The sequence below is a fragment of the Callospermophilus lateralis genome, chromosome 1 (genome assembly GCF_048772815.1).
Source record: "Callospermophilus lateralis isolate mCalLat2 chromosome 1, mCalLat2.hap1, whole genome shotgun sequence".
In the NCBI taxonomy this organism is placed as follows: Eukaryota; Metazoa; Chordata; class Mammalia; order Rodentia; family Sciuridae; genus Callospermophilus; species Callospermophilus lateralis.
Window position 1 is genome coordinate 211594035 of NC_135305.1, and position 65431 is coordinate 211659465.

At 45.7% G+C, this 65431-nt stretch overlaps 2 protein-coding genes across 4 annotated transcripts; both read right to left on the minus strand.

Moving 5' to 3' along the window:
- Nucleotides 1-9697: 9697 nt before the first annotated feature.
- Nucleotides 9698-22549, minus strand: LOC143392833 (cytochrome P450 4F3). Its single transcript, XM_076846987.2, has 13 exons — nucleotides 22476-22549; nucleotides 21891-22089; nucleotides 17922-18066; nucleotides 16827-16880; nucleotides 16609-16736; nucleotides 14736-14857; nucleotides 13677-13947; nucleotides 12537-12603; nucleotides 12211-12340; nucleotides 10656-10789; nucleotides 10507-10571; nucleotides 10279-10361; nucleotides 9698-9872 (listed from the first exon to the last, which is right to left on the minus strand). Exons 2-13 carry the CDS (start codon nucleotides 22086-22088, stop codon nucleotides 9698-9700), a joined length of 1572 nt encoding a protein of 523 aa, XP_076703102.2. The 5' UTR covers nucleotide 22089; nucleotides 22476-22549.
- A 21501-nt stretch (nucleotides 22550-44050) lies between these two features.
- On the minus strand, nucleotides 44051-61593 carry LOC143392818 (cytochrome P450 4F6-like). Of its 3 annotated transcripts, XM_076846959.2 has the most exons (13): nucleotides 61514-61593; nucleotides 60938-61136; nucleotides 57028-57172; nucleotides 55612-55665; nucleotides 55394-55521; nucleotides 53709-53830; nucleotides 52753-53023; nucleotides 52385-52451; nucleotides 52098-52227; nucleotides 45068-45201; nucleotides 44907-44971; nucleotides 44673-44755; nucleotides 44051-44318 (listed from the first exon to the last, which is right to left on the minus strand). In XM_076846959.2, exons 2-13 carry the CDS (start codon nucleotides 61133-61135, stop codon nucleotides 44141-44143), a joined length of 1575 nt encoding a protein of 524 aa, XP_076703074.2. In that variant the 5' UTR covers nucleotide 61136; nucleotides 61514-61593; the 3' UTR covers nucleotides 44051-44140. The 3 variants fall into 3 exon arrangements, with proteins under 3 accessions (XP_076703074.2, XP_076703083.2, XP_076703091.2); XM_076846968.2 differs by lacking the exons at nucleotides 60938-61136; nucleotides 61514-61593 and adding an exon at nucleotides 59321-59344; XM_076846976.2 differs by lacking the exons at nucleotides 57028-57172; nucleotides 61514-61593 and having other exon boundaries at nucleotides 60938-61089.
- Between the last annotated feature and the right edge of the window lie 3838 nt (nucleotides 61594-65431).

Here is a 65431-nt window from a genome sequence, read left to right on the forward strand (position 1 = left end):
GAAGGGGAAGTACTGAGGTTGTGATGGAGCAAACTAAATTTCATGCTTCTATAATTGTGTCAAAAGGAACCCCAATATTATGTCAAATGATCATGCACTAATTTTTCTTGAAAACCCAGCAGGTTAGGCTGCAGTTGAGCAGTTCCCGGAGCTCAGACCTTGTAGGAAGAGCAGGATGCTCGGGCATGTCTCCAAATGGCCCCTCTTCCCCCCCTCAGCCAGAAGCACACCCTTCCCATTTACAGTCCCTGTGACAACCTGGTACACAAAAGAGGTGGCTGATAACTGGATCTGCCAGAATTTTAACTCTGCTCCTGTCCACACTGAGCTTCCAGCATTCTCCAATTACAGTGGACATGTCCTGCCCTTGGCTCTGGCATTTAAGAGGTTGCCACCCAGGGGACTTTCATTCCAGTAAATGGCGACTTTCTTGATTTGCCTGTTTATCTTTTCGAGAGTAGAGGCAGCAATATGTCCTGTGACCTGTGACCTCTTACAAATCTAAATGTTTGACTTTTCAGCTTGTTCACATTTTTACTTATTGTTAGGCTCGAATAGCCACTCTTACCTTCTTCCCTGCCAGACCAGAAACTGGAAGTCCAGTATCAATTCATTTTGACAGTATCAATTCATTTTAACTACCCTACTATTAGTTAGTTAATATTGCATTAAATTAATTACTATTACTATTAATTAACCACCCTGCCAAAAGTTAGTAAAGTCTTAAAATGTCATGATACCCAGTGAGTACTCAAATATTGTTGTTTCCCCAAACACGACATTTCTCATCAAAATCCAAACATTAATTCAGTTGTTTCACAGGACAATTTTACTCTATAATATTCACACACACACACACACACACACACACACACACATCTTGTTTATACCATTTATTTTCTGAACAAACTGTGTTATTTTTCTCCTGTGAGAAGTTCTCTAAGTCATATGTGCTTGCTGTCTTACCCCAGTTTCATTTTATGTGTCTCTGCAGAATTTAAGAAGCAAGAGAAGACAAGCACATGAGGGAGACTTCTTTCCTGGAGAGAAGCTGGGGGTGGTTAATGAGACTGCACCCCAGGATAAACTGAGGATGGAGGGGAAAACAGCTCAGCAGATCTGTGGCTTCTTACAGATCCAATATCGGGTGAAAAGTTCAATACCATAATAACTGGATCAGTGACCAGATGTCTCATGTATGTCGAGTAATGGAGATGAGAAAGTGCTCCATTCCAGTTGCTGTGAGAATACGTCCAAGTATCAGTCAAGTCCTGTGACCACAGAGCACAGCTCAGGCACAATAAGCCTTTCCCACTGACTTCTCCCTGCCAGGATCCCAGGTGAAGTTCTTCTCCCACCCCCTGGGGCACTGGTGACATCCAAGGGAAGAGAACCTTCAGGCTGTAGATTATACTAAAGCTTCTTCATCCTGGAACTATTGATATTTGCTGCACATCAGACTATGAACCACATCCCTATCTCTACCCAGTAGAGGCAAATACCAGCCACACGCAGGTATGACAACCAAGATATTTTGCTTACAATACAATACATCTCTGAGGGTCAAACACTCCCACTTTCTAACAATGACCTACTGAAAACTCTTGCATTTATGTGATGCAAATGAATCAGTGAACAGATACCTCAGGAACTCTGGGGCCAGAGTTTCAGGAAATCATTTCTTTGCATGATTGGCATTTAATTTGTCGTATGAGAGCCCTACTCTCTTTCCTAAATGTTTTAGAAATGTTTAGAGTGTGTGTGTGTGTGTGTGTGTAAGTTCATTGAACACCTGATGGATATGAATCCCTGTAGCAGTTACTGGAAACAGATGAGCTGAACGCACTGGGAACTGCCTGGAGCTAAGGGTTCTGAACCCCCAAAGAGACCACTTGAAGTTGGGGACTGAGCCATCTTTGTTAGACCAGGATGCAAGAAAAGACCACTGACTCCAATTAAAATCAAATTAAAGCAAGCTTATTATTTCCACCAGCCGGGCTGCCTCTCCCACCCAAAACTGCCCACAGCTTTCTTGTAGCCCAGCTTTATAGCCCAGAAAGTTACATAAAGGGGGGGGGTACAGATAATAAAACTCTGACGAGCATAACACAAAGGCTAGTTTACATTTTTGCTGGCCCTGACATCAGAATTTATGAAGGTCATTAGAGCCTCAGAGAGGGTCGTTATCTGGCCAGGGAAGGCCAAGATCGATGAGGCGTCACTAAAGTTTCAGAGAGGGCTGCTATCTGTCAGAGAGCCAGGCATGGGTGAGTTCAAGGCACGGGCAGGCATTCCAAGCAGGTTCAGAATTTGCAGTAATTTATAGTAAAACCGAAATTAGCTTTTCATGGCTTTGTGGCGAGAGGGCTCCCAATTTTAAGAGAAAATCAGGCTGGGTCTATGACTTGGCACATTTCAAAAGAGCACATTGCCTTTGCATATGTCCATTCCCTGGCTAGACACTACCCAAAGATAGGATACGGAAACAGGGAGTGGATCAAAGTGGAAACTAACCTCGCCTGTGAGTCGGGTTGCATAAAATGCCCCTCACGCTGTCATCTGCTGCAGAAGCTACCTCTGTGAACCATGTAAAAAGAACAACTCCTTCTCCCAGCTCTCTTCCCACAACCCACCCCGGCCTCTGGCTTCCTTACCATTCCCTGCCTGAGGAGCCTCCACTTGCCGGAACATTTCTCCCCACACGGCGTCTCTCTTGTGTCCACCGTTGGCCGGTCTCTGTGAGACGAACAGACCCAGGTTAAAGGCTGGTCGTACTGGAGGGGTAAAGGAGTGGCAGGTGGGAGGGCCGCACGGTTTCACTCATCACTCACATTTGGTGTCTAGTTGCTTCAGCTCATCTCTCACCTGGTTTAGAAAGAGCAAGGCTGGATGGGAGAGGAAAGAAAGGACGTGTTCTGGAGCTTTAGGTGACTCGTCCCTTCATTTCCCACCACTAACCTCCTGCAGGCTAGGCTCAGGAAGACCATTTTCTTCTAAGATGCTCATGCTCAGGGTTGGGGGAGTAGCTGAGTGGGGAAGTGCTTCCCCAGAGTGTACAAGGCCCCACGTTTGACAGCAACAACAATAAAACAAAACACACGCTCCCAGAGAAACAGTCCAACCATGCCTTCCTACTCCACCTCCACCTCAGCTCTTGGGGCCCCTGTCCACACACTATAGACTCAGGGCCTGTTTCTTTCCCATCGTCCATTACTAATGGCCTGGTCACCTCACCTCTGACCAGGTCCACACCAAGGATAATGACCAACAGAAGCAGGGTCAGGACCACTGCCAGGCAGACAAACTTCCAAGGCTCATCCTGGGGCAGCTGGGGATCCTGCTGCGCTGTGGGGCATGGGGCAGGGCTCAGCATGTGCATGCTCAGTCAAGGCCTCCCTTCCATGGAAGGAGCAGGAGTCAGTTACACACTCAGAAAATTGCTGGGATAGTCTGGATGGACAAAATAACACCTGCCCAAGCCCCTTGACTCATCTGGTTCCCTGGGCGAGCACGTAGGCTTTTCTTCCATTGGCAGAAGGTCCTGTTCAGCCTCCAACCCACAGTGCCTCCCTTCAGCCACGGCTGCAGCTCACTCTCCTCTGCTGGGCTCACAGCCCTCGGGGTTATTACTGGAGACACACCCATCCTGTGGGACGTCATCCTCTCTGGGTGAGTCTGAGTCACTCATTGCTAGAGTGATTAGACAGAGTGATCATGAGATTGTGGGGATCCGGAGTTTCCCCCTCCTTCTTGGTAGTCAATCATTAAAGGGTACACTGGACATCTGGATGGACAAATGACTCCTGCCCAAGCCCCTTGATTCATCTGCTTCCCTGGGCGAGCACGTAGGCTTTTCTTCCATTGGCATAAGGTCCTGTTCAGCCTCAACCCACAGTGCCTCCCTTCAGCCACGGCTGTAGCTCACTCTCCTCTGCTGGGCTCACAGCCCTCGGGGTTATGGAGACCTCTTGGGTGGTGTCTGGAGACACACCCATCCTGTGATAGGCAATGTCCACTATCAGATGTTTCCTCCCTGGCTCCGCAAGGCCCCAGGATCTCTAGATACGATATCACAGTTCACGTCTTGGGGAGATGACACATTGTCTAGGGGAGGCCTTTTTGTTCCAAGTTTCTGCCACACATGCCATTCCCCTCCACATTGGCACATCGTAGCGTCCCTAGAGTCAGTTTTGGAGATGGCTGATGCCTTTTCCCTCTAGGTTTCCTGTTACATTGGTTTGTAAAGAACTTGTACATGTGAGAGAGGAAGCGGCTATGACAAGTTAGGAGCCACTTCTCCAATATTTTTTTTTTTTTCTCAGAAGATGTGGCCAAAGTCACTTGGACCCATTTCTTTACCATTTCACAAAATAATATAGAGGGCTGAGGTCGGGGCTCAGTGGTAGATCACTTGCCCAGCATGTGCCAGGCCCTGGATTCCAGGCCCAGCACTCAAGAAAACTGTAGGGTACCAAGTAACCTGGAGAAGTGAGCTCAGGGGCAGAAGAACCTCTCGAGGACCACACCCCTGGTTGGGGAAATTTCACATTTTGTATCGTTTTTCTGTTTCTTTCCTTTCTGGCTATAATCCTGAATTTTTCTCATCTGGTTTTTAGCAGTTTGACTAGGATGGGCCAAAGGCTCTGTGTGCACGATTAGGTCCCCATCCATTGGAGATTATGCCTTGTGTTAACCCAGGGATATTTGTAACTGGTGGGATCTCCAGCAATGTGGTGGCTCCATCTTGAGGCCCTTTAATCACCACCTGGGTCACCCTCCTGCAGCTAGGAGACGCCATCCAAGAGACCATGTGTTGGGCCCTCTCAGGATCCTGGCCATAATTTCCTTCTGTGGTTGCCTCAAGTGAGAACTTCAGGAATTCAGCTCATAGCAGAGCAGGAGAGAGACGGTCTCCTGACACTGGTAGGATGCTAAGAAGATACCAAATTTCCCTCTGCACCACAACTACCACCTCCACTCAATAGCTAGGAAATTCATGTGGCTGGTCCTAGAGTCATGGGGCAGTACAGCGGTGTGTGCCCTCCCCTGAATCTCCTGTACCACCCAAGGGGAAGGCTTCACCTGCTGGCAGGTCCATCCATGTCATGATCAGGGCACAGTCCAGAGCGGGATCAACCAGCCATAATTTTGGAGACAGGAGAAAGACACTCCGGTGTCTGCAGTTACTGAGCTCGCTGAAGACCTACTATGTGCCTAGGAGCATTGGGCAGCGTAGAGCAGATATGCTGGTCGGCACCACATTTGCTTACACAGTCACTGACCTTGATTAAGTCCTTTAGGTATATTAAGCCTCCCCTCCACTTTATGAATGGGGAATAAGGCTGAAGAATATTTAAGTGACTTGCCCAAATTCATGTAGCTGGTTGAGCCTGGGTTTGTGTTACATGCCATTAACCACTCTATGATACTTTTTGTCTGTAAATTCACCACTTTAGCCATTTTCAAGTGCAGAATTCAATGGCACTGGCACACACCCAATGTCACGCAAACTTCACCACCATCTAGTTCCAGTATATTTTCATCATCCCAGGAGGAAAACCTGACCAGTTAGCAGTCACGTCTCATTCCCACCTCTGCACCGGCCTCAGCAACTGCTCATCAGCTTTCTTTCCCTTTAGATTTGCCTCTTCCAAACATTTCAAATAAGCAAATCATGTCACATGTGACCATTGGTGTCTGACTTCTTGCAGACAGTATAATGTGTTCAAGATTCGTCCGTGTTGTAACATATGTCATACTCCATTCCTCTTTGTGGCTGAGAGTATTCCATTGCATAGATACGCCACACTTGTCTGCTCATTCATTGGCTAATGGGTATTTGTGTTGTTTTCACCTTTTGAGATTGTGAAGGGGGCAGCTATGAACATTTATGCACAAGTACCTGTTCATACACATGTTTTAAATTGTGCCCAGTTTAAACCTAGAAATAGAATTGCTGGGTCATGTGGTAATTCTGTTTCCCACTTGATGAACCTCCAAACTGTTTTCCACAGAAGCTGCACCATTTTGCATTTCTGTCAGGAATGTAGGAGGGTTCCAATTTCCCCACATCCTCATAAGGCTTGTTACTTTCCCCGTTTTAGATTCTAGCCATCCTGTGGGGAGTAAAGCGGCATTTTAGGGTTTCACTTAGCATCTCCCTAATGACTAATGATGTGGAGGACCTTTTCATGGGCTTCATGGCCAGTAACAGAGCATCTTTAAGCAGAAGCTTACATGTAAATGTGATACATTTAGACATAAAGATTAATTTTTACATGTAAAACATTACTTATAATTTAAAATTGGGATTTTGGATGAAAGCATATTAACAGTGATTATTGAAATATGTTGGTATTGTAGAATTTTATTTTTTACACTTTCTTCTATGGATACGTATCATTTTGAATAAGAAAAGAACTTGCAAGATAAATAAAGAGAAAAATAAAGGTGACTTTCCTTTAATACTGCATTTATTTATTTATTTATTTTGGTCTCACTTGGCCATCGATGTTCCTTTCTAATTTTACAGCCAGTAGTCCTCCCATCCTCCCAGTCTGTGGCCTCCTGTGTTTAGCGGGAGACACCTACAGGCAGAGAGGAGCCAGGGCTGGGGAAGCTACTGTCCGTGGTGCTGAAGTGGACACCCCCTTACCCCGACCCTCAGCCCCCACCATTCCACCCATAACCTCACTCCTTTGTCTTCCCACTGTATTCAAAACCCCTGCAACTTCCACTACCTGCAACATCTAAAGGAGAAGGGATTTCTGGTTGTGCATCTTCAAATTTTAAGTTCTCATTGGAGCCAGTAGCAGACCAGATCAAAGTTTCCCAGACATAATTGTGGATATTTAGAAACTACTGAATGTTCCAGTGGTTTCCTCCAACATCAGGTTGCCATGTTTTCCAAAACTCAAACATCTCTTTGGGGTTAGGAAGTTACCTCAGGGGTAGAGCACTTCCCTAGCATGTGCAAAGTCTTGGATTCTATCCCAAGTACCATAAAGAAATAAATATATAAATGTAAACATATTTCTTTTAAGATTTTAAAACATTTAAGCTTTAAGGCCATGATGAAAAAATAAAGAAAGGAAAAAAATTGGACTCAATGTACTGCAAATGCTTAGAAGGTATTGGCTCAGTTATATTGTACATGCAGACTTGTAAATCTTCAAAAGAGAACAAAAGGGGATACGATTAAGTAGTAAAGGAAGGAAGCCTTAGTGAGATAAATGATTTCCCCCAAGCCAAACAGCTAGTAAGTAGCAGACTAGGATTCTGATCTTGATAGGACAACCCCAAGAGGAAAGGAATTATCTTAGTCCATCTGGGATGCCATAGCAAAATAAATTTCTTAGACTGGAGAATTCACAAACAGTAAAAATGTCTAGTCACAGTTCTGGAGGCTGGAAAGAACAAGGTGCTAACAGTTTTGGTGTTTGGAGAAGGCCTGCTCATCATAGATGGAACTTCTGTGTGTTTCCTTGCATGTTGGAAGGGTGAAGAAATCTCCCACTGAGCTCATTCAAAAGAGGGAACTATACCCATTCACAAAGGATAATGACATAATCACCTTCCAAAATTCCTCCCTTTTCATGCCACCATATTGGACTTCAACTTATGAATCTGGGGTGGGGGGAGTACAGTTCACAAATAATCAGACCCGAGCATGGACCCAGGGTCATCTGCCCAGATTGACTCTAGCTATCTATCCCTTGTTCCTGAAAGTAGACCTTGTCCTCATGGTCTGAGATGGGGCTCCAGTTACATCATCGATATTGCAAGCAGCAGAAAGGATGAAGGTGGCAGATGGGGACAGACTGTCCTAGTTTTCTGTTAGCGAAAGCTATCAGAATTATCACAAAACCTCTGACTTTTCCACATGTGACAGGACACAGTCATTTAATCAAACCAGCTTCAAGAAAGTGGTTCAAATATAATCTATATATTCCAGAATGCTATGCATCTTAGCAAAACATTGATGATTCTAAGAGGGCAAAGATGGATATCAGGATAAACAATCCACAGTCCCTGACCAGTCCACCCCAGACACTACCAAAATACCCACTGTACACTCGCCTTCCTAAACACAGGAACACAATCATAAAATCTCCAAAGGCTACAAACACAAAGTTCATCTGTCCTCTCCACTTTGCTCTCTTTTGCAGAACTTTCCCACAGATAATCTTTTGATGATAAAAACCCATATAATAAACATGTTGAACCAGCTCTGGGTCACTGTTCTCAACTAGAGGTCAGTGTCTCACCTGATCCCAGCTTTCTCTCTTAATGTTTGTGTGTCTTTAATACCCCATGGCCCCTTGCTGGTTTCTAGAGTTTGGCCATGCAGGTCATGGCAAACGATCATCCCAATATATCCCAAAATTGGATAATCACAAGATCATGCCAACTTAAAATCTCACTGTAAGCTAGCTGCTTCCATTAATTGCAGACCAAGTTTGGATTAAGTTCCCCACTGCTTTAAAACAACTTTTAAAGCTGGAGGCTTTTCCAATTCCATAGGTGAATAAGTGATGTGAAAAGACAGAAAGGAATCACAAAACTGGCTGGGGTTTAGTTCACAGGAAATGGCTTTCCTAACATGCATGAGTCCCAGGGTTCCATTTCCAGCAAGGGGGAAAAAAAAGCAGGCATTATTCTGATGAAAGCAGTAGACTTTTTTTCTCAAGTCAGGAAAATGGGAAGCTCATGAGGAGATGAAAAGAATCAAAACCCAGGAGTGAAACAAGTGGGGTTGAAATCCCCAAGATCCTCTTCACAGAAGTGGGACCTCAGGGGACGTCTCTAGGCAGGGAGTAAACTGAAATGAAGGAGACCTCACAGTGTGATTGCAGAGTGAAGTAAACTGCCGTAATGACCTTGGATACCACAAGATTTGATCTTCCTTTCACATAATCTACAGAACGCTGCTTTCTTCACATTGTGCAATTATTCAAACACGACAGCCACTATCAAGGTAAAGATAACCAGCCAATAAAAAGTGACCCCAATAAAAAGGTCTTTAAAAATCAGCAAAAATAACAGGCCATAAAAATACAGCGACTCCAATGATCAGACACAATATAAAACAACCATGCTTAGTCATGCTCAGCTCGGAGTGCCGGCCCATGCCTGGTGCCAGGCTATCCAGAGGATGAAAGCAAGATTTGCGCTGGAGCCCAGGAGTTAGACATTGCTCTGTAGAGATTCTGTCTCTAAAAGTAAGAAAAGCAGAAGATGGTGGGAAGGAGCAGGAGCAAAGAAAACACAACTGAGTTTGCTATTTTTAATAAACCTAGTAATTTAGTAGCCACAGCAACTGAAAAAAATCCCAGGATGAGAGAATGCAGGCGACATTAGGAGATGCGAACAGAGGTAAGGATGGTAGATATTTAGTGTTCTGAGCGTTTGTGACTCAGAGGCTCAACCCTGCCCTTACTCTAGGCCCACCTTCTGCTCCAACACCTCCCAAGACTCCCACCATCTGCTCAGGGGCTGTGAGGCCAGCCAGAGCCAGCGAGGGTCGGGCCTCGCCTCCCCCATCTAGCCCACCACTTTGGTTGCCCCACGTCCCCCGCGCCCCCTGCTGAAGCTCGGTGAGACTCAAACGCAGGTGAAACCGTTTTATTGCAGGTATCTGCACAGGTAGCTTGGGGGATCTGCAGGGAGGGATCCCCGGACTGGCCTCGGTGGGTCACTAAGCGCCGGCGCTCAGCGGCTCCACGCGCAGCCAGAGCCCGCCCTCGGCGCGCAGGATCAGCTCGGGCTTCCTGCGCGGCTCGGTGTCGTCGGGCAGGACGCGGAAGCGCAGCAGCGTCAGCGCCAGCACCACCTTCATCTCGCTCATGGCGAACGTCTGCCCGATGCAGTTCCTGCGGGTGGGGTGGGGACACTTACTGCGCCAGGGACCCCCATCCAGGACGGGATCCCCCTTCCGACCCTGAACAGCCTGAAGGGCAGCGAGGGGGGCTGACGTGCCTAGACCACTGTGGGTGTCCCTGACCCCAGAGCCTGGCCCAACGCCCCCCCACACACACACACAACTCAGCCTAGAAGCTGGGGTGGGAAGGCTCTGAGCACACGGTGGACCCCATTTTGGACCGACCTCTTTGGGGACACACCCAACAGCCACTCTCCTAACCTCGGCACACAAACAACAAGAGCTGCAGGAAAGACACCAGCAACTGACCATCCGCAACTTCCCCCCTTTCCGCACTACCATCCCCAAAGTCCCGATGCCATCACCCCACTCCCAATTCGGACTCCCGCTTTCCTTACCTAGGTCCCGCGGAGAAAGGAATAAAAGCTAGAGGTGACCTGTCCTTGGCGTTTTCTGGGTCAAAGCGGAAGGGGTCATAGACCTGGAGGGGAGGTCCACCAAGACACAGTTGCTGGGTGGGGTCTGCCAGCACACCCAGGGAGAGACAGGGGTGCGTGCGGTGGGGTCAAAACGCCACTCCACCCCTGCAGTGGACAAGAGTGGGAAGAGGGAAAGGCAGGCAGCACCTCAGGGTTTGGCCACACAGCGGGGTTATGATGAGTCCCGAAAATACTGATGAGGCAGGTGACTCCTGTGGGAGAGAAGGGACGAGGTCCAGCTGCCTGATAGAGCCCTTTTCCTGCACAGGAGCCTCCTCCCCTGCCGCTGTGGGTACCTTTGGGGATGACCCGGCCGTCGGGGAGCACAACGTCCTGGGTGCAGCAGCGGGAGATGACTGTAACTGGGGGGTGCAACCGCAGACTCTCCTTGATGCACATGGTCAGGAAGGGCAACTGGGCCAGGTCGTCCCTAAAACCACCACCACCCCCAAATTATCCCCAGAGCAAAACAGAGTTTGCCGGCCTCTGGGTGAAACCTTTTCTCCTTCTCATAAAATAAGCCCCAGATGGATCAAGTATTTGAGAATTGGAAAAGCAGTTAGGAAAGGACTGGAGAAGCTGTAACTAGGTATCTTTAGAAGTTTTTCTTCAAACACAGTATCAAAAAAAAAAAAAAAAACACTGTAAAGAAGTCAATAGTTTGCAAGAAAATAAGTGTCCTTGATACTATAGAGAAGAATAAAAATACAAACAAGTAAAAAACAAAATACACACATTTAATTGTGTGGGGGGGTATCAATTTTGTTTTATTATTATTATTATTATTATTATTATTATTGTTTTTTGTTTCAAGACAAGGTCTGGCCCCCAAACCTTGATCCTCCACCTCAGCCTCCCCCGTAGCTGGGATTACAGGTGTGCACTAGTAAACCCAGCTCACTGTACCCACTACAGCTCTTCTTCATCACCCTCTGTCTCTCAGTCCCCCCTTCTCTCTTTCTCTGAACTCTCTTTCTCTCTCTTCCTTTCCACCTTCTTCCTTTTCCATCTGAGCCTTTCCTCTTCACACACAAACCTTCAGCTCTCTGCTCCCCTCCCCCTTCAGTTTTACTCTCCTCCCTCTGCACCGCCCATTTTGGTAAAGACTTGCTTCTTGACCTAGGGCACTGTTCCTCAGATGAAAAAGAAAATTCTTCTGCTAATCATTCAGGGGCCCAGTTGAAACCACTATTTTACCTCTAGCCTTGTTTCTCTTCCTCTCAACCCCATTCCTACCCTTGTATGCTTGCAGTGTCCCCCACCAGGGATCATTTGCCCACCAATCTGAGAGCTCGTGGAAGGAGATCCCCCGACTGTTTCCTTCTCAGGTCTCTAGAGCACAGAGCAGGGCTGAGCACAGGATGGGGGATGGGAAGACAGTGTGGGCCTGTTTTCTGAATGAAGGCTGCACCGATGAAGGATGCAGGTGCTCTGGGTACAATAGATGACTTTTACTTCCAGGTATCTCCTATGAATCCTTGGATTGGACAGGAAGTTAAGAATTAGGTACAAGAGAAGAACAAACTTTTAGGAGGTGAAGATCCTTGAAAAAGTGCTATTTGAAAGAAAATAGAGGAAGTGCAGGGGAAGTCCATTTCCTGACCATGGCTGACAGTCCTGTTCTACCCTCACAGATTGTCACAGTGTCTCTGAATCTCCCATAAGTTCAGATCATTTGTCCCCAAATCCTGCAAATGTACCCTTGCTAGTCAGGTTGGGTACTAGGCCCTGCCTCTGAATTGGGTCCTATTCCCACAAAGCAATAATGAAATCACAAGCATCTTACCCGTCCCTACCTGGGGAGCAGGGCCCATGAGAGGGGCTCAGGGAGGGCCTTGAGGACTCACTCACCACTCAATCTCTTTAGGATCACGGTCCCTCAGCAGGTCTTGCACCTCCTTCCGGCAGCGCTCCTGGTATTCCGGGTGCTTTGCCAGGTTGTACAGGACCCAGGAGAGACCACTGGCCGTGGTGTCATGGCCTGAGGGGCAGTCAGGCAGCCTTGGGCCTCTGGGCTGCTTCAGCACCAGAGGGTGGACAGCGCCCAAGCATTGAGGTCCCAGGAAGGATGGGAAAGAGGAGAATGGACAGAATGCAGTGATCCAGGGTCCACCCAGCCCATCGCTGGCGTGGAGAGACCCTCCACCCCCTCTGTAGTCCTGCACTGGGGCCCTCACCCTCAAACATGAAGGTGTCAGCTTCTGCTCTTATATCCTCATCCGACAACTCTTTTCCATCTTCATCCTGGAGAGAAGACAGGACATCCCACACCCCAAATTACACCAGGTCTGCAAGATCTTCAGTGTAACTGACACCATCTCTACAGATCTGACTTTCAGGGGCTGGGGCTGGGGCTCAGCGGTAGAGTGCTAGCCTAGCACATGTGTAGGCGCTGGGTTCAATCCTCAGCACCACGTGAAAATAAATAAATAAATAAAAGGTATTGTGTTTGACTACAACTAAAATACTTAAAAAAAGATCTGTATTCCATCCAGAAACCCAAGCCACATGCACCCCTAGACCTCTGTGGGTCACCATCACCTGAATCCCCACCACACAGTCATCCTGCTGGGCTTCCTTGCCTCCTCGTTTGTCCCTAGCAGGAGGAATAAATGATCCATGAATATTTTCATATTCTGTATAATTTCTGTATAATGAGGAATTTCTGAGAAAAGGTTACTTACTGGAACTTGGGTTAGAGGATTATTAAATGACAATTTACCTTGGACATGAAGCATTATTCCAAATACATTTGCTCATACTCTCAAGTGAGAATCTTACCTTATGTCCCCAGAGGGATTTGGTTCTCAGGCCAATAGACTTTACCTTTCCACTGAAGATAACTTGTTTATTCCCCAGAACAAAGTTTGTCCCCTCCCTCTCCCCCTGCCAGAAAAGCAATTGTGCCACCTGTCCTATATAAGCTCCAAAACTCAAGATTTGAAGCTTCAAAACAGATTAAAATCTTGCATCACCTGGGGAAGGAAGAGTTGGGAATTGGGAACCATTGCTACAATCCTACTCAGGTTGCCATTACTGCGATAACTGGATTTTGTATGTCACTTAGTCACTTATGGAATTGATCAAAGTGTTTGGTGCATTTGTCAACATAGATATAGATACAGATATAAATGTAGTATACAAACTTCTTAACTTGCAAATAGATTAAATTATCAGACCCTTCACAGTTTCAGACTATGGAGTCCCCTGCTGGCTGCATCCAAGAGTTATCTCTAAGACCTATTTAGTTCTGGCTTGATCCTCCCTTCTCAGATACCTCCTAAGGCTTCTTAGTGTCCTCCTGTTGAGAAGCTCACCTTGGTCAGCAGGAGCACATCGATGAAGTCCAAAGTTTTGGACTCAGCCTTGGCCTTGAGGAAGTCACTAATACCATGATCAGGGAGGGTGCGGCGCCGCTCCTGGATGACAGCATCTGTGAAGTCATGCACCAGGCGGCAGGCCTTACGGAAGCGCTGCCCATTGGGGCTGAGAAGGTACAGGAAGTCGATGTGCATGAGGAGTTGCTCGTGCCTTTTGACCACAAGGGCACTGAGCTCCAAGATGGCAGCAATATATTCACTGGGCTTCCTGCAGGATGAGGACATAAAAGGAGGCAACAGCTCAACCTATCTGATGCCCAAGGAGGACTTCTCACCAGCGGCTGGGAGCTACCCCCCATCAGGAAAAGTGAGTATCCAGCAACACATGGCCTCTCAGATACACAGTGGATATAGGCCATCCGGTTGACTTTCCTTTGTCTTTTCTCTCTCTGCATCCCACCTCTGTGACCCACCTCCATGCCCCAAGGAACCCAGAACACAGTCTGGACATCAAGCTCCTCTCCTTTGTTTAGTATCCAGTCCTGTCCTCTTTCCTGCCTGGTACTGTCCACAGCTCACACATCGTTCTCTTCTAACTGGTCCCAGAAGCAGCCCCTGCCCTAGCTTCCTTGCACCCAGTGTCAACTCCAGGTACTGTCTGCACGAGAAGTCCCACAGAGTTCAGCTCTGATCATGCCCATCATCAGCTCAAACACCTTCATGGGTTCCCCGAAAACCTCCTGATAAAATTCACACTCCTTTGCCTGACCTTCAATCTCCTTAAGATCAACCCACTCCTGCCACTTGACCCTCATCCACAGAGTCTCCTTCTTGCCTGTTGTACACACTCTGCTCATCTGAGCCCCCTTACCTGTACTCAGACAATTCCACCTACTTGGAAGAACTAGTTTCTCTCTCCGCTTCCCTGTCCTTCAGTGCCAGTTCTAACTCACAACCTCCTGGAAGACTCCTCTGGCCCCTACGCATAGCCCGCCCTCCCCCACGGACTCACTTGAGTCCCTGGCCTAGGTTCCAAGACCTTAGGAAAGGACTCACTCCTGACAATTGCTGTCGAAGCTGAAGACGCATTTCTGCAGACTGTCCAAGGTCATGAGGCTGATGTGCTCAAACATGTCCAGACAGGCGCTGCCCTCTGAGACCAGTCGCCGCCACTTGGCCTGGCCAGAGAAGGGAACAAGGCTGGGGCTTGGCCTTGGCTCCCAGAGCCCCTGCCCAACTACTCCTACCAGGATGGACTCCCCAGAGCCAGCCTGATGGTCTTCTGTCCAAGGCCCCCAAACCCAGGGAGGATCATGTTCAGTAGGAGCAGAAGCTGTTCCCAAGGCTGGCAATCAGTCCAAGTCCCAGCTCTGCCTCTGTGCACCTTTAATCACCTGTTTGCTTCTCCTAAGTTCCACATGTCAAATCTTCAGCAACAGTTAACCTGACCTGCTTCAAAGGCTGATTATCGGAGATTAAAAACCCTGCTTCACCATTCATGCTCACTTGCTAGCTAGGTGATCCTGAGCTAACTCCCAAATTTCTCTCACACTCAGAATGATTATTTGTCATGGGCAAAATAACCTGTGCTATTCATGGTTGTGGAAAATAAATTGGACAATATGTATTAAGCAATTGGCATATGGCATAATTTCTGGTATACATCGAGTCTTCAGGGTTAGCTTTCCTCATCTTCATAGAGATATATTGATTTTTAAAAATATTTTTAAAAAATCTCTTATATTGGGAGAAGGAGTCATGCATAGGGCCTGAATGCAAGGTTCCTAGCCTGGACCATTTCTCAAAGGTGTGTTTGTAGAAAATAACCCCAAAGGAAGATGGAATGACTCCTCTGGGTGAGATTCAGGCTAGTTTCTGTTTGCTATTAAAGCAGATTCCCTAAATCTAGTGTAATGGGATATACCAATGAGCAGGCACCTAATGAAGCCAGCCTTGTCACCACCATAGGATTCGGTGGCTTGCAGCAAAGATTAAAACAACAAGAAGCACAGGTTGCTTGGTGAGTCATGAGTAATCAACTACCCTTTTCCACTGATCCAGGAATCTCATGTCTTCTGGAAGAATCCAAGAACTGATAACAAGCTAACTTATTAACTTACAAGTAAGAAAAATCCTAAGCACTTCACAGAAACCTCACCTCCAACATTACCCTATTTCCTAAATCCACATCTTTTGCAGGGTGATTTTTCAGCAAGAAAAGAAGGAGAATCTATTTTACCCCCATCTGATTATGTGATAGAATTCTGACTTTGGCCAATACAATGTGACTAAAATGAGGTCATAAGCTCAATGAAGCCTATGCTTCAAGAGACACTGCAGCCTCCTCTCACATGGAACCATGGAACCCTATCTCTGCCTTGGATCCCCAGATTATCTTCTGAAGGGACAGAATCATGCAGAAGAGTACAGTTGTCCGAGATGAGGACATTCTACATCAGTCAATCCCCAAACATGTGAGGAAATCTTCCCAGGGTCATCAAAGTTGCCTACCTGACCCTCAGCTGATCATACACCTTGAGTGATTCCATCTGCATCCAACTTATTTAGAAGAACCAGCCTACTGACTTATACCCTTGTTAGCAACTCTAAACCTCATTGATTTTCAACCAATGGGTTCAGAAATGACTTGTTAACAACAAATTCACGAGCCCTGTGGCTTTACAGACCTTCTGTGAGAAAAGCATAGAAACTAACCCCTTCTGAGCACCTACCATGCACCAGGGACATAACTCCACTATATTATTGAGGACAACTTTTAAGTACATATTTTTATTCCCATTTTACTAATGTGGAAACCGAGGCACAGAGAGAAAGACCAATGGTCTCAAAGTGGTTCATCAGAGCCAGATCTGTAGATCGGCCCTGTCTGTTACCCTTCTCCCACCCGGGTTCAACTTTGGACACTCACATGCATGACATTCGTTCTGTCATTGAAAATCTTCATATAGGGCTTCAGGATGTTGAAATGGAAGGCAGGTGTCAGCAGGCGACGATGGTGGTTCCACTTGTCACCAGAACTCAGCAAGAGCCCATCCCCTGGTAGGGCAGCCATGGGCAGTGGGCAAGGGCACCACCTCACCCTGGCACCCAGGGTTCCCCCAAGCCCTGTCATCTGCAGTTACTTACCCAGCCAGGGCTTCAGGAAGCTGTAGAAGATCACATCCTTCAGTGCAACCGAAGCTGACGTGAACAAGAACAATTAGGGCCATGGAGAGGGGTAACGGGTGGACTGTGGGAGGAGGTGGAGGCTCCCAGGCAGGGATTGCACTTCCCCCCTCTAAGACCAGGATAGCAGGAAGGATTCCGGGGGAGAGGAAATAGGGAAGAGGGAGGAAGCTAGAGGGGACCAGGCCAGGCTGCAGCAGCAGAGCCATGAAATAGCTACACACGGCACAAGACAGACCAGCATTCCTGGGCGTGAGTCCTACAAGCTCCAACATGTTCTACAACATTCTAGCACAGCACAACACTCCACAGAGCTTATAGGAAACCTTGTCCACCCAGCACCATTTGACATCTCCTGACATAGACCCGAGACATGTGACAGGGACACTTGTTATGTCCTGACATGGGCAAAACATACATGACCTGCCAAGACATGATACAACATCCAGAGAAGGTCTAACGTGACATCTGTGCCCCACAGACAGACTGCAGATAGGATTGAAATATGGTCCTATTCATATCCCAGATATGGCCCAGATGTGACCCAACTGAGTCTCAGACCTGACCTGGATAATAAGACCTGCTTTAGACAACACTCAAATTAGGTCTCAGTCTCTTCTCGGAGGGAAATCTGGGACCCAGACTCCAGACAAACCACACACATGGCCCAAATGAGGCCAGGAGAAAGAAAAGATAATCCACAACAGAATCACAGACAAAACCACACGGACTCTGACATGCCCCAAATGTCCTTGACCACAACAGAGCCCCAGGCAGGACCATCACCAAGGATCCAGGTGTAACCAGGCATACATTAGCCAGCTGTAACCGGGGGTAAATGTACATTGGCAAGTTGTGACCATTCAGCAGATGTCACATAGACATGCTCCAGACATGAGCAGACATGGCCAGAGGTCAGACAGGTGAGGGTCCAGGTGAGACAGAGGCAGGAGCACTGCTGCTGCAGCCCCTCCAGCTTGCACTAGGTCCCCCGAACAGCTTGAGGCAGCACAGAGACCTTGGCAGCAGGCCAGCTGGGGTCATGCCAGTGTCTACCTGGAGCAAAGAGCACCGGCTTGATGCAGGTGGGGTGGAAGATGCGGACCACTGGGTTCCAGGGCCCTAACCACCAGCAGCACACATCCCCAAAGGTGCTCGCCAGACCCTGCGTGTACAGCAGACCTTCTTCTGAGCCCTGGATCTGGAGAACAAACAGAACCGGATGCACACTCCCCTGGGCTACCAGAGAAGGACCTACAGCACGAAGACCAGGACAGGGAGTGCAGGGAATTCCACTCAGCAGGTCATCATCCTCCATGCTGAGCCCTGCCTGGGCTCTCTGCCCGCATCCTCTGCACACAACAGTCTGGATCCCTCAGCTACAGTCACAGAAGTACTCCTTCCCCTCTTGCATCCCAAACACTACACACCTGGGTCATCTTCCATTCAGTTTCCCAGATAGGCATTGAGGCTCGGAATGAGAAAGTCACCTACATGCTCACGGCCCTCCAGATAGTGAGTCACATGCCTGTGACCAGAGTCTGAATCCATATCCTGAGTGCTTAACCGCTAACCTGCTTTGTGTTCCCCCAAACAATCACACTGGGGGTCCCATGCCTGCCAAGACTTGGGCAATCAGAGTTGTAGTGACTAAATGGGAAATCTGCCCTCCAATTCCGGCCAGGACAATTGAAGTGAATAATGGGTCATTGACAGGAATACTGGGGGAATGAAGAGCTCTTTCATGGAAGTGAACTTCGGGGGCTCTTCATTCAAGCCCTGCCTTGAACGGAAAGTGGTGCCAAGAGAGCAGACAGATCCCTTTGGACATTATTTGAGAGCTGGATCTAACTGAGCCTGAAGATCAGCCTCCCTGGACTTTACACCAAACAGATTCCCTCTCTGACTTAGAGCACACCGTAGTGAGTCTCCACCATCCACAACTGAAAGAGACTTGAGCAACCAGAGAGTCAGGGACCTGCCCCGATCACCCAGCACTTTGGTATCAGAGCCATTGCTCAACTTGGTCTGGCCAAGAATGGGAAGAGCAGGGGAGGGGGCAGGGGGAATGAACCAGGCTGGGGTGGGGTCTCCTAAGAAAGACTCCTAGGGCCTGGAGCAGGAGGGCAGGGAAAATGCAGGGGACAAGCCACAAGAAGGAATCCACCCACCAGAGTTGGGTATCGTGGAAATAGCAGCCACGCTCCTCCTCCAGCCACAAGCCCTCCTCGTGGCTCTGGGTCTGCAGAAGGGCAAGGCTGGGGCCAGGAGTGGCAGAGGGGCTTGGGCGCATCCCCTGCCCTGCTCTGGTAGCTCCTCCTCCAGGAGAGCTCCAGCTGCCCTGGCAGAGACCCTGCTGTCCACCAGCTGTCACAGTCTGTCTCCCTCCAGCCCATACAAGGTTGGGGTTATTGGTCCAGATCCATTTCCTTGAGCTAGGGGATCCCTCCAGGAAAGAGCCCTGGACTAAGGCCTCTTGGGACTCTGGAGGCATTGAGAACACTAGGGTGGAGGGGTGACCACAGTGGAAGAAAAAACAGTGAGATGGGGTCTGTGGAGCCCATGAAAGAGAGAGGAAGAAGGCGGAGAGGAAGAGGCAAGAGGGGGCTGGGCGAGGCAGGGGCCCACGGAAGCCTGTAGGTGGAGGGCACTCAGATGTGTCATAGCGCCCACCACCAAGAGCTCTGCATGGGTACCTGAGGCACTGAGGACAGATCGGACGATGTTGGGGTGGCACAGAGTGACGATGGGAATGATGGGGCCCAGCCATGTCATAAAGCCCTGAGGATAGGTGCCCACCAGCTTCGACACTTCCTTCAAGCCCTGCTCTGTGGGTTGGATCTGAAAACAAGGCAGGGGTGGTCACCTCCTGACATGGTTGATGTCAAGTGTCAGCTTGTCAGGTGTCCCCTGAAACATGATTTCTGGGTGTGTCTGTTGGGTCATTTCCAGAGGAGAGTGGTGTCTGCATTGGTAGACTGAAGACGCACCCTCCCCAGTGTGGGTCCACTGAGGGTCCAGAGAGGACGTGCAGGCAGAGAAAGGACAGGTTCAATCTCTCTTTGGAGCTGAGAACTCTTTCCTGCCCCTGGACATCAGAACTTCAGTTCTCAAACCTTTGGACTCAGAACTTAATATCAGCAATCTCCACCCAAGGTTTTTATGTCTTTAGGCTCAGACTGAACTAATGACACCACCGGATTCCCTGGTTCTCCAGCGTGTTGATAGTGTGTAGTGAGACTTCTTGGACTTCATAATATATGAACCAGTTCCCTAATAATCCCCTCTTCTCTCTCTCTAAATATATATATATATATACACACATACATACATATGTGTGTGTCTGTATATACACCATACATGCATACGTACATACACACATATGTACACAGATATATGTGTTTATTTATGTTTGCGTAATGTCTCTCTATATGTGTGTGTATGTATATATATGCATGTCTGTATGTGTAGTACAATCATGTGTATAGTAGTCCCCTTAAGACTGCAGTGCAGCTGTTGGGTGTGGTAGTTTACACCTGTAATCCCAGTGACTCAAGAGGCTGGATTAGGAGAATCTTGAGTTCAAGTTCAGCTTCAGGAACTTAGTGAGGCCCTAAGCAACTGAGCAAGACCCTGTCTCTAAATAAAATATAAAAAGGGGGTTGGGGATATGGCTCAGTGGTTAAGCACCCCTGGGTTCAATCCTTAGAACAAAAAAAAAAAAAAAATTACAGTGTAGCTGAAGAATTTGAAGAACAGCTATGACCCAGCACTTTGACTGTTCTTTTTCTGTGTTTGAATACTTTTAGATACATAAATACTTACTATTGTGCTCCAATTGCCTACAGCTTTCAGAAAGGTAACAGGCTGCCAAGGCATGAACCTAGGAACAACAGGCAGCACCACGTAGCCTGGGTGTGTGCACGGCTACACCGTCTAGGTATGTGTGAGGCCACCCCCTGGTGTAGGCAAAGGACAAAATTGCCTCAGTAGGTTCCCATGATTAAGTGATGAAGGACTTTGCGTGTGTGTGTGTGTGTGTGTGTGTGTGTGTCCGTATCCTTTTGTTCTCTTTCTCTGGAGAACCCTGACTAATAAACCATCCCAAGAGCTTCCTATGGCCTCTGCAGGTGGTTTGCCTTCTGCAGTGAACACATGTCCCAATTTTGTAAGGACGGAGGGAATTTCTGCCGCTCCTGTCCCATCCCTCTCAAGACCCTATCCGAGTCCCAACAGTGCATCCCAGGGCAGACAGAGAAGTCAGGTGACCTCCATCTCTCCACCAGGACTCTCCCACCCAGGAGCACCTGCTGTTACCCACATTCTGGCAGATCATTCTGTGCATGCTCTCTCTAAACCTGTGCCCTTCACAAGGGAAGCAGCCAGAGCACAGCTCCCTAAAGTGGAGGGCAGATCTAAGGTCAAGGTTTAGAGTCAAGGGTGGGGTGAGGAAGGCTTCTGAAAAGGGAAGTGGCGGCCAACCTCAATCTGGGTTGGGCAACAGGGCCCATGGGTTCATCTTAGGGGAGAAGAGAGATAAGAGGAAGGCGCCCCAGGAGGGAGAAGGGGGAGGCAACCCAGACCCACCTCTTGGCTGAGCTAGTCCACGGGAAGCGATTGCTCACTTCCGTGAACATCCCGAAGCCCATGGATGGGCAGACACAAAGAAATGGTTCAGGTAGGAGCAGAGCTGGTCAGCACCCCTGTGGAGGACTCAAGTCCAGCAGCAGAGAATACAGGACACCAGGGGGTCCTCACTCAGTGTAGCCCACCCTGGGAGCCCCTCAGAGATGCACCAACGTGGCAAAGACAGGCCAGAAATGAATCCAAAGCAGACTAGGGAACAAGGAGGTTAAGAGGGGCTCGGCCCATCCCGGGGTGAGCACACCCCAGAGCAGCTGCCTTCCTTGTTCTCTGCTGTCCGAGACCTTAGCCCACCCGACACCCAGCTCCCTGAGCCCCATTCCTGACCCCTCAGCAGTCCATACACCCCAATAGCCCAACCCAGCCTGCTGCCACACTCACCATGCCCACGTGACCCAAGAGCCAGTTCCGTTTGGGGGGCTGCGGGAAACATTGGAGGCGACGAGAGTTTTCATAAAAGGCATAGATCCAGGTCAGGCTGCGGGCCAGGAGCCAGGAGGCTCCCACCAGCAGCAGGAGGACCCAGGGAGAGGCTTCCATGGACCCCAGTCCCAGCCAGGACAGATCCAGCTGTGGCATCCTGCAGGGAAGATGGGACAGAGGGTGAGCTGCGGAGGCCCAGGAAAGACAATTTCTCTAGGGTCACTGGACAGGGACAGTGTTGTGAAAAGGGCAGGGAGGGCTCAGAGAGGGGAGCAAGACCGAGGGCAACCCCGGGAAAGCATCAGGGAGAGCAGAGACAAAGATGGAGGAGGAAGAGGAGAAATTGGAGATGGGAGGAGAACAATGAAGAGAGACTGATTAGAGTCCAGACTTTCCTGAGTCATAGACAAATTTCCGGGGACTGTTACCCGGAAACCACCAGTTTCCCAGGCTGGCTGGCTCCCTGGAGCTGCCCCAGCCCTGCGCAACGTCCTTCCCATATCAGGTAAAGATCCTCCAGTCCCACCAAATCTAGTCTGGCACCTTCTGTCAGGAGCAGCTTGTCCTCAACAGGCTCTTCTCCTCTCCTCTGGGACTTCTTTGTCCCTGGTTGATGACCTGGAGGAATCTGCGGGAGGCTGAGCTGGGCTGGGCTGGACCAGCCAATCCCAGCAGGCCTCCCTGGGCAGGCAGCCAAGAGTGGGGGTGGAGCCAACTGGGTGCAAAGGGGAACCCTTCCGTGGTCACGGGCACGGGCACGGGCACTATGTCCTTAGAACTTGGCATCTCCTACCTGGGGTAGGAAAACATGTTGCGGGGGTGAGAAAAGGTGACTGAGTGATAAAGTTTACAGCCCCACCTGCTCTTTCAAAGCCAGGGTACAGTAGGTCAAAGGATGGATTTATGAGTTCAGGAGAGCAGGGCCAGGCCAGGCCTCCCCCCAGAAGGTCTCCAGACTCCTCTCCAAGCATGCACTGCGGGAACACCACGCACCATTGCTCAGTGAAAAACAAGGAGGCTCAGAGATGGAGACCTGTGGCCGACCAGCTGCATCGCCTGGCAAGAGTTCAAGTCCTGCTTCCAGCCAGCCCAAGGCCTGGAGTGAGACATGACTTCTAGGAGCAGCAACAAAGAATCCAGCCCTGCCGGGCATTACCTGGATCAGATTCCAGGGATAAGGAAACCAGCAGAAAGAGCTCACCTGGGGCTGGGCTCATCTGGAGCAGGAAGGTGAGAGAAGAGAAGGGCTAAGAGTGGACCTCAGGTAATGGGGCCCAGGCAAGGGAGGGCAGAGCCAGGAGACCCTGGGTGAAGACCCTGTCCTGCCTCGTCCTGCCTCTGATTGTGGAGTGCTAGCCCTCCTGGGCTCAGTCTTTCCATATGGGAATTGGGATATCAGGTGAGAACATTAGAGGGGGTATATGGAGTATAGGAAAGGGGCTGGCAATTACGGCCTCACCTGCTTGAAGCCAGTCCTGTGCTCTGCAAAAGACTGTAGTTCAAGTCTTTCTACTGTATGCTCTACTTTACATAAGGCAAGACTACTGTGTGCCAGCAGCTCTACATAAATGGGACCTACTTGTTCTTCATAAACTATGCCTACGGAATGCTACTTACTTTTCACAGGGTCTATGTGCTGTGCATGTAGCATAAAGCATGCCTACTGAATGCCACCTGCTCTACATAAGGCGTGTCAACTGTGTGCTGAAATACTCTACAGAAAACATCCCTCCTGAATGTTATGTGCTCCACTTAAAGGGCACCTATTGCACGCCATCTGTTCTGCTTAAAGCATGGCGACTGTGTGCATATTCTACACAAAGTGTGTCTGATTTGTGCCGGATGCTCAGCTGCATCCAATGGCCAAGGTTTCCTGCTAACCTCTCCTCAGTATCTAAGAACCTAGACCCTGAAGCCCAATCCCTCTTCCAGGCTGATTCACCTCCATTAATTGAGAACAATGCCCTTTTATTAATTGGGACATTTATACATGGTGGAAGCTCAGACCACATGGTGGCCCCAGAAGAGAAACACCTTGAGACACTTGAATCACCACCCGTCCCCTCCTCCTGCACTCAGAAGCTTTCACCCAACAGGTCTGGGGCTCCCCTCCTGGCCCTCTCTGTGTCCTGTCCAGGAGTGCCCTGCAGGGTGGTCTCAGGTGGTGGGGGGCTTCAGGGATTGAGCTGCTGGGAAGGAATGCGGGAAAGAGACGATCTTCTGACACTGGTAGGATGTTAGGGAGACCCCTAAACCTCCCTCTGTACCCCCACTCAGTGGCTGTCTGTTCCTAGAGCCCACAACATGGTAGTGTGTGCCCTCTCCCGAGGCCCCTACACCACCCAAGGGAAAGACTTCACCTGTTGGCAGGTCCATCCGTGTCAAGGCCAGGGGACAGTCCAGCTGGATCACCAGCCCTAGTCCTGCAGACAGGATAAAGATGCCCTTCGCTGCAGTTGCTGACACACTATGTGCCTGGGAATATCAGGCAGCCTAGAGCAGGCTGCTGGCCACCGCCACATTTGCCTGCATGTCGCAGGCCTTGATTGAGTCCTTCAGGTATAGTAAGCGCTCCCCCACTTTATGAATGGGAATAAGGCTGAAAGAGATTTACATGACTCGCCCAAAGTCACACTGCTGGTGGAGTCAGGGGGCCTGGCTTCGTACTGTATGCCACTAACCACTAGGCTGCACTGCTTTTTGTCTGTGCCCCACTCCCAACAGAAACAGCCAGCAGATGCAGCACAGCAGCCTCCAGGTATGCAGGTTCAGGCCCTGGGCCGACAAACTGACGGGTGAAAACTCCGGAGCACCTGGAAGTAGCTCCTGTGCCCTGTGCTTCCACGAGGATCCATAGCTGTGAGTCCCAGAGTTATCAGTTGACTCAATTCTCATTCAGACATATGGGCCCACAGAAGGCATTTCCTGAGGATAACCCCAAGCAGCCTGTGGAGAAATTCACACATACACAATGGCAGTACGTCCACAAAGGGGCTTACAGAGGAGCATGCCACAGACGCCAGCCACCAACCAGTGTGTCCAGATACAAGGCCCTGACCTTGGACCTCTGCACTCCAGAGGGCAACAACCCTATGCTGTCCTCCCCTCGGCTACCAAACACCACATCAAACAGACGACAACGCCTGTGCCTTAGACTGCCACACCATGCACACCCCAAAATGTACACAGAGAGCCCACACTGGATTTGACAGAACTGAGCTTTTCTCCAGGGGGGTGCACAAGACTATACCCCTACCAGGGAATAGCCAGGCTGCTAAGTCACAGACAATCAGAGACCATCCTCTACGACCCAACAGAAAGCTAATAGATACCCAGACACAGTGAAGATCAGAGAGAGCCTCCTAGGATTGTGTTAGAGTGAGCAGGGGTGATCACTACCTCCATCCCCAGGGAAACCAGGTAAAGCTGAAGGCTGGTGGACATCTTCTAAAGGTCCCAGTCCTAATGAAATCCAAATCAGGAGGTCTCAATAAGAAATTTCTCCACCTCGGATTACTATAAACAGCTCTTATGTCTTTTTTTTTTTTTGTACCAGGGATTGAACCCAAAGACACTTAGCCACTGAGCCACATCCTCAACCCTTTTTATGTTTCTTATTTAGAGACAGAGTTTTGCTGAGTTGCTTAGGGCAACTAAGCAAGTTGTGACCCTGCTGCCTCGGTCTCCCTAGTAGCTGGGATTACAGGCATGCACCACTGTGCCCGGCTCTAATGTCAATTTTAACTTTACATATATTAGTTTTCATTTTGCATCAGCAAATATTCCTTTATTATTCAATATTGCACCCTTGCTTGGCTGAGTCTCAGGCCCTAGAAAGAAGTTTTGGGGTTCTGACAATTGAAAGAAGAAGCAAGGTGCAGCTGGGGTAAGAGACATGCTTTATTTGGAGGTGGCAGCAGCCCTTCCTCTTATCCCCAAGTCTCTCCATAAGTCTTTTTTATATGCAGGTCAACCAAAGAAGGCACAGTGCCAACAGGTCACACAGTGAGCCCATGCTCACAGACAGATGTTTATGACTTTGAGTACATATGCTGAATCAGTTTATGACCTTGACTACATACTAAAAATATAGCTCACCAGAAGTCTCAGTGAGGGATCCTAACTATAGCCATCTTGGACCTTCCTTACAATCCTCAACCCATTAGATTCTATTTCTCCTGTTGTTTTAAAGCATTAACTGGAGTCACTCTCTTTATCTTTGTTTTCCTAGCTCGGGTTTATACCTGCCTCTCTTATCTCTCTTTCCTTCTTACATTACCTACTCCTGCCTCAAATCCCCTCATTTTTTCTTCTTCTTCTTACCTTGTTTGTATTATTCTTTATTTTTATTTTTAAAAAATATTTATTTTTTCAGCTATAGGTGGATACAATATCTTTATTTTGATGTGGTGCTGAGGATCAAACCTAGTGCCTCATGAATGCTAGACTAGTGCTCTACCTCTGAGCCTCAACCCCAGCCCTTTTTTTATTTTTTTACTTGCTCAATTTTTCTCTCCTCCCATTTTCAGCCCCTGTATAATAATAATTTTATGATCTTTAATAACTAATTTCTTAATCTATTTCAAACAGTACTGCAATTTTATATCCAGATTAGGGGAACTGTGGAGTACATTTTCAACAGTTTTCCTCCTAAGATTTATGAGTACATGACTTTGCTCTGAGTGATTGCAGTTAATAGAGCTTAGTATCTTCTCTCCAAGTGGCACTGATTCTGGGAACAGCAGAGAGTACACACTGAGTGGGAGTATCAATACCTGGATATTCACCCAACCTGGGGAACTGAAAAGAAAGAAGCTCACTAAATTGTCCCTTGCTTTAGACTAGAAGAATAATCATCCCAGCAGATGGATAGACATACAAAAAATATTAAAAACTACCTGCAAAAGCCCACAACACTTGAACACTTGATCCATTGACATAATAGTGGAGGAAATGTTGGAGAAAAAATTTAGAGTTCCTGGTCAATGAGTGAAAAGAAGATGTAAGGAATAAACTTAGAGAGGAAATACAGGAAGAGAAAGATCATTTCAATAAAGAGGGATTCTGATAAAGAACCAAACAAAAATCCTGGAAATGACTCAATAAATGAAATTTTTAAAACAGTTGAAATTATCATCAATATATTAGATCACAAAGAATAAGAATTCTTAGACCTTGAAGACAAAGTATATAGTCTTTAAAAGAAAGCTGACAATAAAGGAAAAATGTTAATAGACCATGCATGTCCAAAAGTTTAAAAAATTTGTGGTAACATTAAGAGACCAAATCTAAGAATCATTGGTGTCAACAAAGGCACCAAAATCCAAACTAAAGGAATGCACAATCTTTTCAATGACATAATATCAGAAAATTTTCTGAATCATAGTAATGAAGTAGAAATCTAAAATACAAGGTGCAAACAGGCAAGATGTAAAAGACACATTGTAATGAAAATGCCTAATACACAGAATAAGAATAGAATTTTAAAAGCCATGAGAGAAAACTAGCAGATCATATTTAGAGGAAGGTCAGTTAAGATTTCAACTGATTCTTAGCAAGAAGAGTGAAGCAGGAGGCATCGTAATACCAAACCTTAAACTTTACTACAAGAGGACATGGTATTGTCACCAAAATGGACATGTAGACCAGTGGTACAGAATAGAAGATACAGAGATAAACCCACATAAATACAGTTGTCGTATACTAGACAAAGGTGCCAAAAACATACAATTGAGAAAAGATAGCTTCTTCAACAAATGGTGCTGGGAGAACTGGAAATCCATAAGCAGCAAAATGAAAATAAACCCCTATCTCTCCCTATGCACAGAATTCAACTCAAAGTGTATCAAGGACCTAGGAATTAGTCCAGAGACCCTGCACCTAACAGAGGAAAAAGTAAACCCAAATCTTCATCATATCGGATTAGGCCCTGACTTCCTTAACAAGACTCCTAAAGCACAAGAAATAAAATCAAGAATTAATAAATGGGATGGACTCAAACTAAAAAGCTTCTACTCAGCAAAAGACACAATCAATGAGGTGAACAGAGAGCCTATATTTTTGGGAGCAGATTTTTGCCACACACACGTCAGATAGAGCACTAATCTCTAGGATATATAAAGAATTCAAAAAACTTAACACCAAAAAAACAAACAACTCAATCAACAAATGGGCTAAGAAGCTGAACAGACACTTCTCAAAAGGAGATACATATTTGATCAACAAATATATGAAAAAAATGTTCAACATCTCTGATAATTAGAAAAATGCAAATCAAAACTACTCTAAGATTTCCACGCACGCCAGTCAGAATGGCAGAGATCAAGAATACAGACAACAATAAATGTTGGTGAGGATGTGGGGGGAAGGGCACTCTCATACATTGCTGGGGGGGCTGCAAATTGGGGCAACCACTCAGGAAAGCCTCAGAAAACTTGGGATGGAGCCAGCATTTGACCCAGCTATCCCACTCCTCAGTTTATACCCAAAGGACTTAAAATCAGCATACTATAGTAACGCAGTCACATAAATGTTCATAGCAGCTCAATTCACAATAGCTAAACTGTGGAAGCAACCTAGAGGCCCTTCAAAAGATGAGTGGATAAAGAATCTGTGGTATATAAACACAATGGAATATTACTCAGTATTAAAAGAGAATAAAATTATGGCATTTGCAGGTAAATTGATGAAGTTGGAGAATATCATGCTAAGGAAAGTAAGCCAATCCTCCAAAACCAAAGGCCAAAGTTCTCTCCAATAAGTGGATGTTGATCCATAATGGGGAGGGGGGAGACATGGGAAAAATGGAGGAACTTTGATTGAGCAAAGGGGAAAGATAGGGAGGTGGCATGGGGGGCAGGAAATATGGTAGAATGAATTGGACATCATTACCCTAGGTACATGTATGACTGCACGTATGGTGTGACACTACATCATGTACAACCACAGAAACGTAAAATTGTGCTATAATTGCATACAATGAATCAAAATGTATTCTTCTGTCATATATACCTAATTAAAATAAATTAATTAATTTAAAAAAAGATTTCAACTGATTTCTCAGTTTCAATCCTTAAACTCAAGAGAGCTTGAAATAATGTATACCAAGCTCTGAAGGAAAACGGATGCCAACTAAGATTACAATATCCAGAAAAGTTGTCCTTCAGAACTAAAAATAAAAGCCTTTCATGATAAGCAGAAACTAAAAGAATTCATAACCACTAAGCTTGTTCTACAAAAAATAAAATATTTCATGCAGACGAAATGAAAATTAAAAGTCAGAGCCTGCAGAGGGGTGAATCTCACTAGAAGATTAGTCAAAGGTGAATAAATTCAGAATTATCATTAGAAATAAACTGAAATGGCAAGAAATAAAAATCATCTCTCTATAATCACCCTAAATGTAAGTGGTCTAAACTCTGCAATCAAAAGACATAGACCAGCAGAATGGATTTAAAAACAAGAGCAAACCATATGTTATTTATAAGAGTCTCATCTCACAGTCAAAGACATTCACAGGGAAGAGATATACCATGTAAATTGAGACCAAAAGCAAGCAGGGCTAGCTATCAAACAAAGTAGATTTCAAGTTGAAATTAATCAGAAGAGACAAAGAAGTAATTTCATACTGGTTAAGGAAATCATTGAACAACAAGATATAATTTGTGAAATGTTTTTGCCCCAAACATCAGTGCACCTATGTACATAAAACAAAGTTTTCTCCATGTAAAGAATCCAAGTGAACACAATACAATATTTCTGGGTGATTTCAACAAACCTCTGTTACCACTAGACAGGCCATTCAGACAGACTCTTCAGAACTAAAAAATATTATTATTCACATGGACCTAACAGACACATATAGAATATTTTATGTGTCAACAACTAAATTCACTTCCTTCTCAGTGGCACATGGAACTTTGTTTGAAATAGATCATATTTTAGGGCACAAGGTGGTCTTAGAAAATACAAAAAAGAGAGTTACTTTCTTGCAGCCTATCATATCACAATGGAATGACATTAGCAATGACAAGATTTTTTTTAAAAGAAACAATTTTTTAAAAAATATTTATTTTTTAGTTGTACACAATACCTTTATTTTCTTTATTTATTTTACTTTTAAGAATATTTATTTTTTATATCTATATTTTATTTTTATGTGGTGTTGATGATAGAACCCAGGGCTTCGCACATGCTAGGCAAGCGCTCTACCACTGAGCCACAACCCCAGCCAAAAGAAACAATTTTTAACATCTGGAGATTAATAATACACTTCTGAATGAGGAATGGATCATAGACAAAATTGGAGAGAGATTAAAAAATTCTTGGAAACAAATGAGAATATAGATATCACATATCAAAATCTCTGGCACAGTATGAAGGCAGTCTAACATTAGAAAAATAAAGATATCAAATAAATAATCTAATGATACACCTCAAGGCCTTATAAAAAGAAGAAAGTACTAGTTCCAAAGTCAGTGGAAGACAGGAAATAATTAAGATCAGAGTGAAATTAATGAAATTGAAAATAAAACAATACAAAGGGTTCATTCAACAAAGAGTTGATTCTTTGAAAATAAAACTAAGATTGATAAACCTTTAGTCAAACTAACCAAAAGAAAGAGAGAAATTCCAAATCAACAAATTATAGATGAAAAGGGAGAAATTACCACAAACATTTCAGAAACCCAGAGGATCATTTTGAAAATTTATATTCCAATAAAGTGGAAAATCTAAAATATATTGATAAATTTTGAGACACATGATCTGCTCAAATTGAACCATGAGGATATGGAAAACTTAAATAGACCAACATCAAGCAAGGAATTCAGGCAGAAATTAAAAGTCTTCCAACAAAGGAAAACCCAGGACCAAATGAATTTTTAGTCAAGTTATAACAGATCTTTAAAGAACAACTAACACCAGTCCTTTTCAAACGACTCTGTGAAGTAGAAGGGGAGGGAACACTCCAAAATGCATTCTATAAAACCAGTATCATCCTGATACCAAAACCAGACAAAGACATATTAAGGAAAGAAATCTTCAGACCAATATCCCTGATGAACATAGATGAAAAAAAATTCTCCATAAAATATTGGTAACCACATTTAAAAACATTTTAGGAAGATGCTACACCATTATCAAGTGAGTTTCATTCTAATGATTCAAGGTTGGTTGAAAATACAAAAATTAATAAATGTAATGCACCACATAAATAGAGTTAAAGACAAGAACCAGATGATCGTCTAAATAAATGGAGAAATAGCATTAGATAAAATCCAGCACCTATTCATGTTAAAAATGTTGGAGAAACTAGGGTTAGAGGGAACTTACCTCACATTGCAAAGACTGTATGTGAAAAACCCAAGATCAATGTCATACTGAATGGAGAAAAAAACCAAAAACATTTCCTCTGAAATCAAGAACAAGATAAGGATGTCTACTTTCACCACTTCTATTCAAATATAGTTCTTGAAACTAAGAGCAATCAGGCAAGAAAAGGAAATTAAAAGGACACAAATAGAAAAAAGAAATCAAAATATCCTATTTTGTTTTGCTGATGTCATGATCCTATATCTACAAGACCCCAAAACTCCCCCAAAAGAATTGTAGAGCTGATAAATTCTGCAAAGTAGCAGGATACAATACCAACATACATAAATCAATCACTTACTTAATCTCCAATAATATCTGTGAGAAGGAAATCTATCCCATTCATGCTAACCTCAAAATATACTTGGAAATTAATCTAATTTTGCTAAGTGGATGAGGCAAGACAGCGTTTTTAACAAATGGTTCTGGGAAAACTGGCTGTTCCTATGTAGGAGAATGAGACTAGATTCTTGCCCTGCACAAAAGTCAATTAAAAAATGGGTAAGAAACCTAGGAATTAGACCAGAAACTGTGCAACTCATAGAAGAAAATGTAGGGTCAGTGCTCCAACATGAAGGCACAGGCAATGACTTTCTCAGTAGGAATATGGGGGGAAAAAAAAAAAGAAGCAACCATTGAGCAGAAACCTGAATGCCACGGAGGAGTGGTCTGTGTATCAGGGCCAAGTCAGGAGTGGAAGAGCCGAGCACCAGCTGGGACAAACAAATGGCCTAAAAAATGTAGCCATTCTTGCTTCCTTCCTCAGCCCTGCTGAGACAGAGGTGTGGGGCAAGTTCCCCCAAGGGTCTGTGGGGAGCGGAACCAGCCCTGCCCAGGTGGTGACGAAATCTGGCCCCATGTTCAAGTGGAAGCAGTCGTTGCTGTGTTTCACTCCCCAAAACAAAGTTCATGAAAGATGAGTCCCTGCAGACTCATCCAGGACAGATCCATTAGTGGGGCCTGTGAGTGTCTTGGCAGAGGGGCCAGGAGAGCAAATGAGCCAGTTTGAGGGTTGTTTTTTTAAATATATTTTTATTTGTAGTGGGACACAATAGCTTTATTTATTTGTTTTTATGTGGTACTGAGGATGGAACCCAGAGCCTCACATGTGCTACGCAGGCGCTCTACCACTGAGCCCCAGTCCCAGCCCTGGTTTGGGGAGTTTTTAAAGGAGCAAATAAACTTCAGACAGAGAAGGATCCACAGGACTGGGGTGGTCAATTCCATCCTCTCCTGGATGAGTGCCAGTTCTAGACAGCTGGCCGAACTCACTCCGGCCCCAGAGCGGGGGAGCTCCTGCTGGTCCACAGGCCATCTCCAAAACCAAAGGAGGGGTATTGGAGTCTGCAGGGGAGAGCCAGAATTCTGTTCCTCATCAGGGGGTCTGCTTAGCCAGCAGGCGGGGGGACCCACCCAAGGCAGAGGCGCTGAGTGAACCCCCTCTGCAGGGCCACTGTGTAGGTGACAGGCTTCAACAGACAGGAGCTGCCATCCACTTGCCTGCAGGCCTCCGGGTCAAATAAGGAGACCGGGTTTTGTCAGTGGGGACATCTGCAGGTGGGCAGAGGGGCGGGGGGGTGATAGTCTGGGTCTGGCTCTTGCCTCCAAATCTCATGTTGGGGTCTAACCCCACTTGGGGGATATCACAGGATAGAAACCTAATGCTACTACAGTGTTTAGAAGTGGTCTTTTGAGAAGTGACTAGGTTCAGATAAGGTCACCAGGATGAAGACTCCATAGGTGAATCCTAATACTTTGTAAGAAAAGGCAGAGAGACCAGAGGATTTGTCTCTCCATCTATCTATTTATTTATTTATTTATTGGAGCTGGGGATTGAACCCAGGGCCTTGTGCGTGCAAGGCAGGCACTCTACCAACTGAGCTATATCCTCAGCCCCCAGAGGATTTATAGCACATGCACACATGCACTGTTTCTTGACATGGGATACATGTGCAGCACAGGGACTCTGCTAGCAAGAAGGCCATCACCCAGATGTAGTCCCTTGACCTTGGACCAGAACGTGTATCAAAATAAACCTCTTTTCTTTATAACTTAGCCAGTCTCTGATATAACACTATTAGTAACAGAAAATGGACTAAGATGGAGAATGACATCACCCTCTACCCTCCTCTTTCCAATCAGTTACCCTTTTGGCCAGTCACTCCCACTGACTCCAGGAATGGCTGTCCCTGGGCCTTGCTGGGCGCTCAGCTGATGCTGCCCCCAGGTTGCTATGCTGTACCTCATGGTTTCCTTTGACCCTGCCCACACTCTTGTGCAGGGCCCCTCCTTAATCCACCTTGTTTAGCCCACTCGAGGTCCCTGCCAGGGCCTGACGGCTACTTCACCCAAAGGTAAGGGACTCCTCAACAGACCAGCTATGTGGGTGTAGAAGCTTGTATGTTCACAGAAACACTGAAAAGTCACACCCAGCTGTTGGAACGGGAAGGAGGAGTGGAAAGATTGAATGAGCCTTGTAAACACCGAGACTTACCCATTATTTCCTTTTCTTATATGAAGCCTTTTAAATTATAAATATTTATTCATATAATTATAAATTGTGTTTTTGCCTGTCCTACAGCAGCACCCCTCACAGTGTCTTGTGAGGAGCCAGAGAGCATCGCGGTTAAGAACAAGGTGTCAAGGAACCAACGGCTTTGTCCACACCAGGACCAGCTGTGTGACTTGAAGCATGTCTCTGTACTATTCTGTGACTCTGCTTTTTCTCCTTAAATCTAGGGATAATGACAAGGTGTTGTAAACATTAAATAAGTTAAAACAAGTGTAAAGAGTCTACAACAATGCCCCCTGATAAGCGATCAGCACCAAGCTGGTTGCCATTATTACTGTTCTGATAGAACATGGGCACCAGCTACAATCCTGGGGTCCCTCCAGCACCCCAAACAGAAAATTGATGGCTATAAAAATCCCCCATTCACTTCTCTCTCTCCCTCTCCCTCTCCCTCTCTCTCTCTCTCTCTCTCTCTCTCTCTCTCCCTGTGTTTTCAGGATTTTAGGAAAGCAGTGAGCACCTAGCTTGGGGTCAGAAAGCCCAGGTCAAACTTGGCCTATGCCACTTACCAGTTGTGTGGCCTTGTGCAAGTGACTTCCTGTCTCTGAGCCTCTCATTGTTCCTGGTTAAAAAGAGCATAAGAATAGGTCTAAGAGGGTTTCAGGAGTCAGTCAATATAGGTCTTATTGGGGGTTCCCCAGAAGCAGATCCTGACACAAAGGTTCAAGTGCAAATACTTTATTTAGAGGTGACCTCAAGACAGGAATTCAACTTCGCGTTGTCCCTTTGGGCAGTGATCCCAGGGAAGTGGGATGGAAAGGGAAGAGAGCATTTCCACTGTGGGTGACAGGGCACAGTCCTGCTGGGAAGCTCCAGGAGGCAGACAGCCCCTGAGTGACCCCCCAGAGGAAGGGAGCGGAGCCCTTTATCCACCATATCCACCCACCAGTACGCAGGGTGCTTCAAGGGCAGTGTGTCTCCAGAATGTCCTGCCTGCAAGGGTCAGGCCTGGGGACAGGCAGGGCTCTCTCAGCAGTTTCCAGCCTTGATCACAGCCTGGTGTGAACAGACACCGTTGCTCACACACTCACCTATGTACCCACACTCAAACACCAACAGTGTGTAAACACATAGAGGCACACAAACATGCACACCCCACATGTGCACATTAATTGTGTGCACCCTCACATACACTCATGTGCACACCAATGCATGTTTTTGCACAGTTGCACAAAGACACAGCCACACATACACTTGCACACAGTCACAGACACACATGGTCTCTCATATTCTCACACACTGAATGAGACTCCTGAGAGCACGTTGTCCCTAAATGGCCCAGCAGAGGGAGCCTCCTCACGTTCCGAAGAGGAAGAGGCCTAAGCAGCCAGCGAAAGACCAGGCCTGGGTGAGTTTGGGGGATTACAGGGGCAGGGGTGCCAGAGTCTCAGGGACCCACTTACCACCCTTCATCACTCCATTCACTGACCTGCATAGTCCTTGGTGGAACCTCCAAGACTCCTGTTGGGCTGGGAAAGGAAATTCTTTTTTTTTTTTTTTTGCACTGGGGATTGAACCTGGGGACACTTTACTAACAAGAGACATCCAGCCTTTTTTATATTTTATTTTGAGACAGGGTCTCACCAAGTTGCTTAGGACCTCACTAAGTTGCTGAGGCTGGCCTTGAACCTACGATCCTCCCTTCTCAGCCTCCCCAGCCGCTGAAATGACAGGCAGAAAAAGAGACATTTAAATGCCAAATGTAGATGACACTTTGAAGGAGTTGCCTACATTGTGAAGCAGAAAAATAGAGTATTAGCTGTTGGGAAAGTGAGGACCAGGGAAGGAGTGTGTGGAGTGTGTGTGTGTGTGTGAGAGAGAGAGAGAGAGAGAGAGAGAGAGAGATTTTGGGGAACTGCAATTACTTCAACTCTAATGAGAAAGATATCTGGTCAAAATACAAAAATCAATTCTGTTTCTATCTTTCTGTATTCCAGGGGTCAAACCACTAAGGTCTGTGGACAAAATCTTTGGCCCATTTTTGTGTGGCCTATGAGCTAAGAATAGTTTTTAAATTTTAAATGGGTTAGAAGAGAAAGAGGAGGGGTAGAAAGAGGAGAAGCCGGATGGAAACATGTAAGGCCTAAAATATTTACTATGTGGTCCTTTAAAGAAAAGAAGTTAGCCAAGTCCTGCCATGAGTAACAAATGGAATATAAATATTTTAAACTATCATTTTTTAAAACACCAGAAAAAGTGTACTAACACAGGTGTAAATCTAACAAAAACCCACAGAATGTTTATGGTGAAAACTTTGATACAGTGATGAAAGAAATCCAAAAAGATCCAAATAAATGGAGAGAAGAATAACGTTTGTGGATGGGAAGGATCAATACTGTTAAGATGTTACTGAGCAAGGTGGTGCATGCCTGTAATCCAAGCATTCGGGAGACTGAGGCAGGATGGCAAGAGACCAGTCTAGGAAACCTAGCAAGACTCTGACTCAGAATAAAAATAAAAAGAGCTGGGGGTGTAGCTCAGTGGTAGAGTGTCCCTGGGTTAAATCCCCAGGACTGCAAAATAATAATAACAATTAATAAAATTAAAGGGCTAGGGATGTAGCGCAGTGGTACAGTGACTCTGGGTTCAATCCCCGCTACCAATATATACATACATATGTGTGTGTGTGTGTATGTATATCATATATATATATATATGATATGTAATACATATATGTGCTATATATGTACATAATATATATAGTATGCATATGCATTCTTTTTTTAATATTTATTTTTTTAGTTGTAGTTGGACACAATACCTTTATTTTATTTTATTTTATTTTATGTGGTGCTGAGGATTGAACCCAGGGCCTTGCACGTGCTAGGAGAACACTCTACCCCTGAGCCCCAGCCCCAGCCCCACATATGGATTCTTAAGATGTTAATTCTCCTCAGTTTAACTGACAGATTTCTTAAAATATTAAATCCCAGCAGGGCTCTCTATAGAAACAGACAAGCTGGTTATGAAATTTACATGAAATGCAAAAGGCACAAAGGAGCCAAAAATTATTTAAAAATAAAATTGTAGTTGAAGAATTGTCTTTGCCCCTTTCAAGACATTCTATAAAACTGTAGTAATCATGAGTCTGGGCAAAAATTAGACACTTAAATTAATAGAAGAGAAAGTCCAGAAATACATCCACTGAAAATTAGCCAATTTATTTTAATCACAAACATTAAAGACCACTTTAGGCAAAAAAAAGAATAAATTTTCAGCACATGGTACTGGAGCTATCCACATATCCCTAAACAATGGGAAAAATCAAATTATTCCTCAGTTTATCCAAACCTTAATTATATATCATAGCATTAAATGCAAAATCTCAAACTGTAGAAACTAATAGAAGAAAATATAGGAATAAAACTTTGTGGTCTTGGCTTAGGCAAGGATTCTTAAGTATAATTCATAAAAATAAAAAAGTTGATAAATTATACTTTATAAAATTTTAAAACTCCATGAATAAAGGATGATTCTGAGAAGACAATCCACAAGCCAGAAAGAAAAGGATGAATAAATTATACCTCAGGCAAAGGATTTGTGTATTAATGCAAATATATAAAGAGCTCTCAAAATCCAAAAATAAACTAGGTGTGGTGGCTCATGCTTATAATCCCAGTGACTCAGGAGGATGAGGCAGGAGAATCACAAGTTTAAAGCTAGCCTCAGCAATTTAGTGAAGCTAGAAGCAAATTTAGAGACCTTGTCTCAAAAAATTAAAAATAAAAAGGGCTGGGGATGTGGTTTAGTGGTTAAGTGCCTCTGGGTTCAATCCCCAGTGCAACCCCCTCCCCCCAAATTCCAATAATAAGAAAGCAAACAAAGCATTTGAATAGACACTCTACCAAATAAATAGGTACATGAAAAGATGTTAAACACCATCAGTCATTAGGAAATGCAAATTACAATCTCAGTGATATTCCACTGCACACACATAGAATGGCTCGAAAAAACTGATACCAGCAAGTGCTGCTGAATCCATGCAGCAGTCAGACTCTCATCCATTACCGATGGGAATTCAAATTGGCACCGACACTGTTAAAGCATTGGAAGAAATTCTAATGTGAAACATACACATAGAATACGAAGGAGCCATCCTTCTCCAAGAGCAATGAAAACAGGTTCACACGAAAACCTATACACAATATACATAGCAGCTTCATTGTTGATAATCCCACACTGAAAACAACCCTCATGTCCTTCAACTGGTGAACGAAGCTTATTCCATGCACTGGAAGAGAAATAAAGGCTTGAAACATACAACACGTGACTCTCAAATGCAATATGCTGATGAACAACCCAGACTTTAAAGCTGCACACGGTACAAACCCATCTGTACAAACATATGAGGAAAACAAAACTACGGGCAGAGAAAATAGATCAGTGGGTGATTTTTTGCTACCAAAGGTGACTCTGGTAGTTGTGATTACATGGCTCTGGGCACTGTCAAAACTCAGAACTGTATACCGGTAGTGCAACTTGTACATCTGAACATTTTAGTCATTTTAGTGCAATTTTAAGATGAAACAAAGAGCAACTGTATTCATATATTATACTGTTTTTCTAAGTACACAATGGGAGAATATACCAGAAAGCGTTTATCTAAAAGTGAAGCAAATCTGCACAGCAAAAGAAACAATTTAGAGCATGAAGACAGAGCCTAAAGAATGGGAAAAGATCTTTGCCACTTGCTCCTCAGGACATTAATATCCAGAATATATAAAAAATTTTTTTAAAAATTAACATCAGAAAAACAAATAACCCAATTAATAAATGGGCAAAAGAACTAAACAGACATTTCTCAAAAGAAGAATAAAGGAAAAAAGGTTTAACATCTCTAGCAATTAGAGAAATGCACATCAAAGCTATATTGAGATTTCATCTCACTCCAGTCAGAATGACAATTATCAAGAATACAAGTAATAATAAGTATTGGGGAGGATGTGGGGAAAAGGGGCACTCATACATTGTTGCAAATTAGTGCAACCACTCTGTAAAGCTTCTGAAAAGCAGTATGGAGATTCCTCAAAAAAACAGGAATGGTTTTCTGCACATCTCTTGGCACCTCGAGTGGCCCTGCTCAGATTTACTCTCCAGTCTAGGCTGCATGCCCGGCTTTCTGGACCTCAGACCCCTGAAGTCTGGATTTGCAGTTGCTCCTTTCTCTTCCTGGTTTCTCGTGAGGACTGCCACGCTTTTCTCCCTCACTTCATCCTCTGCTCTGTTGTTGTAGGGACAAACAAGGCAAGGCACCGAGGACAGCAGGAAACAGTTTTATTTGGCTGCAGCCAGGTTCAGAGGGCACAGCTTTTGCTGTAATCAATCAATCCCCTCAACCCCGAGTTCAGGGAGTTTCAGAGTTTTATACCCAGCATGTAAGGGGAGGGGCTCAGAAGTTCACAGTCTGCAGAAGTTCACAGAAAAGCAGCTTTTTCTTTCACTGTTCTGGTCAAGTTAACCCTTCAAGGATAACACCTGAGAAGGGGAGAGCTTCTTGTCCCCTTTCTTCCCTCCCCCTGCCAGCTGTTACCATGGAGCCCAGTTGTAACTTATCTTAAAAATGTAGACATCTCTGTGAAGCCCAGCTCAAGGCCAGAGGCCTTGTTTGCCCATTTCTACAAAGTACTATACTGGATACGTTTGTGGAAAACTAGTAAGGGGGTGTCCAGCACCTGGAGTGCTGGCATCTTCTCAGCCTGTGGCCAAGTAAACAGGGTGACACGAAAATAGGAAGTTTATCTACACTGGACTCTTTTGCAGACACTCTTTTGCTGACAGTCCTAAAACCAGCCATGGTGAAGATTTCTGGAGAAGCCCAGTTAAGACTTTTCTGTAGAGGGCAGTGGGAGGGCACTTCAGTGGGAGTCTGGGAAATCTGATCCCACCTTCCAGATCTCAAGCACATTCTCTTTTCCCTGACTTTGCCCCTAGACGCAGGTTTCTTATCTCCATCTCCTGGGAGGTTTTCATGGGCTTCTTTTAAGGACACAGTGTATACCAAGAAAATAAGAAGCAGAAGGTCACCGGGACAGTGAAGACATTTAGTAAAGAAATTTAAGAGGGAAAAAATATAAAGTTAGTTTAATGATAAATTTTTAGAATAATTTTTGATAACCAGTATAAAAGTAAATTCTGTAAATAATGATATGGGTGTGTTTATGGGAAGAAAGAATTTGGGGGCTCTGGTTTGAATTTAGAACCCTGCAAGGAGGCCACAAGGGGCATTGCTGGCCACTTCCTGAGTGGTAACAACTTATGCCTGGAGCAAGTGGGCAAAGCATGTTTCCTCCATGTTGCAGAATAAAGCCCTGCTTCCTGAACAAACCAACCAACCAACCCCAACTAGGAATGGAACCACCATATGACCCAGCTATCTCACTCCTCAGTATATATCCAAAAGATCTAAAATTGACATGTTACAGGGATGCAACCCCATCAATGTTCATTTTTTTCCTTGTATAATACTTTTTCAGAATTTATTAGGTGTTCTTTTTATTTAATTGATTTTATTATTATTTAAAATACACGACACACATCAATGTTCATAGCAGCACAATTTCACAATAGCCAAGATATAGAACCAATCGAGGTGCCCTTCCACAGATGAATGGATAGAGAAAAAGTGGTATATCCACACAATGGAGTATCATTCGTCCATGAAGAATATGAAATTATGTCATTTGCCAGTAAGTGGATGGGACTGGAGACCACTGTGCCAAGTGAAATGAGCCAGACCCAGAAAGTCAGAGACCATTTTTTTTTCTGATATGTGAAAGCAAGTCCAAAACGAGGGGAAGAAAAAGGAAAAGAAAAGTGGGGCATTGGGATCCATCAAAATAGAAGAAAGATCAGGGGAGCAGAGGAGGGGATGGAGAGGGAGGGAGGAGGGATGGGATAAGGGAAACAGAGTGGGGTGAATCCGACCTAACTTTCCCAGGTACATATATGAATATACCATAGTGAATCTCACCACTGTGTATAGCCACAAAATCCTATTTTTTTAAGTTGTAAGTTAATAGCAGAAGATCAGTAGAGAGAAGGGAACAGCAGGAGGAGGAGTGGAAAGACAGGGCAAGCACTGCAGACTAAATCAGAGAAAATTCTATTCCCATGCTTTAGTAATTATGTCCAAATGAATATTAACATGATATATAACTAAAAAGAATCAATAAAAAAGAAATGAAAACAAGCATACTTGAAGTGATGAATAAATAAACTGGCAGGCAATTTTTAAAAAATATATTACATAAATGAAGAGACAGGCAGATGAAGAACCAATATTTCACACTGTGCATTTTATTTCTTACAAGAGTGAATGTTTCCTGTCAAAAGTATTACTTTGAGGTCCAGGGTGGTGGCTCAGTGGTAGAGCACTCGCCTAGCACACGTGAGGCCCTGGGTTCGATCCTCAGCACCATGTAAAAATAAATAAATAAAATAAAGGCATTGTGTCCAACTACAACTAGAAAATAAATTTTTAAAAAAACTATTACATTAATAATTTGAGGTCCCATCTGTCAGAGTCTCACCTACCAATTCTGGAATGGTTCCATGGGTATCTAATATGCCTGGAGCTGAGACCCACTTTGAAAATGTCTTTACTTGTAGGTTGAGGTGTGATCTCTGCAGGAATCTGACCAAATTCACCTCACTGCACACTGAATAACCTTCTGCACACTGAATAACCTTGAGCAAGTGATTTGTTCTCTATCATCCTTAAGAATGAAGTGAAGGTGAATTGGGCGTTCAGCTGGGGGAGCTGCAGCATCACCTTGTCCCCCACCCCCCAACAGTGTCTACTTCTGTGAACAGGAACAAAACTTCAGTGTGGGTGGAGTTACCAGGCCACAGTTATTCTGTGGAAGATGTCCAACCACACCCATATCTTACATGAAAATATTCTCACCTATTTCTATAAAAATTAAATATTTAGCCCAAAAGCTAATGGATGAAAAGTAACTGGACTTTTAATTGACAGTGATATCTGAAGCCATTTTGTTCTGACATGTAAATGTAATGTGAGACTTAAATATAATTTTCACCTGTGAAACATTACAGATAGTTAGAAATTTGAAGTATGTGTGAGAGAATATAAGTAAGCAGTGATTATTAAGACATGTGTGGATTGTAGGTGACTTTATTCCTTCCATTTCCTTACAGGACTTTCCCCTATGGATAGGCATTGTTCTGGAATATGAAAAGCACTTGAATGGAGACTGCTACAGGCAAAGAAAAACGACTGTGATTTTCCACTTACACTATGTATTTTTTTGCGCCTCATTTTTCAGTTCAGTTGTTATTTTACAGCCTGTAATCCTCCCAGGTCCTGGAGCTGTGGCCTCCTGAAAAGCACTCAGTCTTTGCACAGTGTCCTGATGAAGACCCCTACAGTCACAGAGGAGCCAGTCTGAGGCAGCCGCTGTCCCTGGTGCTGAAGGGGAGGCCCGGTCAGGCCCCTCACCCCCAACTCTGCTCTACGGTCACTATTCAAGCCCAGGGACACTTCCATGTACTCCCTGGAACATCTAGATGAAATGGAAGTCCTGGTCGTGCCTCTCCAAAATATATATGTTTATATATATATGTATTTATTTATAGATATATTTTTATTTATATATTTATATATAAATATATTACATATTATATATTATATAAATATATTTTTATATATATCATATGTTTATATATATATAATATTTAAAAAATATATTCATATATTTTTTCCAGTTCTAAGCTTCAGGCCCTTGTCACACCAACTTGTAGTTTCTCAGATTTAAAATATAGATATTTAGAAATTTGCCAGTCATGGTGGCACATGCCTGTAATCCTAGCAGCTTGGAAGGCTGAGGCAGGAAGATCACCAGTTCAAAGCCAAACTCAGCAACTTAGCAAGGTCCTAAGCAACTCAGGGAGACCCTGTATCTAAATAAAACATTTAAAAGGGCTGAAGATGTGGTTCAGTGGCTAAGCACCCCTGAGTTCAAACCCCAGCACCAAAAAAAAAAAAAAAAAAAAAAAAAAAAAAAAAAAAAAGCTGACTGAATATTCCAATGGTTTTCTCCAACAGATGCTAGCCACACTTTTCAAAACTCAAACTCCTCTTTTGGGCTGAGGATATGGCTCAGTGTGACTTTAAAACATTTCAAAACCTAAAATGTAATGCCAAAAAGAAGAGAGAAAGAAGAAAACTAATTTTCATGGACTGTGGGTGCTTAAAGAGATGTGGATGTGGATGCTTGGTTCAGTTGTGTTGTGCATGTCAACTTGTTCAATCTCCAGAATATACTAGTGGGGTACTATTAGGTGGTAAAGGAACTGGGGTTTCTCAAGCTAAACAATAAAATATGAAGCTCTGTTTTAATGATCTTGTGATGAAAGGGAAAAAAATCAAAGACAAGGAGCAATACAAGAAGGAGAATTTTTAAGAAGGTTCTTGTCACATAAGAACCTTAATGATCTACATCTCCCAGGGAGAGAGCAAATTGATGCCAAGAAGCCACACAAGTGTTTGGTCAGCTTGTGTTTAAATGGCCTCAGTGACCTTGGGCACCACAAGCCTGGAACTTGGTTTAACTTAATCCTCAAGCACAAGAGCTCCAAGGACACCTCTACAGAAAACTGTCTTCTTCAAATTCTACAAATATTCTTTCCAATCTGTTAGCAAATACCCAGGCGAAGATAAGCAGGAACACAAAAATCAGGGCCCCCGTGAGTGAAAATTAGCAAAAAAATGACAGGCAATGTAATAGATGCACAGATACCACAATGATCAGATACACTGTAAAACAACCAGGCTTGTTAGGTTTAATAAACATAGGCATTTAGTAACCATAGAAACAGTAAAAATCCTGAGGTGAGAAAAGATTGGGTGTATTAAGATCAGAATAAAGGTCAGGGTGGCAGAAATGTTAGTGCTATTAATTGCCTGCATTACAGAGTCTCAACACGGCCTTCAATCCTGGTTCCTCTCCTGCTCAAACACCTCCCATGGTTGCCTTTGGTCCACACGATGAAATCCTTATTTGAGCAACGGGAGAACCTGCCATCAGCGCGGGGCGCTGTGGTCACCCAGAGACGCTGTCAGGGTCTTGGGCTCAAAGACCTCAGCCTCGCCTCCCCCCACCCACGCGCCCCGTCACCTCTGTCCCCCAGCGCCCCCTGCTGGCGCTCGGTAAAGTTCAAGCACAGGCGATCACCATCTTATTCCTGGGAATCTGCAAAGGTGGGTGGGCGGGTGTTGTGTCCCAGGACAGCTCTCTGAGGGTCACTCCGCATCCGCGCTCAGCGGCTCCAGGCGCAGCCAGAGCCCGCCCTCGGCGCGCAGGATCAGCTCGGGCTTCCTGCGCGGCTCGGTGTCGTCGGGCAGGACGCGGAAGCGCAGCAGCGTCAGCGCCAGCCCCACTTTCATCTCGTTCATGGCGAACGTCTGCCCGATGCAGTTCCTGCGGGCGGGGTGGGGACTCTCACTGTGTGGGGATCCCCATCTGGACTGCATCCCACCGCTACGAGCTGGGGACCTCCCACCCACCCACCCAGATCAAGCTGAGGGGCAGCGAGGGACGCTGACGCGCCTGGACCTCTGTGGGCGTCCGTCCATGTCCCGGGGCCTGGCCCAGACTCCTGCCCCAGCTCACACCAGCAGCAGGGAGGGGACTCTGCCACACACACCCCTTTCCTGGGATCCCGTTCCAAACCTCGAGCCCGTGACGCACGCGCCCCCACAATCAGGCACGGGGCGTTCGGACGAGGCCCTCTGCACACCCTCACCCTCCCGCCTCCATGCCCGCTGCCCTCACCTGGGCCCCGCCGAGAAGGGAATAAAAGCCAGAGGTGACCTCTTCTGGGGGTTTTCTGGGTCGAAGCGCGAGGGGTCATAGATCTGGGGACAGGGCAAGAGAGGGCTGCTGGGAGATGACACACCAGCCACCCGGGGGAAGTCGTGCAGGTGCAGTAGAGGGACAGCATCTGGTGTCCCAGGTCAGGTCCGCGCCCCATCACCAGGCCCCGGGAATGGGGAGGGGGAGCAGCACCTCAGGATCTGGCCAGACCGATGGATTGTGATGGATCCCAAAGATGCTGATGGCACAGACGTTCCCTGTAGGGAAAGAGGGGACAATCAGCACGAAGTCTGTGCTGCCCCATGAGACCTCCACCGTGCCCAGGAGCCTCCTCCCCCTGCCGTTGTGGGCACCTTTGGGGATGACCCGGCCATCGGGGAGGGCAACGTCCTGGGTACAGCAGCGGGAGATGATTGTGACTGGGGGGTGCAACCGCAGACTCTCCTTGATGCACATGGTCAGGAAGGGCAACTGGGCCAGGTCGTCCCTAAGGAACCGCCCCCAAACAATTATCCAAGGAGCAAACAGAAAAACTCCCCCAGCCTTACTGCTGCCCCATGAAACCCTCTTGCCACCGCCCTCTGCCCCTCTGTCCTACAGCAAAATGAATCCCAGACGGATCAAAGGTTTAAACATTAGAAAATCAAAATTACAAAAATACTAGAAGAAAACTTGACCTGGTGTTTTTAGAAATATTTCTCAGCAAAACACACTTTTCAAAAGTGTACTCTTAAAAGTATTGATATATTTGAAAGAAAGCATTATTAAAATGATTGAACAGAAGCAGAAACATCTCACATGCTAGGGAGGCATGACCTATTAACATAAAGGTGTGAATTCTTTCTAAATCAGTTTATATTCAATGTGGTCCAATAAAAATATAGTTGGATTTTTAAACTAGACAATTTTTATTTATTTATTTATTTATTTATTTATTTATTTATTTTTGGTGCAGGAAATCAAACCCAAGGCTTTGCACATTAGAGGTAAGCACTATTGCAACTAAGCTAGATCCCCAGCCCAATGATCTTATTATAATTGGAAGGGTTAAAGTTCATCAGGGGCTGGGTCAATATAAAAACAAAAGTATCATAGAAGAGGAGCCTAATCTACCCATTATTAAGACCTATTACAAAGGTATAATAATTAAGATATTTTAAAAAAAATATATAGTACTGCAACAAGAACAGGAAAATAGATCCATAAAACAAAGCAGAGAGTTGGAGTCAGACACATCAACTTTAGCATTGGTAAAGAGGTTCCACACATTCTTGGAAAATGGATATATGGTCTGGTGGAGGTGTTCAGATAACTGGCAATATGGAAACAAAAAGAACTAAATCCTCCTCTACTCCACATGCAGGGTGGAGCCTCCCCCATAACTAAAAGATAAAACTGTAAATTTAATAGCATATCCATCATTTCCAACATTTGTCATATCTTTGTCAAAATTCTCTTTCAGCTATTTTGAAATGTATAATACATTATTGTGCAGAACATCAGAACTATTCCTCCCCCCTAACTATAACTTTGTACCCATGTACAAACTCTCCCCATCAGTCCACCCCCTTCCCAGCCTGAGTAAAGAAAAAAAAAAAACTACAAAGAAGATAACAGACATTTTTGTGACCTAGCAATAAGGAATTCTTAAAATCTCAAAAATACAAACCATAAAACCAAAATTAAAAAGGATAAATACAAACAAAAATGAAGAATTACTATATAATAAAATATATATAATATATAAAATATATAAATATATAAACATAAAATATATAAGGTATGAATATATAAAATATATATAATAAAATATATATGGACCAAATTCACATTCTGATGAGAGGTTCAGAGATATATGTAGATCTAGAACAATATCTTGAATATACAAGGAATTCCTGCAAATCAACAAACAAAATGACAGGTGACCCAAGAAAAAAGTAAACAAAAAGATATAACCTAGGAACTCCCAGAGATCAACCACAAGAGATTTAAGAAGGGGTGCACAGAGTCGCTGGTTATCAGAGAAATGGAAGTTATTAACAATGAGATGTTATATATATCTGTTTGAGGTAGGAATCAACAATGTGAGGAATGCTGAGGGTTGGCTGAGGCGGGGGGGTTGGCTGAGGTGTGTGGAGGGGTTGGCGGATCTCATGCACTGATTGTGGGGATATGGGCAGGGGCTGCCATTCTGGAGGGCAACTGCCAGTATGTGGTCAAGGAAAAATGGTATGTGTTTACAACCCTTCCAACTGGCTCCCAAGTATAGGTTTCAGAGAGGTCTTCAGACAAGTGGATGAAGAGTCACATGCAAAGATGTTCACTGCAGGGACAGGATGGAAGCATCCTGAGTGTTCAGCACTAGGGGACTGAAGACGAAAGCATCACATGACAGTTAAACACAATAATCTACATGGACTTAGAACCATGGAAGGCTAATAAAATCCCAGTGCTGCATCTCTGGAAAAGGTGAAAACCAGTATCACACCTGTGACACAACAGCATATTTGCAAAGTTTATAATATACCCACTTCAACAACAAATTTTACAAATAAAAGCATCGGTTTCTCTAGAATCACATTAGGGAAGGCTAGACTTGGGATAAATGGGAGAAAATAAGTATTGCACGGAAAAATGATGACATCTAGTCAGGAAATGGAGAGAGTGGTTAATTCAACTCCTGGCATCTGAGGAGTTTAATTTGAAAAAAATTAATTATTTAAAATTTTCAAGGTTATTTTTTCAGTCTAGCCAATCTGATTATAGCTATCATGTGGAAAAATAAGAAGTCAAGAAAAAAATGTAAAAAGCAAAATAAGTAGATGAGACAAACTTTATCAAATATGAAGTGTTTTTAAAAGTATGATAATAAAGATTCTTGGAGCTTATGATCACTAAATAAATAAATGGCACAGATTAGAGTCCATAAATAACCTCAAATACATAAATGAAGGTGGCTTATTATGAAGCAACTGTTTAAAATCCTAAGATAAGTTCATTACATTCTGTTGGGACAATTAGCTATTTGGGAAAAAATAGATTCTTACCTCAGTACTTATACCTCAATACTTAAACATTACTTATACTTATAGATTTCATAGGGAAATGTTAAATATAAAAAGTAAATAAAATGTTAAATAAATAAAATATATTTGAAAAGAAATAAACCCTTTAGTGGAAAACACACAAGAACTTTACACTTTAAAATTAAAATGTGATGGGGCTGGGGTTGCGGCTCAGCAGTAGAGCCTCACCTAGCACGTGCAGGGTGCTGGGTTCTATCCTCAGCACCACATAAAAATAACTAAAATAAAGGTATTGTGTCCAACTACAACTAAAAAAAATGCAAAAAAATTAAAGTGTGAAATGCTTTTCTAAACACAAATTTTAAAATAAACAAAAACAGGACCTTAAAAAGAATTAATAAATTTGACTACAAGTAGATGAATCAAACCAAAATAAATGAACTCAAACAAAAAATTAAAGTCAAAGGTAATTTGGGGAAGGATATTTCATGGCAGAAAAAAAAGAGCTAATTTGGGGCTGGGGTTGTGGCTCAGTGGTACAGCACTTGCCTAACATGTGTGAGGCACTGGGTTCAATTCTCAGCACTGCATTTAAATAAATAAATAAATAAATAAATAAATAAATAAAGATCCATCAATAACTAATATTTTTTAAAAAAAGAGCTAATTTTATTAATATGTAAAGAGTTCTTATACATCAATAAGAAAAAACTAAAAATCCCAAAGTAGAAAGGATAAATTTTATGTGAACTGATATGTCACATAATAAGAAATATGCATGGCTTATCAACAGATAAACCCAAAGCTCAACATTACTAGTGCTTAAATTGATGTTCATTAAAATAGCAAAGAATTATACTTCACTTATCAGATTGGCAAATATTTTAAAGTTTCTTAAAAACTTTAACTCTCGGTAAGCACTCAAGAAATGGAGCATTCTCACAGTTTCTATGTAAGACTGGATTTTCCAAGAGCTATTGAGTTATAAAAGTCAAGTACCTTTTCTTTAGCAACTGCATTTCTAGGACTTTGTCCTGCAAAGGTATTCACATGTGTAAGCAAAGTGTCGGTATACAGATATTTACTATGTTGTGTTTGTGATAGCAAAAAGATGGAAACTGTACAAATTTCCATTGACGGGGGAATGTTTTGATAAGGATATGGTGGAATACGATACAGCTACCTGAAAGGTAGAAATAGGTATCACTAGTCCTATCACACTCTAGAGGATAGACTGGTACAGAGATACTAAAGGGAATTCAGCAATGTTTTTTATAATTGAAAATGTTTACATAAATGTCCCCAACAGAGTTGTGAGATGAATAAACTATGGCATGCTCCATAGCACTCAAAATAAGGAGTTTCAAGACACAGTGTTGAGTGTAAAAACAAGGGCATATTTATACACATCTGTAGAATCAGTGTCAAGAAAAAGATCTGGAAGGACATGTGACAAATTTCTGGCTCTAGAGACCTCTCAGGAGACAGGAGACAGGATCAGGTGTGGGGAGGAGGCTAACAAGGTCATCTGCATCCATGAATGAAATTGGAGAGCGTTATGTTTAAGTAAAATAAGCCAAACACACAAAGACAAGTACTGCGGGGTCTCACTTAGAAGTAGAATCGAGAGCAATTGAACTCCTAGGAGCAAAGACTAGCATGTTGTTATCAGAGGCCATGGGGGGGGGATGGGGAAGGGATAGTCCAAAGGTCCAAAGTCTCAGCTAGATAGGGGAAAGCAGGTTGTTGTTGTTTGTGATACTCGGGATTGAACCCGAGGGTGCTCTTCCACTGAACTACATCCCATCCTTTTTTTATTTTTTGAGACAGAGTCTTGTTAAGTTTCCCAGGCTGGTCTCAAACATGTGATTCTCCTGCCTCAGTTTCCAAACTGCTGAGATTACAGGCATGTGCCACAACTCCTAGTAAGCTTCATTCTTTAAGATCAATTGAACCGAATAGTAAATGTGGCTAATGATTGAGTGCTATACATTCCAATATTGCTAAGAGAGTAAATTTCAAATATACTCATTATAAAAGAATGTTAAGTAGTTGAGGTGATGGGTATGTTAGTTTCATATAATCAATCTACATTATATTAAAAACCATAACATCTCTTTCTACCCAATATATATATATATATATATATATATATATATATATATATATTCAAAATTTTTAAGTTTTAAAAAAATTAAAGAGAGGGGCTGGGATTGTGGCTCAGCAGTAGAGCGCTCGCCTAGCACGGGCGGGACGTGGGTTCGATCCTCAGCACCACATAAAAATAAAGGTGTTGTATTGTGTCCATCTACACCTAAAAAATAAATATTAAAAAAAAAACTAAAGAGAAACGTAATTTATAATGTTTCAGTGTTTCAATTTCTGAAAGGGAAAAAATGTATTCCCATGATTGTCTTGACAATTCAAAGTTATCTTTCAAATTTTGAGTTTAAAAAAAAGAAAAGACCTTGAAGTGCTATTGCTTCAGTGTGGGAGCTGAGGGCTCTGTATCTCCTCTCAGCTGAACAGAAATGGAGGGAAGGAAAGAATGAGCAAGAGGAGAGAATGTGAACAGACCCAACATTGTCTGGAAAGACACAGGCAATCATCAAAAGCAGGAAGGGGACAAATGATGGCCTAAACAATACAAAAGGGTTATAATGAATTGTTCGAACTTTTAACAAGGGCATAATTATTTGAAGGTGGAGGAATCACAAAAACATCATCTGTACTGGGCAAAGATTCCAAGTTGAGGACACTTTCCAAAATGTCTGACCAGTCCAATACCTCTTCCCCATCCCTGGCCCCCTGGGCCCCACCTCGTCCCCTCCAATTTGCCCTCATAATCACAGAGAAATGTTTCTTAATGCCCAGATCTGATCTTCTCCTCCCTTACTGAAATATCTGCCATGGCTCCTCATTGCCCTCTGTGTTAGTCATGAATCTTCCTTTAAGTAAGAACTTGCTGTCCAGCTGCAAGAAATGCACTTATCTGTCAGACTCCAGCTACGGAGTCTTTAGGCTCTACCACACAGCATCCAAGCCACAGCCTCGCTTTCCCAGACAGCACCTAGCCAATAACTGACCATGCTGATCCACAAGCACATGAGCATCTGTGCCCAATGTCTGGCTCCCCTAACAGCGGCATCCCTGCCCACTTTAATCTTTCTTCTAATATGGGATTCCAAAGGACTCAAACTGACACATCTTTGATAAAAGTCCAAACATGGTTTTCAAAGCATTGCAAGCAGGGCATCTGATACCACACCCAGGAGTCTCTCTATTCTTGACACTGTTTCACAAAGATTCAGCCACTGCTTCCCCTGAACCCTAAACATGCCAGGCTTCTCGTACAAACTCCCAACCTAGCCTCTGCACAACCGTCCCCCTTGACCAGCTCGTCTGATCCCCACATCCAATATGGAAAAATCTGTATTCACTGTCTCACTACCAGTCTGGCCTCCATTCTTTCTGCCCCAGCTTTGTCCAGGTAGGATTAAAATGAAAAAGGAAAGATGGGCATGTAAGCATGTAACCAGAGTGCCAGCAGCTCTGGAGTCTGAGATGCTGGAATCATTTGAGCCCAGGAGTTTGAGCCTGGACAACATAGCAAGACCTCATTGCAAATAAGTAAATATGAAAGTAAACTCTAAAAATGGGACTGGACACATAGTTGGAAGATGGCAGGGCTGAAAATATGGATGTGTTTACCAAATGAAGAGATGAATGAGTTTTGCCCTCTGAGATCTTTGTGAATTCTTGGAATAGCCTGCAAGTTTTTTAAAAGAATAAAAATTAAAGCCAGACATGGTGGCATACACCTATAAGTCCAGTGGCTAGGGAAGCTGAGGCAGGAATATCATGAGTTCAAAGCCAGCCTCAGCAACAGTGAGGTGCTAAGCAACTCAATGAGACCCTGCCTCTAAATAAAAAGTACAAAATAGGGCTGGGGATGTGGATCGGTGGTCGAGTGCCCCTGAGTTCAATCCCCGGTACCAAAATAATAATAATAATAATAATAAAGGGGAGTAAATGTCTTAGGGAAATGCAAGTTTAGACAGAAGTGCAAAGCAAAGAAGGATGGTTCATTTACTGAATCCATGCTGGGTGGCATCTGCTCGACTTATATTGTCACTAGTTCTCCAAGTAACTCTATGGGGTAGAGATGCCCTCCAGTTTACAGAGAAGAAAAGAGATTCAGAAAAGGGAATTGATTTTGCTAAATGTTGCCTAGCAAGTTCAAAAAGTGATACATGTGGAGTCCCAGATAACTCCCAGCAAAAACATCTTCCTGTTCCCCACCTGGGAAGCAGGGCCCATGAGAGGGGCTCAGGGAGGGCCTTGAGGACTCACTCACCACTCAATCTCCTTAGGATCACGGTCCCTCAGCAGGTCTTGCACCTCCTTCCGGCAGCGCTCCTGGTATTCCGGGTGCCTTGCCAGGTTGTACAGGGCCCAGGAGAGACCACTGGCCGTGGTGTCATGGCCTGAGGGGCAGTCAGGCAGCCTTGGGCCTCTGGGCTGCTTCAGCACCAGAGGGTGGACAGCGCCCAAGCATTGAGGTCCTGGGAAGGGTGGGGAAAGGGGAGGAGGGACAGAATGCCATGACCCCACCCCCTCTGTACTGCCACATTAGTCCCTCACCTCCAAACATAAAGGTGTCAGCCTCCGCTCGTATGTCCTCATCTGACAACTTCTTCCCATTTTCATCCTGGACACAGGGCAAGACCCTCAAATCAGACCAAGTCTAACAGCACCTGGGTCTCAGCAGGGTCCGTCTCTTATCATCTCCAGAGCCTGACCTAGTTCTTCCTCCCGGGTTTCCTGCCTCTGTGCTCCTCAGAGGCAGCCTTCTACAGCGGGACCTCCAGCACTGATCTCTGACTGGTCTCTCCTTTCCTCAAGCACCTTCCATGGCTCCCCACAACCTTCTCAATCCCGTTCAACTTCTGTCTAATATTTACCATTAAGGTCCACGCTACCTCTTGAATTCAAGTCTCAGGGAGGCCCACCTTGGACAGCAGGAGCAAATCAATAAAGTCCACAGTCTTAGACTTGGCCTTGGCCTTGAGGAAGTCATCAACATCCTGGGCAGCCAGAGTGCAGCGCCGCTCCTGGATGACCGCATCTGTGAAGTCGTGCACCAGGTCGCACGCCCTGCGGAAGCGGCGCCCATCAGGAGTGAGGTAGTACAGGAAGTCCCAGTACAGGAAGATCTGGTGGTGCCGTTTGGTTACGAGGGCACTGAGCTCCAAGATGGCGGCAATATATTCACTGGGCTGCCTGCAGGGCCAGGACAGAGGGGAAGCAGTTCCTTAGCACACAGGGAGCACCTCCCAGCCAGGGTCCCAGGGCCACAAACCATCCAGAAAGGCATGCTGCCAAGCACACTCCTCTGTGCCACTCTCTCTGAGCTGGCTCGCGTCCCAGGTGTCCAGGGCAGAGCATGGATCTGATGCTTATCTCCTCACCCTCTTATTCAACATCTGCTCCTGCCCATTCTTCCTTGGTTTCTCCTAAATCTGCCTCCTTTTCTCCACCAAGACCTCCTGCTCTCTAGGTTTCCTTGCACCCTGTGTCTATGCGACAGTCAGTCTTCCAGGGAATCAAACATCTAAGTTCAGCTCTGACCATGACTCTCACCTGCTCCCACACCTTCCATGGCTCCCTGGGAGCCCCAGGATAAAGTTCACACCCCTTTGCCTGGCTGCTCAGTGTCCTCAAGATGTAACCACTCCTGCCCTCCAACCTCATTTCCAAGGGGTATCCTCACTACTCTTGCACATGCTCTGCTGTGAGCCCACTCGCCATTGCTCACACAAGTCCGCTACCTGGAAAGACTACTATCTCTTCCCCTCCCTGTCCTTCAGTGCCCAGTTCTGACCCACCCCCTCCAGAAGCTTCCACTGATTCCTCTGGTCAGTCCTTCCTCGTCCACCAATTTCCCAGGCCCTGGGCAAGAACTCACTCCTGACAATTGCTGTCGAAGCTGAAGACGCATTTCTGCAGACTGTCCAAGGTCATGAGGCTGATGTGCTCAAACATGTCCAGACAGGCGCTGCCCTCTGAGACCAGTCGCCGCCACTTGGCCTGGCCAGAGAAGGGAACAGGGCTGGGGCTTGGCCTTGGCTCCCAGAGCCCGTGCTCAACTACTCCTACCAGGGTGGACTCCCCAGAGCCAGCCTTCTGGTCCTGTGCCTGAGGCTCCCAAACCCAGAAGGGACCAGGTTTGGTGGGAGCAGAAGCTGTTCCTAGTAGGAGCTGAAGACTCAGGTGGGAGTCAGGAGACCTGAGCTCAAGTCCAGCTCTGCCCCCCATGCTCCATGCACCTGGGCAACTCACTGCCCTCCCCCAGGTCAGTGACCTGCCAAGTCTTCAGCAACATTTAGTTAAGTTTACCTGGTTCAATGTCAGATAAACCAGGTTAGAATGCCTGCTCACTTACTGCTGGGTAAACTTAGACAAGCTCCATAATCTCTCTGACCTTTGGTTTCATCATTCAATGTGGCAATCATAATCCTCTCTACCTCAGAGGGTTGTGAAAATCACATTAGCACAGTGTTTCTGTATGTAGTCAGTGCGGAGTAAGTGTTGGCTAGCATTATCATCTTCATTAGCATAATGAAGGATTTGGAAATGTTGCAAAATTTATTTATTTATTTATTTTTAGTACCAGAGATTGAGCCCAGGCATGCTTAAACAGTGAGTCACACCCTCAGTCCTTTTTTTTTTTTTTTTTTTTGAGACAGGGTCACACTAAGCTCCTTACAGCCTCACTAGGTTGCTGGCTTTGAACTCATGATCCTCCTCCCTCAGCCTCCTGAGTTGCTGGGATTACAGATGTGCACAACCACACCCAGCTTTCCCTAAAATTTCTGAACACGGCCCTTCCCTGCTTAAGACACGCTGCTGTCCAACCAAGCACAGTCTTAGCCTTTGAGACTTTGTAGCTCCTTTTTTTTTTCCATCTCTTGAACCTAAGCTGGATTTGAGACTTGCTTTGACCCATAGAGTATGTTCAGAGCCAGCCTCAGCAACTTAGTGAGGCCCTAAAACAACTTAGAAAGACCATGTCTAAAGGGGCTGGGGATGTGGCTCTAAAGGGGCTGGGGATGTGGCTCCGTGGCTGAGCACTCCTGGGTTCAATCTCCAGCACACACACAAAAAATCATGTGCTAGTTCTAAAACTAAGCATAGAGAGGGACTGAATGTTTATTCTCTCTCTCTCTCTCTCTCTCTCTCTCTCTCTCAACCCAGTCTCTGCCATGCTAGCAAGCCCAGGCTTGGTAGATAAGAAACAAATGGAAGAATCCCATTGGACCACTAAAGCCAATGAGTTTTAAAATAGTAGACTGTGCAGAAAGAACTACTGTATACAGCATAACTGTGTTGAGTTTCTAGGGCTTCTGTGAGGGACACTAGAAACTAATGCCTTATAAGCACCCACTATGTGCCAGGATCATAGCTCTGTGACATCATCTTGACCTCATTTTAAGTAGAGGTCATTACTCCCAATTTACAGATGAGGAAGCCAAGACTTGGAGAGAAAAAGCTATAGCCCCAAATCTACCAGCAGAAACAGGTCTGCAGACCACCAGACCTGTTGGAAGCCACTCCCCCTTTCTAGCTGGGCCCCGGGTTCAAGGAACTCACATGCATGATGTCCACACTCTGGTTGAAAATCTTCATGTAGGGCTTCAGGATGTTGAAGTGGAAGGCAGGTGTCAGCAGGCGCCGGCGGTGGCTCCACTTGTCACCGGCACTCAGCAAGAGCCCATCCCCTGGTAGAGCAGCCATGGGCAGTAGGCAAGGCAACACCATTCCCTGGCCCCCCGGGTTGTCCCCAATCCCTTTCACCTGCAGTTACTCACCCAGCCAGGGTCTCAGGTAGCCATAGAAAGCCATTTCCTTGGGTACAACCATAGCTGGCAAAAGTGAGCATCATCAGGGCCCATGGAGTGAGGTAGGGTGGAGATCCCCAGCCAAGGGTCTGCACTTCCCTCCTCCGAGCCCAGACCAGCAGGAAGAGAGCCAAGAGCATAGGAATCAGGAAGGAGTGAGGAACTAGGGGCACCAGACCAGGCTGCAGAAGCAGAGGTTCAGCACCCCCAGCAGGCCTTGACAGAACGCCTCCGTGTTCTCTCTCACTCGAGAATGGCCCGGCACTCAACAACACACCTTTCCAGGGGCTAGAAAGCCTGTCTCAGCACTCTCTGACATTTCCTGACATGCTGGGGACATATGTCATGGACACAACATGTGTTACCGTGACCCGCCACTACACAACATACATGATCTGCCCCGACATGATACCACATGGTCTGAAATAGACAGTCTAAGACAGTCTGACATGAACCAAATGTGACCTACATATGATCCCCAGACAGGATTTAAATGTGGTCCCATTAACATTCCAGATGTGACACAGGGATGACCCTGACTGTCTCCGTGTCCTCCTCCACTCCACACTAAGCACTAAGTGTTAGGGCTCCTAGAAAGGCCAGAGGATCCACCTCCCTGGTCAGAGGCTGAGCTTAGGGACCCTTCCATCAGAGGCAGCTGAGACATACCAGAGTGCACAGCACTAAGGAGGAGGCCTTGGTATGCTGGGTGAACTTGAGAAGTCATAGTACCTCCCTGAGCCCCAGTTTCCTTACCCAGGAAACTGCCTGTCTTACAGCTAGTAGATAAATGTCTTCCGTTTCAGCTGCTGGATCCTTTCTCTTGGAACCAGCACCTCACACCTTCCCCAGCCTTAATCCAAGGAGCTGAGAGGTGGTTCCACCATCCAGAGCTGAGCTAGGCCTTCACAATCAAGTCACAGTGACTAAGTGAAGATGGGTTCTTCACTCAAATGAGGCAAATTTAAGAGAATCCTGGAACTACAGGGAATTTTCCCCAGGACTTGAGATCCTAGGACTCATCTTTAGCAGCATAAGAGTGAAGCCATCACAGGAGGAAGCAGAACTGAGATGAAGACTCTTGCTGGTATTGTTTGAACTGGACCCAGCTTATCTGAAGACATTCTCCTGCCCTTTACTGTGAATAGATCCCCTTTCTTTGCTTAGACCACACGGAGTTGAGTTCCCATCACTCACAACTGAAAAAGACCTGAGCCCCCAGAGAGGGCCAAGACCCTGTCCAGAGTCACTTGCAGGTTATAGGCAGAGCCATGGTCTTTGTTGGATATCGCCCCTTCCCCGGCTCAGCCTGGCCTATCCAGAGGTGGGAAGGGCTGGGAACAGGAACAGGGAAAAGAGGCCAGGGGTCAGGACTGGGAGAGATACCTGGGGCCTGGAGCAGGGGGGCAACGAACTTAGGGTGGACAAGCCGCAGGACGGGGTAGAGGGGCCCGACCCACCAGAGGTGGACATCACGGAAGCAGTGGCCCAGCTCCTCCACCAGCCGCATGCCTTCTTCATTGTTCTGTGCCTGGGGAAGGAGAAGGCTGAGGCCAGTCCTGCCAGGGGACTTGGATTCCACCACAGCCCCCCCTCTTACCCCTTCCACCTGAAATGTTCATGTCTGTCTCTGTTTCTGTATCTCTATCCATGTGTCTCTGAACCCTCCCTCTCTTCATCTCTTTTTCTAGATAGGTATACAGACGATGAATGGATGGATGATGGATGATGGATGATGGATAGATAGATAGATGTGATATATTGTGAATAGATTATAGATAGGTATGATAGATAAAATGGTGAAGGTGTTCCTACACCCGCTGTCTGACAGGGTCACAGCATGGGCCACACCATCTGGAAACTGGAACCATTAGGAATGTTAAGTGTTTTGTTTATGATCCTCATGATATGGATAACAGGGCATACGTCAATCAATAATAGAAGTACGTATTGCCTGAGATTGCAGGAAAAGTCCCAGAATGAGAGTAAGGATACAATTGAGACATGAGGTGCGTTTCAGTGTCTCTCAGGATACAAACAATGGTGTTATTCCTCAAGCCTAAACAGCAGAAATATTTATCCCATGGTTAACAATTTACACTAGACTCCCCCAACCCCATCCAAAAGCCACAACCTTACAACAGCCCAGCTACAGAAAACAATTGCTGTGCCCACAGTACAAGGACCACCGTGTAGCTTATGATACCCCTCGAGGACAAGAGGCGAATAAAAATACATTACCCAACCAATAGACCCTCCTTTGCCTTATACAGAAATTTATGATGAAAATGGAAAACATGTAGTTAATATAAATGACAAATGAGTTGAAGTGTAAATCCTACCCTTTAGTTAAAAGATTACAAAGACATAAGAATTGGTGTGCTTTGACCAAGGATCAAGGAAGTTCTTTAAGGAAGCAGTTGAATAAGTCATATGAAGAAAGGAAATTACCTTAGAAAATGAAATAGAATAATGTAAAATTAACACAGTTTAGAGGCACTTTAGAGTAGTAGGTTTTTAAATAATAGACTTTCACTACTCTAAGTGTGTTTTACTGGGATTTTAGTTTAGAAGTTAGAAAGCTTACCAATAATCATAAGTATGCTTTAAAGTTAAAGGTTAATGAAATAATTATAGGTATGCTTTAAAGTTAGAAGTGAATAATAGGTCATGTAGTCTAGTTGCGTCTCCTAGCACCTAGTGATTGACGTGAAAACGTAAAAGCTTAATCATGATTGACTAAGGTTACAGAAAAATATTTTGAACAATGTACTCAATATCTTAGGTAATCAATATATGTCCGAAAAGATTGTAATTCTTGAAAATTATGTAAATCAAAAAAGTTTCAGGCTTTGAAGCTATCCATTAACTACCTGAGAAAACACCTGTAAAAAGGTATAAAAATAAAGGTCCCTCCAGGGGCAGAGAGATGTCTTCTGGAGGTTGCTCTACTCTTCTTCTTTTGTCGATGCCACTCCTCCTTCAGGACCACCCTGGGCCCTCTCTCCACCTCCCACTCCCCCGCCGGGGCTGGACCTCAGCAACAAAAGAGATACAAAGATGGATACATAGATTAGTGATGGAGGTGATGCATTATAGACAGATAGGGATACAGAGATGAACATACAGATGATTGACAGTTGGAGAAATGATAAATTAAATATAGATAAGATAGATACATAGACGATTGCTAGATAATGACACATTATAGGCAGGTAAGATGAATAGATAATATATTGAATAGATTAAAGATAAATAAGTAGCTAACAGAGGTAGAGATTAAATAGATAGATACTTGTGTCTGCATTTGTTTCTTTACTCCAGTTTATCTGTCCTTCTGTATGTTCTTCCATCTTTTCTCCTCATTCTGTGTCGGTTCTGCCTCCCTCCCCCCTCCATGAATATGTGCATCTCTGTCTCTATGTCTCTGATTATTCTTATCTCAACTCCCCATCTCTCTCTCTCTCTCTCTGTCCTCCCCACCAACACCTTACGATTCACCCCCATTCATTGTGGACTCATAGCTATTTCACTCCATCCAACTTTCTCCCTTGTCGCCAAACCCCAGCACAGCCTCTTGCCACTAGCTCTGGTTCCTCCCCAGCTTTTCAGAAAACAAGTTTAAAGGCAGTTCTAATCCTAGTTCCCAGCTCAGGAGAGATGTGAACTTGGAACTCACTTCAGGAGGGAACTGATGGTCAACTTAGGAGCTGGACCCCTGGCCAAGGAGGTGGCTTCAGGAGAGAGAGAGAGGAGGAGAATTTGAGATCCCAGAGAATCCCATATGAAAAGCCTGAAGAAAACAGCCGGAGGGAGATAGAGGGACCACAGGGAGCTCAGGAGACACCAGGGGAAGGTGTCATCCAGGAACCAAGAGAAGAGGAGGTCCCTGGGCATGGGACAGTTAACATAGCAGAGAACTTCTGGGAGATGGATGGGATGGGGCTGGAGATGTCCATGGGATTTAGGGAAACTGGAGGTCATGAGGGTGGTAGGGGTGGGGACCAGATGAGGAATGAGCAGGGAAAAGGAGGCCATGAACAAAGGTGAATCTTCATCCTTGAGGCTGATCAAGAAGATGGGAGGTTTGGTGCAGAGTGAATCACATTAGAGGTGAGTGGATAGGGATCTACATGGAACCTAACTGTCCAGTTCTGTGACCTTCTCCAGCATCATTGTGGAGAAGACATCAGAGAACATGGTTGGCTGAGTTTATCCAAAGCAATTTTTTTCCCAAACATCCATGTAGAAAAGCCCAAACAGCAAAAGACTTCAGCTTGTGAGTCATGTTAGGAACTGAGCTAGAGGTGGTCGAGGAAGGAGGATTGGAAAGAAGTTGTTGGACTAGGGTGCAGAGGGGATGGAAGTCCTGAGGGTGACGAGAGGAGGTGAACAAGAAAGCTGGAAGGAGAGTTGTAGTGAGCGGCGGCCACACATCATCAGTGGCACTGGAGGTGATGCTCCAGCAAGTAACAGCACAGCCAAGGTATGGTTCTGGAAATAGCGGATGCACACAGCACATAGCAAAGGCCTCTGGGAATGAGGCCCAGGATGGTGAGTGAGGAGCCCCATCCCAGCAGGCGTAGCCACCATGGCAGAGGTCACGGCAATTCTTTCTGGAAAAGAAAGTGGCTGGGGGCTGCTCAGTGACAGAGGATTCACGGAGCATGTGTGCAGCCCTGGAAAGAGAGGAAGGGAGGGAGAGAGAGGTGAGAGAGGGAAAGTGGCCGACTTGGGTCCATTGATACATCTTGGGGATGGAGGGCAGGATAAGAAAAGAGAAGTTCCTGAGAAGTTGGAGAGGGAAGAGAAACCGCTGGCCCAGCTGTGTCCCTGTGGGGATGTTGGGGGGCGGGGGAGGTGGGTCACAGCTCATTCATGCAGAGAACTGGCAGCCCTGAGGCCAACAGAGATGGGCCAGGCAGGAAGTAGACCCTGGATAATGCCCCCACAGAGGCCACAAATCCAAGGATGGAGAGTGGATTGGCCATGGGTCCCAGCTCTGTGCAGTCTTCCCCAGGAGCACCCCAAGCAGGACAGGATGCACTAATGGGGAGGAAGGCAGTAACCCATGTGACCCAAAGCAGTGGGGTAGGGAAGGGAAAGAAAGAGAAAGGGCTCAGGGCAGGAGGGGACAGAGAAGAGGGAAGGCATCCCGTGGGCAGAGGAAAAAGAGGTTGCCCACCGTCTCCCTCACTTCTCCGAGTCCACTCCCTGGCCCCAGCTCTCTGAACCCACTCCCCCCCTCAGAAAGTCCACCCACTCTGATGCTCCAGACGCAGTATGCCACACTCACCAGGCCTAGGTGACCCCAAAACCAGTTCCGTCTGGGGGGCTGTGGGAAGCATCGGAGGCGGTAGCAGTTGTCATAGAAAGTGTAGATCTTGGTCAGGATGCGGGCCAGGAACCAGGAGGCCCCGGCCAACAGCAGGAGTTGCCAAGGAGAGGCTGCCCAGGGCCCCAGTCCCAGCCAGGACAGGCTCAGCTGCGGCATCCTGCAGGGAAGATGGGACAGACGGTGAGCTACTGAGGCCCTAGAAAGGGAAGGAAACTCCAGGGACACTGGACAGGGGTGGAGACTTCAAGAAGCGGGTAGGACTGAGAGGGGGCAGACCCAGGGCTATCCAGAGAAGAGGCGTGAGAAAGGAGAAGAGAGGGAGGGAGAGCCAAGGAGAGAGAGAGAGAGAGAGAGAGAGAGAGAGAGAGAGAGGCTGTTCAAAGCCCAGAGGAGTTCAGCCTGAATCATGGGGAAGTGGCCAGGGACTCGGTTACCCAGACACCAGGCCAACACGCTCCCTGGAGCCTCCCCAGCCTTGGGTGTCACCCTCCCCATTCCGGGCCAAGGCCCCCCTCTCCCACCCCTGCCTGGCACCTTCTATCAGGAGTAGCCTGTCCCCCACAATCTCCTTTCCCCTCCTCTAGGACCTCTTTGTCCCTGGCTCCCGACCTGTAGGAGGCTGCAGGAAGCTGGCCTGGGCAGGGCTGAGCCAGCCAATCCCCACAGGCTTGACTGCCTCCTCCCTCCCTGGGAAGGCAGCCAGGACATGGGGGAGGAGCCAGCTGGGTGCAGAGGAAGCCACCTCAGGGTCACAGGCATGGGTGGATCCTCAGGATTTCATGCCTTCTGCCTGATTTAGGGGCAAAGGTAACTCTGGGCTCCCAGGTTGATTGCAGCCTCTGCCTTTCGAAGCCCAAGGGATGGCAGGCAAAAGCAATGAACTTGAGAGTTTGGGTGGCCCGAAACCAGGGCCAGGTTCCTGGCTCCTTGAGCTCCTCTTCAAGAATAGACGGGGAGGGCATCCTGCACCATCTCTCAGGGCAGAAGGAGGAGGCTCAGAGATGGAGACCTGTGCTCACCAGAGGCACAGCCTGGCAAGAGTACAAGTCCTGTCTCTAGCAGCCCAGGACTTTTATTGAGACATGACTTCAAGGAGCAGGAACAAAGAATCCAACAGGGTTAATTTATCTGGGTGAGATTCTGGAGATAAAGAGCCCAGCTGGAAAAGCACATCTGTAGGCTCAGCTTTGGAGGTCAGAGGACAAAGGGACATGTAAGGCTCAGAGGGACCATGAGTGAAAGGGGTCCAGGCCCCAAGTGGAGTCCTCGTTTTGTCATGGGAAATGCTGGTCTTCTCTGGGCTCAGTTTTACCATCTGGGAAATGGGATGTTGGGTTTTGTTTGTTTTGGGTTTTGAGACAGGGTCTCCCTGAGTTGCCCAGGCTGACCTCCAACTTGCAATCCTCCTGCCTCAGCCTCCTGAGTAACAGCTTGTACCACTGCATGCCCAGCAGGATGTTGGCCTTAAAGGGGGCACATCCTATCCAGAAACTGTCCGGAATTCCCCTTTATGGTAGTTTTGGCTCCTCTGAGACCTCCCCCTAGTCAGGCTCCAAATGAGAGTGAGTTTGGAGGGTGGAGCTGTTGAGGGAGAGAGATAACGATGATCAAGATTCCCCCAGCAATTGACCAAATGTTGGGGAGATACCAACACTTGCCCTCCTGCTCCCCATGTGCCTTCTAGCCCTTGCTGACCCAGCTTCAGGTCCTGAAGGACTCAGAGCCCTTTGCAACTTGGGGTGTGCTGCCCTCAGATTCTCCCTTCTCTGTGGAGGAATATCCACCTGGTGGTGGGTCCCTGCAGAGAAGAGCCAGGTGGGGGGGGGGGGGAAGCAGCAGAGTTGAGCAGCTAGGTCTGGGGAGACGCAGGAGGGAAGGAGAGAAAACAGAAGTCACTTCCTTCGGCCACACAGTTAAGTAGTGAGGCAGGACAGCTAAGCAGTTGAAAGTGAGTCCTGGCATGCAGGAGGTGCTCATTAAGTATTTAGGAACGAAGAACTTCTGCAGTCGGGAGGTAAGAACCCGCCACCCACACTGTGTCTGTTAGGACAGCAGCATCGGCTTTACCGGCTGCACTTTGGAAATGCAGAATCCCAAGGTCTAACCCAGACCCTCAAATGGGTACAAATTCTTTGTCATTGTCCCCAATGGGAGGACAAGCTAATTTCCTTTCCCTTGAGTCTGGACTGGGCTGGGGCTGCTGAACCAATAGATAGCTGTGGAGGTGATGACATGTCGCTCATGTTGTGGGGAATTAGAGTAAAGCTTGCTAGGGAGTGACTGGCTGAGGGGCTGGTTGGAACTCAGTGATCAAGAAGGACTCCCCAAGAGGTGGCCTTTGAGCAGAAACCTGAATGAAATGGAGAAATGGGCCAGGGGTGAGGCAGAGCATCATGGCGGGGGGCTCATGGCAGAGCTCACTTCATGGTGACCAGGAAGCAGAGAAAGAGGAAAGGGCTGGGTTGCAATGTCCCCTTCAAGGGCACCCCCCCCCCCCGTGACCTAACTTCTTTCTGCCCCACCTCCTACAGGTGCACCATCTCCCAACAGGGCCATCAACTGAGGTCCAAGCCTTCAAATATGGCTTTAGGGGACATTTAAGATCGAAACCATGATAGGTAAGTAGATAGATAGACAGATGGATAATAGGTACTACTCGTTCTGAGTCTAATTCCATTCTCCTTGAATCCTACTTGAGCATAACTGAGAACCCCAGTCAATTGCAAGCCACCAGAGTGAGCCATCTTCAAAGTGCCTATTTTTTTTTTTGGTGGGGGTGGGGAGGTACCAGGGATTGAACTCAAGGGCACTCAACCACTGAGCCACATCCCCAGCCCTATTTTGTATTTTATTTAGAAATAAGATCTCACTGAGTTGCTTAGTGCCTCCCTTTTGCAGAGGCTGGCTTTGAATTCATGATCCTCCTGCCTCGGTCTCCCAAGCTGCTGGGCCAAGTGGCTCTTTCAGCCTCAGACCAGTTGCCCCAGCTGGTACTCTGGAGACAAAGTATCAGTTGAGAAAGTTGAGAAAGCTGTCCCTGCTCACCCTGACCAAATTGTACATTTCAGCATTACCAAGAGATTTCTACACTTACAACTTTAAATATATATATCTCAAAACCAGGTAAGAAAGAAACAGGAGAAATGATTAAAATGCCTACAGCCTTCTCTGGCACATGTTCAGCACCAAGCAATAAGGACACAGACAACAGCTCTGTGCTTTGGACTTTTCTGGGACATGCATCAGGGACTTGGCTGGCTGTGAACATTCCTTGTTCATTCCTGTGACAAGGAGGAGATGCTCTGGAGAAGGGGGGGCAAGTGGGAGACTTGAGGTGAGACAACTCAAAGTCAAAGCTGAACTCTGCCGCTTGCCAGCTGTGTGACCTTCATGTAATGGTTAATTTGAATTGTCAATTTGATTGGATTAAGAGATGCCAAGGATTAAGAGGCTTATGGGTGGGTTGGTGAAGGAATGATTGGCATGTGGAATAGCCAACTGAAATGGAGACCCTCCCTAGGCCTGAGAAGCAACGACCAATAGGATGATGGCTTGGATGGAATAAAAATTGGAAGAACAAAAAAGCAGTAGCACATTCAAGCTCGGTTCTTCTTGAAGGGGTTCTTGGTCGCTACTATAATCATCTGAGGATGTTGGACTCTCACTTCTTCACTCTTCCAAAGCGGACTCTGACTGATTCTCCAGAAGGCTTAGACCTCAGTCTAGGGGAGCACCATTGATTCCTTTTATTCTGGGGCTTCAGCCTCCTGGACTGCGCAGCTACTGGTCCTTCCAGCTCTCCAGCCTGCAGATGGCCATTGTGGACTATCCAGCTTCTGGTTGCGAAAGTCCCTTTTTTGCAATTACACTTTCTGTTGATTCTGTTCCTCTAGAGAACCCTGACTAATACACTTGGGCAAGTGACTTACCCTATCTGAGCCTCATATTCCTTGTCTATGAAGAGGGAACAAGAATAGCCCAAGGGACTCAGGCACCCACATGTAACCCAGCTACTTGGGAGGCTGAGGCAGGAGAACTGCAAGGTCCAGGCCAACCTCAGCAATTTAGTGATATCCTAATTTAAAAAAAAAAAAAAAAAAAGGTCTGGGGATGTTGCTCAGTGGTAGAGCACCCCTGGGTTTAATTCCCAGCACCAAAAATAAAGAATAGGCCTGGGGGCGGAGAAGCCCAGTCAACATGTGTGTCTTATTTTGGATTCCCCAGAAGCAGACTCCGACAGAAGGGTTCAAGTGCAAATACTTTATTCAGAGGTGACCTTAAGACAAGAATTCAACTGCAAGTTTTCTCTGTGGGAGGTGATCCCAAGAAACACAAAGTGGGATGGAAAGAGAAGGAAGCAGTTAATATAGGACGTTTCCATTATGGGTGACAGGGCTCAGTCCAGCTGGGGAGCTCCAGGAGGCAGACAGCATCTGAGTGACCTCACCCAAA

Bases quoted from the DNA above. Each gene is read 5' to 3' on its own strand.
- LOC143392833 (XM_076846987.2), bottom strand. From the start codon at position 22,088: ATGCCACAGCTGGATCTGTCCTGGCTGGGACTGGGGTCCATGGAAGCC. The intron at 12,604-13,676 runs GTGAGCTTCTCA...TCTTCTCTCCAG, and splicing joins ATGTGCTCCTGCTGACCAAG to GATGAAGATGGAAAAGAGTT. The intron at 9,873-10,278 runs GTAAGGAAAGCG...CCCCACCCGCAG, and splicing joins CCTTTCTCCGCGGGACCTAG to GAACTGCATCGGGCAGACGT.
- LOC143392818 (XM_076846959.2), bottom strand. From the start codon at position 61,135: ATGCCGCAGCTGAGCCTGTCCTGGCTGGGACTGGGGCCCTGGGCAGCC. The intron at 52,228-52,384 runs GTGAGGGACTAA...ACTGCCCCTCAG, and splicing joins TGACACCTTTATGTTTGGAG to GCCATGACACCACGGCCAGT. The intron at 45,202-52,097 runs GTGAGTGAGTCC...GCGGTTCCTTAG, and splicing joins GATCCTAAGGAGATTGAGTG to GGACGACCTGGCCCAGTTGC.